Raw genomic sequence first — 72,089 nt, 5'->3', positions numbered from 1 at the left:
CTTGCTCCTTCCTTTAGAACCCAAGGGGAGATTCCATCTGGGCCTATAGCCTTCGTCACGTCCAACTCTAGTAAACACTTCCTTACTTCCCCACTGGTAATCTCAAACTCTTCCAGTGGTTCCTGGTTAGCTATTCCCTCACTTACCTCTGGAATTTCTCCTTGTTCTAAGGTGAAGACCTCCTGGAATTTCTTATTCAATTCCTCACACACTTCCTTGTCATTTGTAGTCAATCCTTCCGCCCCTATCCTTAATCTCATAACCTGTTCCTTTACTGTTGTTTTTCTCCTAATGTGGCTATGCAACAATTTAGGCTGAGTCTTTGCCTTGCTTGCGATGTCATTTTCGTATTGTCTTTCTGCCTCTCTTCTCATCCTGACATATTCATTCCTGGCATTCTGGTATCTTTCTCTGCTCTCCAGTGTCCTGTTATTCCTATAGTTTCTCCATGCCCTTTTACTTTGCTGCTTAGCTAGCCTACATCTTTGATTAAACCATGGGTTTCTCATCTTCATTTCTCTGTTTTCCTTTTGGACTGGGACAAACTTGTTTGCTGCGTCCTTGCACTTCTGCGTGATGTAATCCATCATATCTTGGGCCGTCTTTCCCCTGAGCTCTGTTTCCCATGCTATATCTGTTAGGAATTTTCTTATCCCCTCATAGTTTCCCTTTCGGTATGCTAACCTTTTGGTTTCGGTATCCCTCCTCGAGTTCAATAACCCTTCTTCAATCAAGTACTCAAACACCAGTACACTGTGGTCGCTCATTCCTACTGGGTCCTCAAAACCGATTTCTCTTATGTCGGAGTCGTTCAGAGTGAAGACTAGGTCGAGTCTCGCTGGTTCGTCATTGCCTCTCATCCTTGTGGGTTCTCCGACATGCTGCGTTAAAAAGTTGCTTGTCACCACCTCCAATAGTTTGGCTCTCCACGTATCCTCGCCTCCATGCGGTTCCTTGTTCTCCCAGTCAATCTTTCCGTGATTGAAGTCGCCCATGATGAGCAGGTGGGATCTATTTCTACAGGCAGCAGAGGCTGCCCTCTCAATTATAGTGTTAACTGCCTTGTTGTTGTTTTCATACTCTTGACTGGGTCTCCTGTCATTTGGTGGAGGGTTGTATATTACTGCTACTACTATTCTTGGTCCTCCCATTGTTATGGTGCCTGCTATGTAGTCTCTGAACTCCTCACAGCCCGGGATGGCCATCTCCTTAAAACTCCATTCCCTTCTCATGAGTAGGGCCACTCCGCCTCCTCCTCTACCTTCCCTCTCTTTCCACACACTGTGTGTGTGTGTGTGTGTGTGTGTGTGTGTGTGTGTGTGTGTGTGTGTGTGTGTGTGTTGCGTGGGACCTTTGACAGAAGTGTTTTAGTGATGACTGTTGATGATCTTCGAGACCTGTGATGACAGATAATATGGACAGAAGAACAGACGGTGACGGAACCGTCAAGCAATACATGACACACACACACACACACACACACGTACGCGAGCCCTCACACAGACAAAGAACAAGCACAAAACAAAAGCACTTCCAACAGATACAAACACATTTTAGATCAACATAACATTTCACACCTGCCACCCAAGTCACCGCCGGCCGCGCTCAACACAAACATCAACAAACACAATATTGACCAAATTATTTCAAGACCTGCAACACCAAGCAAACGCCACAGTATCGTATCAACACGCCACAGTATCGTATCAACACGCCACAGTATCGTATCAACACGCCACAGTATCGTATCAACACGCCACAGTATCGTATCAACACGCTACAATATCGTATCAACACGCCACAGTATCGTATCAACACGCCACAGTATCGTATCAACACGCTACAATATCGTATCAACACGCCACAGTATCGTATCAACACGCCACAGTATCGTATCAACACGCCACAGTATCGTATCAACACGCCACAGTATCGTATCAACACGCCACAGTATCGTATCAACACGCCACAGTATCGTATCAACACGCCACAGTATCGTATCAACACGCCACAGTATCGTATCAACACGCCACAGTAACGTATCAACACGCCACAGTATCGTATCAACACGCCACAGTATCGTATCAACACGCTACAATATCGTATCAACACGCTACAATACCGTATCAACACGCTACAATATCGTATCAACACCTTACCTTGAGGTGCTTCCGGGGCTTAGTGTCCCCGCGGCCCGGTCGTCGACCAGGCCTCCTAAACACGCTACAATATCGTATCAACACGCTACAATATCGTATCCACTTCCACAAGACGAGACGCGATATATTCCCCAAATATCGATACCTACCGGCCCGAGTTGCAGATTTAAGATGCCTTCAGATGGCAAGGAAATACTCTGAAAGTCCATTAGCTAACTGCCTTGAGGAAACGAGGCTGTTTCAGAGTCCTGGCTGAAACACCGGACGGAACTGAAGGGGGAAGTTTGAGAGAGATATGGAAACTCAACAAAAACAAATCTGTAGCAGATGTTGAGTTAGCAACACACTGAAGACAGCTGTTGCGACATACCACTATACCTTGAGGTGCTTCCGGGGCTTAGTGTCCCCGCGGCCCGGTCGTCGACCAGGCCTCCTGGTTGCTGGACTGATCAACCAGCCTATGGAGACTGTTTCAACATGCAGCACTAACGGCTGGAACAACATGGGATGCCATCCATGTTTCACAGGTGCCATCTGTACAGCATGGGTATACCGCTGCCATCCCCTGCTACACGAAATACACCGCTGCCATCCCCCCCTACACGAAATACACCGCTGCCATCCCCCCCTACACGAAATACACCGCTGCCATCCCCCCGCTACACGAAATACACCGCTGCCATCCCCCCTACACGAAATACACCGCTGCCATCCCCTCTACACGAAATACACCGCTGCCATCCCCTGCTACACGAAATACACCGCTGCCATCCCCTACTACACTAAATACACCGCTGCCATCCCCTTTCCGTGACCGCAAGACATCATATATATACTCTGTTACAGGAGAAGCTATCAATTTCCCACTCTTTGTTCTCTCTCCTTGTCCTGGTCTTATACATATTCAAATCATTTTATATATTTCATGATAATCACAGAGCGAAGCCACGACTCATTTGCATTCCTAAACACTCACTGAGTCTTAGTGTTGGCACTGCTCTAGAGCCTCTTTTGGGGTTGGCACTGCTCTCTAGAGCTTCTTTTGGGGCTGGCACTGCTCTGTAGTCTTTTTTTGGTACTGGCACTGCTCTTTAGAGCCTCTTTTGGTATTGGCACTGCTCTATAGAGCCTCTCTTGGTGTTGGCACTGCTCTGTAGAGTCTTTTTTGGTGCTGGCACTGCTCTCTAGAGCCTCTTTTGGTATTGGCACTGCTCTATAGAGCCTCTCTTGGTGTTGGCACTGCTCTCTAGAGCCTTTATTGGTGTTGGCACTGCTCTATAGAGCCTCTTTTGGTGTTGGCACTGCTCTCTAGAGCCTTTATTGGTGTTGGCACTGCTCTATAGAGCCTCTTTTGGTGTTGGCACTGCTCTCTAGAGCCTTTATTGGTGTTGGCACTGCTCTATAGAGCTTCTATTGGTGTTGACACTGCTCTAGAGCCTCTTTTGGTGTTGGCACTGCTCTTTTGAGTCTTTTTTGGTGTTGGCACTGCTCTAGAGCCTCTATTGGTGGCTGTTCACCCCACAAGACCTCCCACACTACAGTAGTTTAGACCCAAACGTAATGATTTCAGTCCCGGCTGATTACGTCACTGCATTTCAATGCAGTGAAATGCACTGTATTTCCACTGCCTTTCAACAGCAAGAGCAACACAACGTTCAAAATGCACAAAAATAAATCGAAAAGCCTAATGACTTCCGTCGCCCGCCAGCAATTGCCTCTCCGAGACGTCATGAAGAATCTTCCCTTTAAAGTTGTTAAAACATTATTTTACAATGTTGACCAGACCACACACTAGAAATTGAAGGGACGACGACGTTTCGGTCCGTCCTGGACCATTCTCAAGTCCATTGTCTATCGACTTGAGAATGGTCCAGGACGGACCGAAACGTCGTCGTCCCTTCAATTTCTAGTGTGTGGTCTGGTCAACATACTTCAGCCACGTTATTGTGACTCATCGCCTGCATTATTTTACAATTAAAAGAATACGCCGAGGACGTATCCTCTCTCTCAGCGGCGGAGTTTTCTTGCGTGAGATGAACGCCTGGTCACGTTCTTTTATGAACACGCGCGTTTAATTAGCTAATTTATTATGTAAATTAATACGTAATCTTGCTTGTAAGGCGACAAGATTTAGGCGGTTCTTGTCTTGGGTACACGCAGGCATAAACTCACACACCTGAAGAGGACATAGCTACACACACCCGACGCGGACACAGCTACACACACCCGACGCGGACACAGCTTCACACACCCGACGCGGACATAGCTTCACACACCCGACGCGGACATAGCTACACACACCCGACGCGGACACAGCTTCACACACCCGACGCGGACACAGCTACACACACCCGACGCGGACATAGCTACACACACCCGACGCGGACACAGCTACACACACCCGACGCGGACACAGCTTCACACACCCGACGCGGACACAGCTTCACACACCCGACGCGGACATAGCTACACACACCCGACGCGGACACAGCTACACACACCCGACGCGGACACAGCTACACACACCCGACGCGGACACAGCTTCACACACCCGACGCGGACACAGCTACACACACCCGACGCGGACACACAGATCTACACTCCTCCACAAAGCGACAGAAGACACAGGATAGGAGACTGACTCTAAGTCAGAGATAGAGTTTCTAAGATGATAGTAAGAAGGGCAGGTCTTACAATCCTAGAGAGAGAGCTACATTGGTTGCAAACAGAAATGGGTTTACAGTAGAGGCTATTAGACTCCTGACCATTGTGGGGGACTTCAACCACGATCAAATAGATTGGGGGAATAGGGAACACCCCCCCTTCCTATGGGGGCAGCGACACATGGAAAGCAGCATGCCCAGTAGACCGACAGGAGTGAAGGGCAGTGCCCAACCAGCCAAACTTATCCTGGTATTCACAATCAATGAGTCGGACACAAGGGGAAGACATTCATGGTTATCTTGAGATGATTTCGGGGCTTAGCGTCCCCGCGGCCCGGTCCTCGACCAGGCCGCCTTTTGTTACACAACCCCCAGGAAGCAGCCGGTAGCAGCTGTCTAACTCAGACTAATACAAGTAGTACATGAAGAAATGTGCATAAATTGAGAATAAATACCGAAAAAGCCAACGAGACATTAGAAAGAACTATTTTCAGTATTAGGCTAGTAAACAACTGGAACCCAAGAGGTGGAACCCAAGAGCCGTGGCTCATCCTTAGTAAATACAACTAGGTGAGTACACACACAAACACACACACACACACACACACGGAGGCCAAGACCGTCAGTAGTTTCAAAGCGTTATATGACAAAGAGTGCTGGGAAGACGGGACACCACGAGCGTAGCTCTCATCCTGTAACTACACTTAGGTAATTACACTTAGGTAATTATACACACACACACACACACACACACACACACACACACACACACACACACACACAGGTTCCCAGATTCGCGGCATTTCATTACAAGATTTTTTCCCTCATTCTTATAGTGGAGGCGTCATCTGTCATGCCCAAGACGTCATTAATTATCACTCAGGGGTAATAAATCCTCTCCACTTCGCTCTTCCCACAATGAAGCGTCCACTTTTCCTAATTACAAGCAGGGAGAGGAGGGGGAAAAAAGTACACAGGAAGAATAGTGACAGAAAAGAACTAAAGGAGGAACTGCTATACCTTTTTTGCCCCTGTCGGGCAGAAACCTCGCGAGTGAGATGAGGTATAATTATATTATCTTGATGGTGTTTTAAACGGGTTTTATTTTCCTGTTTTTTTTTTTATAATTATTATTTTTTTTATTTTTTTTTGCTGTTTATTATTTTATTTTCTGTTTTTTTTTTTATCTGGCTACGTCTTTCTCTTTATTTCTTTTTTCTCTCTTTTTGTCAATTTCTTTAATTCTTTTAATCTTTGTTACTTTCTCACAATCTTCCCCACCCTCTCTCTCTCTCTCTCTCTCTCTCTCTCTCTCTCTCTCTCTCTCTCTCTCTCTCTCTCTCTCTCTCTCTCACACACCCTCTTTCTTTCTTTCTCTCTCTCTCTCTCTCTCTCTCTCTCTCTCTCTCTCTCTCTCTCTCTCTCTCTCTCTCTCTCTCTCTCTCTCTCTCTCTCTCTCACACACACCCTCTTTCTTTCTTTCTCTCTCTCTCTCTCTCTCTCTCTCTCTCTCTCTCTCTCTCTCTCTCTCTCTCTCTCTCTCTCTCTCTCTTTCTCTCTCTCTCTCACACACACACCCTCTTTCTTTCTCTCTCTCTCTCCTACCTTGTCTCTTTCACAAAGATTTACAAAACTGCTTGTCTGCGTCACCTGCACTGAGCCCAAACACTTCCTGCACTTAGCGCAGATATTCATAGCTCGACCCCCCCCCCCCACCCCCCCACCCCCGCCTCCTCCCTCCCTAAACAAAATGTTTCAAAAAAATTATGAAAACAGATCGAGTCATTTCAGACTTTATCTGCATCATCAAAGATCGCTGTGTGGTGGTATATTTTACTCCCCCCCCAATCCCCCCTACCCAATCCCCTTCCAATCTTCCCCTTCCGTGTCGTGGGTCTTGTTCATCTGTACCCTTGTATCCGGTCTGGTCTTTCATTTATTCTCCTGTTTTTCACGTTCAGATTTATCTAAGATATAGATATATACACACATACGCACTCACACGCAACCACACACCTGCAAATCTCGTCGCTGGAAGACAGGAGAGTTAGGGGGGGGGGGGGACATGATCACCACATATAAGATTCTCAAAGGAATTGATAGGGTAAATAAAGACAGGCTATTTAACACAAGGGGCACACGCACAAGGGGACACAGGTGGAAAATTGAGTGCTCAAATGAGCTAAAGAGATATTAGAAAGAACTTTTTTAGTGTCAGAGTAGTTGACAAATGGAATGCATTAGGAAGTGATGTGGTGGAGGCTGACTCCATACACAGTTTCAAGTGTAGATATGATAGAGCCCAGTAGGCTCAGGAACTTGTACGTTAGTTGATTGACAGTTGAGAGGCGAGACCAAAGAGCCAGAGCTCAACCCCCGCAAGCACAAATAGGTGAGTATACACACACACTAATACACACACACACACACACACACACATACACACACACACACAAGAGTACTGGGAAGACGGGACACCACGAGCGTAGCTCTCATCCTGTAACTACACTTTGAAAGTAATTACACTTAAGCCATTACACACACACACACACACACACACACACACACACACACACACACACACACACACACACACACACACACACACACACACAAGCACAGATATTCGTATACAACACAGTCACCATTAAACACAGACACAGAACAACACAGACACAACACTTCCGCCCCCCCAAACACAACCCCCAGTCACACAACCCTACAACCTTTCCATGTAGGATGATCTTAACAAACAGCCTCCAGTTCCCACCAACAAGTATCAACCCGTCGACTAACAACCTCTTAAAACCACATAATTGCCACGACGATAACCAACGCTGGAAACCTATGAAACTTAATTAAGCAAGCAACACTGAGACTTCGTGACACCTGCTTCAAGGCCTAGAATCGAGCACCTTGAAACTCTGTTGATACGGCCATGGAAAGTAATTCCCCAATTACAACCGTTAATTGATAATTATATATAATGGTTATTACGTAGAAAATCACAGTCGAACACACACAGGTGTTTCCAACGTCGTTGTCATTAATGTTATTAATGAAACGTTAATAGCATTATAATAACGAAGACTGCTATTACATTTGGTCGTTTACTGGGGGGGTTATAGTGAACAAATGAACACACAGGGAGCGAACGATTGAACATATTCACGTTTAAGAGGAGACAGGAATAATAATAATTTTAGGATGTGGTATTCGCGAGATTCATAATGGTTAAGAGTAGATAGGTAGGTGTTCAGAGTAGATAGGTAGATGTCAAGTGTCTTCTTACACGTGCTGTGGCAGCTCCAGCAGGTGTTTATGTGGCGGCATGAGATAAGACACATGTTTATGTCATATCACGTGATCAAATATATGTTTATGTAGCATTATGTGATAACAGAATGCGTGTACACCTTTCCATGTGGTAAACACACATGGCTACACCGCATCATGAGATAACAGACATATGGCAACACCGCATCATGAGAAAACAGACATATAGCAACACCGCCTCATGAGATAACAGACATATAGCAACACCGCATCATGAGATAACAGACATATAGCAACACCGCCTCATGAGATAACAGACATATAGCAACACCGCATCATGAGATAAGAGGGAATTTTATTGTATGAATTCTTTGCCATCTGTTTCAAAAGGAACATATTTGGAATAGAGTTTACTAAACATTATTTTATAACTTTAAACATTTCACAGGCAGCAGCAGAGAGAGAGAGAGAGAGAGAGAGAGAGAGAGAGAGAGAGAGAGAGAGAGAGAGAGAGAGAGAGAGAGAGAGAGAGAGAGAGAGAGAGAGAGAATCCCACAAGCCGCGGCGACAAGCATTCCTTGGAAACTCTAATGTTAAATTTAAAAACTTTTCCTTCAAGTTGAGTCTAACCGGAAGACCGAGAGGACAAAGGTCCCTCAGAGTGAGCAAAAGATCACGTCTCACAAAGAGGTATACTTCACTCCCAAGCGAGATGACCCAGGTTCGAATCCTGAACAGGATGAGACGAAGGGGGCAATCCTCGAAGCACTCACTCCACACACACACACACACACACACACACACACACACACACACACACACACACACACACACACACACACTGGAATTGGCGGCCAATGTAGTTATTTTGGATCAATTGCATCCTTCCTCGTCCGTCGACCTTCACTTTGCCCACACCCGCTGTTCGTCATCTCAATTTTAAGTTCCGTTCAATTTATATTTCTCCTCGAGGAACCCGGAAAATGAAAGCCACGTGTGTGGAATCCGGAGGTGAGAGATTGTAAGCGGCCATCCTTCAGACGAGAGTTCTATCTCCAGGCCCCAGCCAAGCCACCGGGGTGGAATAAGCCATGGAAATATACCCCTGGGGGAAAGGGGGGAAGATCGTCTCCTGTACCCAACACCCTCCCTGCCTGCCTGCCTACCTGAGGTAAATATGGCTCTCGCTCCGATGATTTCCAAAGCTTGATAACTCGGTAGGAATTGCAGATAGTTGAGATACGGCGTCGCTTGCTGGGTACATGAACTTGTGGTGGGTCTTTTTGGGGGGCGTTAGACTACACTACACTACTGACTTCTTAGATCTGTCTGTCTGTTATTGTCTCTCTAGGCTTATTTTTTCCTGGCATTTTTGAGAAGATAATCTAGGCATGAGCCGTATGGTGTTATTTTTTCTGTGTTTTTTTTTGTGTGTTTTTTCTCCAAAAAAATGTGGAGATTAAAATAGAAAAGTAAGCGGCTTATTGTATCCTGGATGAGTGCTGGTTTGGTGGTTGAGTGGTTGAGGGATTTACAACATAAATATATGTGTGTGTGTGTGTGTGTGTGTGTGTGTGTGTGTGTGTGTGTGTGTGTGTGTGTGTGTGTGTGTGTGTGTGTGTGTGTGTGTGTGTGTGTGTGAGTGGGTGATATAAATATGAGTTGCGTGGTACGAGCCATTAGACCTCAACATCGTAACTACTCCTTGCATGGAATCATGCAGATATTGCAGCATAATATCAGAGTTGTTCCAACCGTTTCCGTCCCCCCTAGCAGCGCGCGCTGGAACTCCTGTCGGCGTGTCTAATTATTCCAGAATATTTGGTTTCGTCCAGATGACTCCGATTCCGACTTTGATGGTTCATAAGGTCGTCCAGGTATATATAACCGGGTATAACCAGGTATAACCGACTGTATATCAGCCAGGATAAGTAGCCAACGGCTCTCATCCACCCTATACCTCTCTTTCTCTCTCCAAGACGACCCTGTCCTCACATCCAGTCTTCAATTCCAGATTTCTCCTCTCTCCACATCCATAAACGTCCTCGTCCCCACGTCTCTCCTATCCACATCCAGACGTCTGCCTGTCCCTCCAAGACACCCCATCCCCCTCTCTCCTTCAAGTATGACAGCCTTCACGCATTAATTACTCGCTGATTTAATTGTCAAGGTCTTCCTCAGGAGCCCCTATAATTTAACCAAATTACCACCATTCCTGCCCCTCTCTCGTACACTCCAACGGAATCACCCGTTAACCCGGAAGCCGCCTGCCAGCTGGCTGATGTGGTAGTGGGCGTACCAGCTGTGGCAGGCGGTCCCTCTGGCCAGCACACTGCCTTAAAGCACCAGCTGGTGAGCACAGACGCCATCTGCAGCCAACTGTGCTCGTCTGACACCCTCTCTAGTATTGTAGGAGCCAGCTGCTTCTCTCGTCTCTCTCTCAGACATATAGACAGAGAAGAAAAATGGAAAGAGGTTTAAATATGACACCATCTCCACCTTTCCCTTCATTATACATCATCATATGCAAATCACCCGCATGGCTAACGAGAATCTCTTATCTTCAGGTGAAACAAGATATCAGAAACATTCAGAAATGTTATCCTCAGCCAGGAGAAATGCCTGAACCACCAGGTATAACTGCAGAAGGCATTATCACCACTAAGGTCAAACGAGCACAAGTTATCAAGAGGAGTTCTGTGGGCGCTATTGTTAAAGGACCGAGAGAGAGTCTTTGAATATGTATTTCTACCTTTGAGTATAATAGTGTGTGTGATCCCTATTGCAGAGAATAAGTTACAATAGCGGGCCAGAAACCCAATAACCGTGACCCCCACATATACGAAATGAAAGTGCCTACGTTTCGGCCCCGTTTTGGACCATTATCAAGACACAATAATAGACATGATAGAAGCTGAAGCATTATTACTTTTTCATTTCATTAGTGGGGGGGGATTCGGTTATTTATTTATCATTTTTGTTGTTCGTAATGTGTTTTAGGGTCTATGTTGTTATATCTGTTGTTGTAAGCAAATGGTTGTGGTTTTGGGAAACTGTTGTGAACTCTCAAATGTTAATTGAGAATCAGAAAACTTAAATAACGGGGAAGAGAAGGGAACTCAGGAGAAAGGATATATATATATATATATATATATATATATATATATATATATATATATATATATATAACATTAACAATTGTGTAACTAGCTTCAATTATCACTTGCTTAGCTGAACGAACTCTGCGGTTCAGTTCCTGAACCGATTACGTGCCTCTGTAACCCTTTCCACCACCGCACCCCATTATTATGCACCCCATTCCCTTGATGGGAATGGGGTGCATAATAAAGAAAGAATCAATATCAGCTGACAACATTACAAACATTAATAGATTTTATTAATGATATCTACGCTTCCTTTCATACCAACATTGAAGTTCAGTGACAACACCAGTGAACTTTACCCTCTATAGCATGTACCCAGAAGAGGAATGGTTATTTCCCCTTTCCCTTCCCTCTTCTTTTTCCCTTTTCCATTTTCCATACGAGTTATAGAAAAGGTTATTGGTGACACCCTCAGAGCTACGCCTACTTAACCAGTTTTCTTAAAGGGCTTTGACATTTTCAATTTACCTGACGTTTCTTGGAGTTTCCACACCCCAAGAGTTTTGTACCAAATCCAATCAAATATGCCAGCAACATCAAAGGCTGAGACATGTGTACCCTGTCTCCTTCTTCACGGCCGAGAGACTTCCTCCATCTCTCACTTGTCTTCAAGCACATATGACATTGCTGCTATTTCCGCTGAAACAAAGAATTTCCTCTTTCATTAGTAAATGATTCTTTTAAAGTGCTCTTTTAGTCTCTCCCAAACGAAGATTTTTATCAAAGAACTTTCCGACAACTGAGAGCAAGAATATTGCTCTATAGTATTAATAATGATATTGTCTTTATTGACATTATTCGTATTATTTTTAATGATTATTTTTTGTTAATTATTTTTATTGATATTACTCTTCCTTCTGTTGGGTCATGAAGGAAGCCGGCCTCGGGTTATGTTATGATTGGTTATTTGATAGCTCAATCACTTGGGCAGGACGGTAGAGCGACGGTTTTGCTTCATGCAGGTTGGCGTTCAATCCCCGACCGTCCTAGTGATTGGGCACCATTCCTTTCCTCCTCCCCGGTCCCTCCCTATGCCTAATCCTGACTCCTTCTCAGTGCTGTATAGTCGTAATGGCTTGGCCCAATCTCTTATAGTTGCCTTCCATTTTCGAAAGCTACGGTGAATTTAATTAAATGTAGTTATATTCACTAATAGTAGCAGTGGTAGTACTACAAGTACATCTGCTTGTAACAGTGGTAACGACGGGAGTACAAATGACAGGATTGGTAACAATAATTACTCGACCAGATTCCGTAATAAAACTTATATCTCCTAATCTTATCTTTAAAATTACTATCTCCGCGTTTCGTGATGTAACTTACAAGATGGCAGATTACTTAAGAGAGAGAGAGAGAGAAGGGAGTACCACCTCTGGCTGGAAGAAGGGGGACTCATAGCCTCTGAGGAAACCACACATAATGCAAAGAGGGAATGTTTAGGTCCCCTCCAATACAGTTTCTGTGTGCTTTTCTCCTACCACCCCCTTCCTTTTTTGTGCTTTATTATGTATTTAATGGTTACAAGATATACGTAGCTTGATACAAAAAGTACTTAAAGGTTATGGATCTCTTGAAAAAACACGACTATGGGAAACATCGATAAATGTCTCAGTCGGGTTCGATCATGGTTGCAAGTCAAACACTTCTTCGAATTCCTCCGAAGTTGGACTAGTGCCCAAGACGCAACAGGCATTTCCCCTCTGAATCGCAACACTGAGGCGCTGGAACAAGAAACTTTCTGCTCTCTGGTCTTTTGTAGCGCCGATCAATTTGTCCCCCATTTCCTTCAGGAACTTCAATGCACATTTTCCCCCACGAACCGAGGGTCTCCGAGCCGATCGGAACAAAGCTGTAGCAGTGTGCTAGACCTCTGTATTTAATAATTTTCTGCGATTCCCTGAAAAAAACAGCGCCACCAGTCTCACACCACTTGCTTACCATCCTTCCAAGGAAGCAAGGTGACTCCTTGCTTGCTTATATATATATATATATATATATATATATATATATATATATATATATATATATATATATATATATATGATTACCCGCTGTTATGGTATTGCTAGGGGAAACTGAAACATTATGTCCTCACTAATTATACAACACTGGTCTGCCTTGCTTGTGTAAATGTTGATACAGCACATTTTAACTTTTGGCGAGTCTATATAAAGGAATTTAAGGGAGCAGTGGCAGCAGGAACCTTGTTAATTATGCAAATATTGTTTTGTGTTTTTCACGTGTAAGTCACAATACAATGAATGTCAGCATTGTTGCTCTGATCTGTATTTTATGAGGTGAGAGAGAGAGAGAGAGAGAGAGAGTGAGAGAGAGAGAGAGAGAGAGAGAGAGAGAGAGAGAGAGAGAGAGAGAGAGAGAGAGAGAGAGAGAGAGAGAGAGAGAGAGAGAGAGAGAGAGAGAGAGAGAGAGAGAGAGAGAGAGAGAGAGAGAGAGAGAGAGAGAGAGAGAGACAGACAAAGCAGCCAGTAAGAGATAGAGAGACAAATATATACATATTTACAGACCAATATTCTTCCCCCCTATCATACATATGTACCCACATAGTCTCAAGTCATAGGAAGAAAACCTCTCTCTCTCTCTCTCTCTCTCTCTCTCTCTCTCTCTCTCTCTCTCTCTCTCTCTCTCTCTCTCTCTCTCTCTCTCTATTCCCGCCACACTCGGTCCTAAAAGCACAGAGCCATTTGGTACACAAAGGTTCCTTTAGCCTTATGCAGACCTCGGGTGACCTTCTGTCTAAGACCATTACAGACCGACATACTATCCCCCTTGGCTCACGATGGGCCCCCCTACCCCCCCCCCATCCCTCTATAATCCCCCTCCCCCTTTCTGTGTCCCCACTACCCCCCACCCCTCCTCCACCCTCATCTATGGGCTCCACACACACAAGCACCTGTTTCTTCTCACCATTAATAATGACATCCAAGAATCTGATCGTCTAGACAAATAGAAAAAAAAACTAAATAAGAGCCTAAACCAACAAGCAAATAATCAACTAAATCGAAAATATTCACGCAAATTAATAAGTAAAAATAAGTAAGAATAAATAAGAATAAGTAAGAAGAGCCGCCGTAAGTAGCTGAGATGCTCCAGTGATGAGAAATCTCTACCTCGCGCAGCTCTCAGAATGGTTGATAATTTTTTCCTTGGCGCGGAAAGGAGATCAAGCGAAATGCAGTTTACTCGGGGAGAAATATCCTAGATGTTGGCTGGTGGCGAGTCCGGTGAATAGGAAGATTATTTGGAGAGGAGAAGGGATGGGTTGGTGGAGGAGAGGGTAGAGAGGAGATGGGGAGATAAAGAGGAGATGGGAAGGAAGGAAATTGGGAAGACAGGAAGGGGGAGGAGACTAGGAACCCAAGCTTACCTTAAAAAGGGATAAACTTACCTTAAAAAGAACTATCCTTACCTTAAAACGGGTTATGCTTACCTTAAAAATGGGAGTTATTACATGGTCCAATATGACCTTGAATTCACTTATCAAACACAAACTAAAAATATCATTGAGGCAACCTCTCCAAAAGAAGCCATTCCCATCAAAGGAAATAGAATGCTAAAAATGTCAAAAAGGCTAATTTGCTGCTATGAACCACAATTTGCTGAAATAATTCAATGTTTATCCCATTGAATGTTGCATTTTTGGGGGGAAAGGAGCCAAGCTGTGTAATCAGACAGGTGTCTCACTGACTTAGTTGATATTTCTGGAGAAATTTGAGGGGAATTGATGCAGTTATGCCTAACAGGGAAAGTATACTGGTAAATACATTGTTGTATGTAGAATTGATAATGTGATCGCACACGCGCAGGAACACACACACACACACACACACCCATAGGTACACCATAACAGTAAATAGGTACCTGGGAGTTAGTCAGCTGTCACGGGCTGCTTCCTGGTGTGTGTGTGTGTGTGTGTGTGGTGTGGAAAAAATTTGTAATTAGTAACAGTTGATTGACACTTGAGAGGCGGGCCGAAAGAGCAGAGCTCAACCCCCGCAAGAACAACTAGCTGAATACAACTAGGTGAATACACCAATAGAAATCATTGAACACAACTTAAAACCAGTTTCAATACAGGCTTCAAATCCCAACCTGACTCCAACTCTCTGAGAACTATCAGGATCGCTACAATATCCTGCCCTCAACACTGCCTTAACCTCAGCACCACTATCAACACGATACATCTGATGGATTCTGAATACCTTCGTCCTGTGTGTGTCGACGACAATATTAGCGTATGTGTCGTGCTGTTCAGTGTAGGTCGTTCTCGAGAATTGCCTAGCATCGCCACCATGATCAAATTATAATCCACTTTCCTTGCCCGGCACAATATCCCCAAGTTTGTAACCTTCCATTTAGGAGGAGACAACCCAGCTTTCAATTCCTGCTCGATGATTGTTCAATAAATCACTGAACTACATGTTTAACGGGTCTCTAACCCTGTCCATGGAGGCGGGCAGAAAATGTATATATATACGCTGGTTACCATTGTAAACGTATAGACCACGTCTGTGATAGAAAATAATAATTAAAACAAATGCCTGCTTCCTACATCTTCACTACCCCCCCCCCCCACTAACATCAACACACAGTGGTAACCCCTCTACCCCAACCCCCCTCACTGCCGGCTAACCCCTTATCCGTACCTCAGCACCCCTTACCCCAACCTTCCCCTACCCATTTCCACTGCATTTGTCTGCGAACGTCCGAGCGACAGAGCTCGGCTATAGGAGCTATAGGACAGCTATAGGAGCTATAGGACAGCTATAGGAGCCAGGAGCTCGTACCAACAAGCACATGTAGGCGACTACATGTAGGTAATCACTCCACAGTGATAAATACCACATCACTGGAGGTTAAAATACACAAATCCCGCTAATGGAATCCGATCGGCTGTCTGGGAGTATTAAAGCACAGCCAGGAACGTAATGACACTCCCAGCTAAACCAATATCCCAACAGCTGGCGCTAATCAATGTTAATCCAGCGTGACGAAGCTGGAAATTGAATATTGCTGAATTTTTTGAGGGTGTGGATAAAGCCAGGTTGTGGCGGACGGAATTATTGGACACGAAAAAACATGCTATCCACCCCCACACCTCCCCGTGGCCTCAGTATAAGTGCATATGATATTCAGTGTAAACATACATATACATATGTACACATACACATATTATATATAAATGTCACTAACAGATAAATTGGATACAGAATCATTGAAAGACTGTGAAAACGGACAGAATCAGAGACAGACACAGCGGCCACAGACTGGCAAGGGGAAATACATCATACCAAACACAGGACGCTCTATGTTAAGTCTGCAGTGTTGCTTGGGTATAGCTTGACCTCGTGTTCCTTTGACCTTGTATGACCTTGTTACAGAGGGCGGGAGTGGAGACGACCTCACACATAGTGGTGTCATCTAAATTGCAACATTAAGACACCTTTCTTCAATTTCAGCACCATGCAATTTCTTTAATTGCAAAATGAAACACTTGTTTCAACTGCTTCACCTTCTTGAATTCCTTTAAAATGTTCTATTTGGATGACCATTTAATTGCCAGATTACACAGACGATGCAGGCGATGAGTCACAATAACGTGGCTGAAGTATGTTGACCAGACCACACACTAGAAGGTGAAGGGACGACGACGTTTCGGTCCGTCTCTCTGCCTCTGCCTCCCAGCACACGATGGGTAGCGATAACTGGAGATAGTAATAACGATAACAGACGATAGTAATTAACGTACTTGGTGAAATAAGTAATAGTATTGCAAATTGCAACAAACGCAATACAAAATACTAGAAAATAGTAATTCCGTATTACCGATAGTTTCAGAAACAGATAAGCCGAAGGAAAGGGCTCAAGAATCATTGCATTAGATAAACGGAAAGACGCCAGCCAGGATCTGAAGTGCAAACCCCTAAAGACAATTTTTTTTAATAAGCACATACAGGTCAGTTTCCCCAGGCAGCCGACTCTCAAGTTTAGGTTGGACTTGAAGAGGTAGAGTCCGGGCGGACTCTTCCTCTTCCTGACCAGAAGCAGCGTCCAGGGCATAACTCTGCCCCCCAGCACACGATGGGAAGCGATAACTGGAGAAAATACGACCTGATTGTCCTGCTCTGGCGTCGCTAGCGGAGGAGGACACCGGAGAGGACAGGCAAGACATGTATGGACCGCGTGGTGTATATATATATATATAGGGTTCAGTTGGCTACACATCCGGGACGTCGGTACAACAGCAACACTGGTTGGTAGTGGTGGTAGGTGGTGGTAGTGGTGGTAGGTGGTGGTAGGTGGTCACTGACGCCTTGTGGTGAGTTGTAGTCAAGATGCTTCCTCAGATCCGTATCTGATTGGTTGGCTTACATACAGATGCTGCATCCATCATCATACAGATGGATCATTATACAGGTGTATGATCATACAGGCCTGTCATAAAGGCTAATCATATAAGCTTACAGTGTGTACTCACCTAATTGTGCTTGCGGGGGTTGAGCTTTGGCTCTTTGGTCCCGCTTCTCAACTGTCAATCAACTGGTGTACAGATTCCTGTGTGCGTGCGCGCGTGCGTGTGCGTGTGCGTGTGTGTGTGTGTGTGTGTGTGTGTGTGTGTGTGTGTGTGTGTGTGTGTGTGTGTGTGTGCGCGTGCGTGTGTGTGTGCGCGCGTGCGTATGTGCGTGCGCGAGCAACGTGTATGTACGCGTGCCTGAGTACATGTATATGTGTGTGTGTCCACTGTGTATGCCTCACATTGCGTGCTCACCTCATACATAACGTCCGTCAGTATACCCCCCAAAAGTCGTTATACCCCGCCTCCGAACACCTCCTCACATAACCGTTCGTGCGGACGGTGGGGTATAACTCACACTTGCGTATATCTTACGGTCAACGAGCATACACTTCGCGTCTGTCTCTCTCTCCCCTCGACGCTCAGGAAAATGCTGGATTTCATCAGCTGGGGTGTATTTCCTGGGAGTGAGAGGGTGAAGAAGACACCCTCCACGACACTGTAGATCCACCACCACTACAGTGTCGTGGATCAAACCAGAACACCATCAAACCAAAACCAATGTGTTGGTTGGTTTTTCGCATAGGGATTGCGTACCACAACAGTCAAGAAAATCATCAGCACCATTCTTGCATCGTTATCCATTCGTTCAACTCGACCAAACAACCATTCTTTTATGGTAAAGTTTAACAACTTTCGCAATTGTTTAAGCTTTCAATGACATTATTATTTCAGAGTCATTTGTGATGCATGAATTTTTGTCTTCTTAATAGCCTCTAGAGATGCAAATGACTTAAAATTTTAAATAAATTATTTCATACACATTTTTGCTCGCTTTACATAAACACTTTAATTCACATATATATTTTGTTTAACAGTCGCACCCAAATACACCAAATTATTAATAATTCTCATGGTTAAATATTAATTTGCAATAATAATTAAATAATAATATTACCAATAACAAAAACAATATCATAGTCAAATGGAATATAATAATCAAAGATAATATAATCAAAATAATATTTAACAATAATTTAAAACTAAGTAAAAATTACATTTGGGGGAAAAACTGCACAAAAGCAAGATAATTACTGACTTTAAGAGTGTGTGTTGGTCAGACTTAATTTTAATATGAATGCTTGAGGCTTCTTTCACGCGGCCTCCAAATTAAGGAATTAATTGTGGAAAACTTATTTGTGTTTGTGTTGTAAAATTGTGTTATCTTTCGTCAACATGTGTTGCATTTTCTGTCGTTTATATATATATATATATATATATATATATATATATATATATATATATATATATATATATATATATATATATATATATATATATATATATATATATCCCCGCAAGTTGTGCTTGCGGGGTTGAGCTCTGGCTCTTTGGTCCCGCCTCTCAACTGTCAATCAACTGGTGTACAGTTTCCTGAGCCTACTGGGCTCTATCATATCTACACTTGAAACTGTGTAGGGAGTCAGCCTCCACCACATCACTTCCTAATGCATTCCATTTGTCAACCACTCTGACACTAAAAAAGTTCTTTCTAATATCTCTGTAGCTCATTTGAGCACTCAATTTCCACCTGTGTCCCCTAGTGTGTGTGCCCCTTGTGTTAAATAGCCTGTCTTTATCTACCCTATCAATTCCTTTGAGAATCTTGTATGTCGTGATCATGTCCTCCCTCACTCTTCTGTCTTCCAGCGACGTGAGGTTTAATTCCCGTAGTCTCTCCTTGTAGCTCATACCCCCTCAGATTGGGTACTAGTCTGGTGGGAAACCATTGAACCTTTTCCAGTTTAGTCTTATGCTTGATTAGATATGGACTCCATGCTGGAGCTGCATACTCCAGGATTGGTCTGACATATGTGTGTGTTGGTCGGTGTGTGTGTGTGTGTGTGTGTGTGCGTGTGTGTGTGTGTGTGTGTGTGTGTGTGTGTGTGTGTGTGTGTGTGTGTGTGTGTGTGTGTGTGTGTGAGTGTGCGCGTCTCAGGACCCACCACAAGTCCACACAAGAGAAACACGATATAAGACAAACATTCTCCCGCTTTATAAACATACAGAAACCTAAGGTGGATTTGTATGCATTGTTGCTGAGTAATAAAATAGTAGTGTGCAAGTGTGTCTCACTCTGTATTGTCGGGGGATGTTTTGCCCGCATCAGTCACGTCTGAGAAACGGTACTTCCAGTCTCCAATCTCAACCACAATCTCCCTCCAACACCCCCCACCCCACCACTACCCACCAGATCAGCCCTCAACCAGTCTATCCAATGACTAGGATACCCATGTGCATGGGAAATAGGGTTACAGGTTTCGGAAGATGAGAGGAAATGTCGGTACTGTGGAGAAATGCCCAACAGACCACTGGAACATTATCTAATACATTAAGATTTAACAGAGCAGATGAAGTTGTTAAACACATTGGGGTATAATGTTACTGAAGCGACCATACGAGTTGATCATACCACACACTAGAAGGTGAAGGGACGACGACGTTTCGGTCCGTCCTGGATCATTCTCAAGTCGATTGTGACCATTCTCACAATCGACTTGAGAATGGTCCAGGACGGACCGAAACGTCGTCGTCCCTTCACCTTCTAATGTGTGGTCTGGTCAACATACTTCAGCCACGTTATTATGACTCATCGCCGACCATACGAGTCATAAATACTCACACTCCACGTAAGTAAAACAGAAAAAAAGCATCATTTAGTGGGCCAGCCAGAGGCTTAGGGCCCGCGTAGGAATATCCATGCAAAAGCAAAACCAAATCAACCACAACTCCCGCCCCTCCACTAGCTCAACTCTCGTCAACTGCCATCCCAACTCTCCCTCCTGCTGCTGCCTTAGAAAACACTCGATTTATGCACATGACTTTTTCAAGGGCAGCAGGAGGAGGAGGACGATGGAGGCAGAGATCTTGCCAGAGATGGCAAGCAAGTTGTCTGTACTGTTGTTAGTTCACTGTTACAATCTATTGTGGTCTCTCTCTCTCTCTCTCTCTCTCTCTCTCTCTCTCTCTCTCTCTCTCTCTCTCTCTCTCTCTCTCTCTCTCTCTCTCTCTCTCTCTCCGGTCGGACGGTCGGGGATTGAACGCCGACCTGCATGAAGCGAGACCGTCGCTCTACCGTCCAGCCCAAGTGGCTGGAGACAGGAGAGAATATAATGAAAATTATGAAACGACAACCATTACCCTGAGCGTGATAGCTGGAAATTCTTGACACTTCGCATGACCGAGACGCCCCTCATACTCTAGACTCCCTCATACTCTACACTCCCTCATACTCTACACTCCCTCATACTCTAGACTCCCTCATACTCTACACTCCCTCATACTCTACACTCCCTCATACTCTACACTCCCTCATACTCTAGACTCCCTCATACTCTAGACTCCCTCATACTCTACACTCCCTCATACTCTAGACTCCCTCATACTCTACACTCCCTCATACTCTACACTCCCTCATACTCTACACTCCCTCATACTCTACACTCCCTCATACTCTACACTCCCTCATACTCTACACTCCCTCATACTCTACACTCCCTCATACTCTACACTCCCTCATACTCTACACTCCCTCATACTCTACACTCCCTCATACTCTACACTCCCTCATACTCTACACTCCCTCATACTCTACACTCCCTCATACTCTACACTCCCTCATACTCTACACTCCCTCATACTCTACACTCCCTCATACTCTACACTCCCTCATACTCTACACTCCCTCATACTCTAGACTCCCTCATACTCTACACTCCCTCATACTCTACACTCCCTCATACTCTACACTCCCTCATACTCTACACTCCCTCATACTTTACACTCCCTCATACTCTACACTCCCTCATACTCTAGACTCCCTCATACTCTACACTCCCTCATATTCTTGAGAACAACAACACGGGAACAACTAATACAAAAGCCAACAAACACTTTCTGTCAAATACTTCGAGTATTCCAATTTCTCGGCTGTCGGGTCGAGCCGTCGGTTTCCCGAGCGAGGACGCCTCCCAAGACTAGCCAATACCAATGGTAAAACAATGGCAACAAACAAATCGCATTACAGATACGATACACAGTCGAGTGGCTTTGTGACAGGCAATTCGCTCGTTATTTATAGGCTGAAGCAATCGGGTCATCTAGTTATATCTCACCCCCCTACCCCCCCCCCATCCCGATAACCATTCAAACTGATCTTTGTCCTTATGTTCAGCCGCTCCTGGTTATGTATGATGAGGATACATGTGTATACATATACATATACATCGGATATGAGTGGATACTTGTGAGTGAACACAGGGAGTATGAGCATCCTTTTAATTATTGTATTTTAACTATTTGTATTCGTATTATTTTGCTTTCATATTATTTTTATTGACTTTGTTGTTAATACTTTTTTAATTAAAAATACGTGACACGATAGTAGTGTGTAGTAGTGCTGTCATCAGTAGCAGGTGTTGGTGACAGGTGTGTGTGTGAGCCACGTTAAGGTCACACACCTGCCTCCTGCTCTGACACTCACCATTAAGTTTGAGAGAAGTTGAAAGGCAAGAAACTAAAAGTTTCTTGAACCGGAGGATTTTTTTCGCAAGTTGCAGGCATTCATAAGTAATAAATGTGCAATGTTGCATACTCTATAAGACCGATCCTAGAATATGCAACAATATGTAAAATAATATGCAAAATAATATGCAAAATATGCATGCCCCGGTTCTCAAAATGAAACTTGACACGCTGTTGATATTATGGAATGACAATAGAGATCCGTGATGACCGCATTTCAGTCCTCGAATATCTATTGAGAATAATGGGCTAGAGAAAGGGGGGTAATAATGGGGAGAGTGGAAGACTCACGAACGGAAGGGTTTAGCAACGGGAAGAGAATTCATGGAATAAATAAAACACAAAACATAATGGATTACTGAACGAGAGAATGTAAACAGCAGAAGATATTATTCAGACGACCACTAAAGAATATGATTATGTATATATATATTTATATATATATATATATATATATATATATATATATATATATATATATATATATATATATATATTTATATATATATATATATATATATATATATATATATATATTTATATATATATATATATATATATATATATATATATATATATATATATATATATATATATATATATATATATATATATATATATATATATATATATATATATATATAAGAACAGGTGAACAGGTAAAGTCCATCTTTACATGTTCACATCTTCACACACACACACACACACACACACACACACACACACACACACACACACACACACACACACACACACACATTCATAACACCAATTTGAAAACTTTTCCAGTTAAAAACTAACACTAAAAATCTAAAAATGCCACAATCACTCCTCACATACATTATCTTCTTCACATAACTTTCCCCTTTAGCTTCTACGCAACATTTTAATACTCTCGCTCCGTCATAGTTCCGGAGCTTCCCATTTTCTTTGCTCCGCTCTGAATATAATAACTTCCATAACTTCCTTTCCCCCTCCAGTCATGCTACAAGTTTCAAGTCCGCAGTTAGCACCAGTGATGGGGATTTTTGACGGCTGGGGCCGGATATGTACGGGAGTAATTAAGGCCTCAACAGCTCGCTTGTTCCAGAGAAAATACATGATTTGTGCTTACTGTGGGAGGCTGGCTTGCCTCTGTTTCTCATACGCTCTCTCTCTCTGTCTGTCTGTCTCACTCTCTCTCTCTCTCTCTCTCTCTCTCTCTCTCTCTCTCTCTTTCTCTCTCTCTCTCTCTCTCTCTCTCTCTCTCTCTCTCTCTCTCTCTCTCTCTCTCTCTCTCTCTCTCTCTCTCTGGAGGCCATTCACGAGGTACCGAATGAGAGATGAAGGCTTTAAAGATGAAGAATTATGAGAGAGTCACCTGGTGTGTGGTTATGGCACACTGAACCTGTCTGCCGAAGCACTGATCAAGCAAATATCATCAGCGGTGCAGGCTGTGTTGACCATTATAGGAACTGCAATTAATCTGAATCACGATTCATTCAACACTTTATATGCCACATATGTCAGACCAATCCTGGAATATGCAGCGTGTAGGTGTAGTTCTTACCAAGTCATATACGAAATGAAGTTTGAAAAAGTCCAGAGATATACCAAAAGACCAAACCCTGAACAGAGGGGTATGAGTTACGAGGAATGACTAATAGAGCTAAAACAATGGGTTAATGGGAACAAAATAATAAAATTACTGCACAATATAATAAATCAGAGATAACTGCTCGGTACACCGCTCTAGATCGAGCCCAATAGGCTTGAAAACCTGTTCACCAGATGAATGAAAACAGAGATTCGGGGCCAAGGAGCCGAAGCTTAACCACCACAAGCACAATTAGGTAAGACCGCCCAGACTTCTTGAGGTTATCTTGAAATGCTTTCGGGGCTTAGTGCCCCCGCGGCCCGGTCCTCGACCAGGCCTCCACCCTCAGGAAGCAGCTGTCTAACTCCCAGGTACCTATTTACTGCTAGGTAACAGGGGCATCAAGGCGAAAGAAACATTTTGCCCATTTGCCTCCGCCGGGGATCGAACCCGAAACCTCAGGACTACGAATCCGAAGCGCTGCCCACCCAGCTGTCAGGCGACAGGCTCAAATAACAGTTTCACCAGCACATGTCATCAAATAAATTTCTCATACCAGTTTTGACAGCCGTCCGTGACGTTCGGAATCTCTGCAAATTGTTCCATTTTCGCCTACATGATGATAACTTTTCGAACATTTTCATCACTTGAAGGCTAGAGAATTATACACTTACATTCACACACACACGCACACACACACACACACACACACACACACACACACACACACACACACACACACACACACACACACACACACACACACACATACACACACACACACACACGCACAATAGACTATCCAAATTCTATAGAGTCCATATATAGAATTTCGGCACTGACTCCATACACAGTTTCAAATGTAGATATGATAGAGCCCAGTAGGCTCAGGAATCTGTACACCAGTTGATTGACAGTTGAGAGGCGGGACCAAAGAGCCAGAGCTCAACTCCCGCAAGCACAATTAGGTGAGTACACACACACACACTAGGGGTGTGCAGGTAGCTGAGTGGACCAGGCAGGCTACCAGGCCCCCCAGTTGTGTGTGTGGAAACAAAAATACACACACACACACAAGCAAAAACATATTATCATAATACTTTTAATGTGCGTTTGAGTATGCATGCGCACGTGTTTCTGTGTGTGTATGTATTTATCTAGGCAAATACTTACACAACTAAGTCAAACATATACACATGCAACAAGGGGTATAAACCATTCCACTTCCCCCACGCTCTCTCTCTCTCTCTCTCTCTCTCTCTCTCTCTCTCTCATCACATTCATGCAGGAACCACCTAGCCTTGGTAATATGATCACACTAATACCTAGCTGTCAGGTCGAGGCGGACACGCACGCGTTCACCAACAGCAGGGTGGATCCGCTCCAATACTCTCACACCTCCAAATACGTCAGTACTGTGGTGGTCAACGCTGCCTCACCCGTCGCGTTGTGTAATGTGTCCCCTTCCTTGCTGGGACACAGCTGGGGACACACACATGGGCTGTGTCTCACGGCTGTGTCCTCATGCTTCGAGACGAGTTTGGGTTGTGACTCTAGAGGTTGTGAGTTATGGGTTGTGACTAGAGGTTTCTCTTCTTATAACTTTTTAAAGAAACATCATCATCTGCTGTAGTTTTTTGGTCGTTTAAATTTCTGCTTCAATCATCTTCTTCCTCTCATTCTCCTCGCAAGTAATGAGAGCTGAAGCTACGAACTTCAAACATAATGATATTCTCCTCATGCGGGGCCCGTAACTCATAACATATGAGGCGGGAAACCCTGTCACAGGAGGCCCTGAACTTCGATCTCACTCTTCGCCTCTAGCCTGTCACCGTTGGAAGGTCCCCTCGTGTGCGTTTTTTTAATGTCCGCCTGTACGACTACGTGCGTGTGTGCGTATGGTGTGGACGTGCGTAGCCTGGCACCATGGCTCTCCACACCCGTGTTGGCCATGGCACCGTCCTGGCACTGAAAAAGCTCTGTCGTTCCACCGTGGCACTCAGGAATATTAAATAGCAGGGGGCCCTGACCTGCAGTCAGTATGGAATGCCATGCTGTAGGCTATCAGGCACTTCGGCAGCTATCCCAGGGCACTAGAGGAGTTCTGGTGGATAGGGTGATTGTGGTGGATAGGAATAGGCAGCGGTATTAACTGTTCTCACTGGAAGCCCTGGGGGATAAGGAAGCTATTTCTGTTTGAATGGCCAAGGCTAATCGAACACCACTGTGGTATAGCTCCTTCTAGACCTTCCTGTGGTATAGCTCCCTCTACACCTGTGGAGGACGATGGCGGAATGTTTGGTGAAGGGAGTGGCTCGCCTATAGAGCCTTTTTAGGACAGAACCATCTGGGTCAGAATTCGATAATCATTTACGTGTCCCTGTACGAAAGCTGTGCATCTTTTCTCGATCATAAGAACTTTGTTTATATTTGTAAAAAAAAAAAATATTGCGATCTCGTAAACGCAGCGAGGTCCTTTATTATTTGGTATAGATAACTTACGAGCTTCGGGGCTCGTAAACTGATTAATAAATACGAATGAATTCGATATGTTCGAGGAAAGATGTACTGGTTTCGCAAGTGGATGGGAGTGGTGATGGAGGAGGAGGTAGTGGTTGTTCTGGTAGCAAAAAGGAAGCAGTTGTGATGTTGAAGGTCGTGGCTGGGTGATAGGAGGCGATGATGAAGATGTTGATGGTAGTTGTGGCGATGTTGGAGTCTTTGATGATAGTGTGGAGGCTTGGAAAGTATTGAAGATAACGTTAGAGACGGGAGATAATAAAGCTGAAGATGATAGAGACGGGAGATAATAAAGGTGGTGATGCTAGGGAGGCCGTAGCATGCGCTCTCCAGCTGTTAGCGACGGGAAGCTGTGGCACTCAGATGGTACAGAGTAAACCAGAGGCACTATAGTTGCAGTGAGGGCGGACCATTCAGTACGGCTCGGGCCACCGTCGGAGCAGGTCGCGCTCTCGCGTGTGTGTGTGTGTGCGACCTTGCTTCCCCCACTCTTGCTCGCTCCTCCTTCTTCTCCTATGTACCCAGAACCGCACTATACATCACCGACGCCTCGTATGGGGGGGACTGTGGTGATGATGATGCTCGTAGCAACTTCTTCCTTCTTTACTAAGTAAAGCTGTTATGATATCGTCAGATAACACGGGATTTCGATACTTCCGCGTGTGTGTGATCGAGTGACGAGAACGCTCAGTGATTGGCCCTGAAATCCTGTGAATGGATCTGAACAGCATGAGATAATTATTTAGTATTTTGAGGTGATTAATACAGGAAAAAAATTATTCAATTCTCTATAAGTGGATTGCAAGAACTGGGATCAATTTAACAGTCTCTGAGGTTTGGACAATGCAATCATAGGTTCTAGTGTGTGATTCCTGTACTGTTCTGAATCAACTTTATTACCTGTCTACACATGGGGTCTCGTTGTAAAAACCTTCCCAAAGGATTCATGACTTACAAACTAGACTCACGAGATATATGTACACAGTGCTTCAGTTCTCATGCTCTCAGTGACAAGAGTAACTGTGAAATTTAGCTTGTTTTTGGCAGTGATGGTGTAAGTCACGTGTTACACTGGAGAGGAACACGAGGTTAGTCAAGGATACTTGTCACTGTCAATACTGACGACAGGACACTGCCACTCCGTTTGACTTCTCCCTAAACTCTTACCTTCCTGCCTGTAAGAGCCGTGTTGACAAGATCAGCTGTGAATAGTCACCGAGTCAAAACTAAGTCAACTTTCCTGCACCCGAAGGAAACATGAGGACAAGCAACTGGGTTAAGACGACAGATTGAAGGTCAGATGTCCTCTTTTCCACCAACGGGAATCGAACGCTGACCCGCAAGAAGCGAGACCGTCGTTTGACCGACCGGTCCAATTTGACTGACAAGAGCTTGACCTTAGCTTGACATCAGAGGTGACCGGAGTCAGTAAATCTTGCCACATCACTCGGAATAGATGGAGCGATGATTAACTCAGGTGTTAATGACCACATAAGTGACGATGCTGACCCCGGTAACGCATCACCGCGTTAATAGTGATCACTATGACGTGTGGTGAGCTCTCTTGACTGTGAGTGTATAGTGACGGCCCCTACAGTGAACCGGAAGGAAGAAGAGTACTTGAACCATGCTTACCTTCCTCTATGTCTTGGGTAAGTCCCTCTAGCTCATGGATAAGTGCATCTACCTCGTGGGTAAGAGACTCTGCCTCATGGGTAAGGGTCATCTAATTATGGGTAATACATCTACATCCATCTAATTCATGGGTAAGCATCTCTTCCTTTTGGTTAATCGCCTCTTACCTCTATGGGTAAGCGCCTTAACGTTATGGGTGTATAAGGGCATCTAAATAATAGGTCAATACCTCTACGTGATAGGTAAGTACCTTTAGGTCATGGGTAACAGCCTCTACATTATGGGTAAGTGCCTTCAGGGTATAGGTAAGTGTTTCTATGTTATGGGTAAGAGCCTGTACGTTATGGGTAGCACTCTCTACATTATAGGTAAGTGCCTCTATGTCATGGGTAACAGCCTCTATGTCATGGGTAACAGCCTCTATGTCATGGGTAACACCCTCTATGTCATGGGTAACAAACCTGGATTGTACCTGGATGGGGTTCTGAGAGTTCTTCTACTCGCCCAAGCCCGGCCCGAGGCCAGGCTTGACTTGTGAGAGCTTGGTCCAACAAGCTGTTGCTGCTTGGAGCGGCCCGCAGGCCAACATATCCACCACAGCCTGGTTGGTCCGGCATATGAGGACAAGGAACATGGATATGAGACAGGAGCAAAGGAATGACACCCAGCCACTTAGACCACAGGGGATCGAACGCCGACCCTGCAGTACACACAATGTTTTTACCATTTGTTTCAGGTTGCAATGCCTCAATGTTTTAAAATATATATATATATATATATATATATATATATATATATATATATATATATATATATATATATATATATATATATATATATATATATATATATTAGTATATTTTGGTAGCAGTCTTTCCTGCTACAGTGAAAAGAAATGTAGGAAAGATTGAGAAAATTCGTGTTAGAATTATTAATCTTACTTTTTCGGTCATATTTAATAATATATATATATATATATATATATATATATATATATATATATATATATATATATATATATATATATATATATATATATGTCGTACCTAGTAGCCAGAACGCACTTCTCAGCCTACCATGCAAGGCCCGATTTGCCTAATAAGCCAAGTTTTCATGAATTAATTGTTTTTCGACTACCTAACCTACCTAACCTAACCTAACCTAACTTTTTTGGCTATCTAACCTAACCTAACCTATAAAGATAGGTTAGGTTAGGTTAGGTAGGGTTGCTTAGGTTCGGTCATATATCTACGTTAATTTTAACTCCAATAAAAAAAAATTACCTCGTACATAATGAAATGGTTAGCATTATCATTTCATCAGAAAAATATTAGAGAAAATATGTTAATTCAGGAAAACTTGGCTTATTAGGCAAATCGGGCCTTGCATAGTAGGCTGAGAAGTGAGTTCTGGCTACTAGGTACGACATATATATATATATATATATATATATATATATATATATATATATATATATATATATATATATATATATATATATATATATATATATATATATATATATATATATATAACTATTGCTGCTGTTATTCTGCTTAATTTGGCGACTGCAATTAAGATTTCAAGTCATACATGGGGTTTAAGTCTTATAATTACTTCTCTCAGCCTTTGTTCTGTTTAATATTGGTGGTAATGGTAGTGATAATTATGTGGGTGTGGTTGTGGTGTGGTCGGTGGTTGTGGTTGTGGTGTGGTTGTGATGTGGTGTGTGGGTGGTTGTAGTAAGGTAGGGGGTGGTTGTGGTGTGGTTGTGGTGTGGTTGTGGTTGTGGTTGTGGTGTGGTTGTGGTTGTGGTGTGGTTGTGGTGTGGTGTGGGGGTGGTTGTGGTTGTGGTGTGGTGTGGTGTGGGTGTAGTTGTGGTAGTTGTGGTGAGGTGTGTTGTGGGGGGGTGGCTGTAATGGTTGTGATAGTAGCAATAATGGTAGTGATGATGGTAGTTATGGTGGTTGTAATGGTGGTTGTAATGGTGGTTGTAATGGTGGTTGTAATGGTGGTAGTAATGATAGTGAGCGAATGAATGGTGAAGCCCTGATCAGCGACGGGATCTACATCATTCATCACTTTAATGGCGGTGATGAGTGGTAGTGGGTGGGATGATGATGATGAGTAATGATGACAATGATGATGAAAGTGATGGTGACAGAGTTTACTTTACCAATTCAGCAACTGCCCCAGCCCGGCCTGAGGCTAGACTCGTCTCATGATGACTTGATCCAGAAGACTGTTGTTGGTAGGATCAACTTGCAGCACGTCCACACATCCACCACAGCCCGGTGGATCCAGCACTTCCTGCACGAACTTATCTAACTGTCTCCTGAATATATTTGATTAACGTGGACTAATAGAGATACAAAGTGTTCTTTCATAGTGTCAATGTCCTCTTTACTGCTCATTGTGTCTATGTCCCTCTTTACTCCCTATGTGTCTATCTCCTCTTTACTAATCATTTGGTCTAATTCTGCCTTTACTATCATATCTTTCCAGCCAGTAAGGTGTTTCTTTGTTGTGTGTATTGGGACCTTATATGTATATATATTATGTGATATCTCTCTCGTCTCCTTTCTCTGAATTCTATCTATTTATAAAAATAAAGATCTCTACTACTTTGAAAGAAAAAGCTGATGCTATATTAGTATCGTTAGGTTCACTGAACTATGAGTTGATGGCGTTTGGTATCTTATAATCCGTTAAGGATATATATATATATATATATATATATATATATATATATATATATATATATATATATATATGTATATATATATATATATATATATATATATATATATATATATATATATATATATATATATATATATATATATATATATATATATTGTAAATGAAATTTGAAATAAATGAAATAAAAATGAATTTTGGAGAATTGCCTTTTCAATTACCATCGACAGTGAAAAGAAACATAAGAAATATTGAGAAAATTCGTGTTAGAATTATTAATCTTACTTTTTTGGTCATATTTAATAATATTTGTCTACAGGAAAGACTGCTACCAATATATATATATATATATATATATATATATATATATATATATATATATATATATATATATATATATATATATATATATATATATATATATATGTCGTACCTAGTAGCCAGAACTCACTTTTTGGCCTACTATGCAAGGCCCGATTTGCCTAATAAGCCAAGTTTTCCTGAATTAATATATTTTTCCTAATTTTTTTCTTATGAAATGATAAAGCTACCCATTTCATTATGTATGATGTCAATTTATTTTATTGGAGTTAAAATTAGCGTAGATATATGACCGAACCTAACCAACCCAACCTAACCTAACCTAACCTATCTTTATAGGTTAGGTTTGGTTAGGTAGCCGAAAAAGTTAGGTTAGGTTAGGTTAGGTAGGTTAAGTAGTCGAAAAACAATTAATTCATGAAAACTTGGCTTATTTGGCAAATCGGGCCTTGCATAGTAGGCTGAGAAGTGCGTTCTGGCTACTAGGTACGACATATATATATATATATATATATATATATATATATATATATATATATATATATATATATATATATATATATATATATATATATATATATATATATTGTTGTTGGGGTGATGAGTGTTGGTGGTGGTGGTGTTGAGTATGCAATATAAATATTGTCTCATGGGGGGGGTTATAACTTTAGCAAGATAGATGAGAAATCCTAATTGCTTCTTTATTATTTATCGCCTCTGTTGTTGTGGGCTTTTGGAAGGTGTTGTTATTGTTAGTGTTGTTGTTGTTGTTATTGTTAGTGTTGTAGCTGTTGTTGTTAGAGACGTCAGTTGCATTTTTGGCCCAGGTGTGGTCTGCGATATGTGGGATTTATTCTCTGTATAATCTACATATTTGCCAATAATTTCTACTACAAGGTTTGCATCATATATCAAATTTAATATAATCCGTTTATTCCTATTCAAAGATAAAGTGTTTTAAAGATTTATAAGATAAAGATTTATTTTTGGCACTATTACTTCTCATTGCACCATTATATATATATATATATATATATATATATATATATATATATATATATATATATATATATATATATATATATATATATATATATATATATATATATATATATGTCGTACCTAGTAGCCAGAACGCACTTCTCAGCCAACTATTCAAGGCCCGATTTGCCTAATAAGCCAAGTTTTCCTGAATTAATATATTTTCTCAATTTTTTTTCTTATGAAATGATAAAGCTACCCATATCATTACGTATGAGGTCAATTTTTTTTTATTGAAGTTAAAATTAACGTAGATATATGACCGAACCTAACCAACCCTACCTAACCTAACCTAACCTATTTCTATAGGTTAGGTTAAGTTAGGTAGCCGAAAAAGTTAGGTTAGGTTAGGTTAGGTAGGTTAGGTAGTCGAAAAACAATTAATTCATGAAAACTTGGCTTATTAGGCAAATCGGGCCTTGCATAGTAGGCTGACAAGTGCGTTCTGGCTACTAGGTACGACATATATATATATATATATATATATATATATATATATATATATATATATGTAATCAATCAGCTATGTAAATGTGTAATCTTGTATAATAAAGTGTACAACATACATATGAAAAAAATGGTGGTAGGAGAAGTGAACACTCATACAGGTTTGGGTGAACGTTCAAGACATGTATTCACTAAAGTTCCATGAGTGGCTAAAGGTATTTGAGTCACTCAGCCTGAGTGACGGCTGATGTTGAGTCCCTAACTTGATCCGAGTGACGTATTTTTATTTTCTAAATACACGGTGACGCTAAACATAGCACGCTATGTTTAAATTAATCGTGAGTCTAAACATTCCAAAAGTCTAAATATACCAAAAGTCTAAACATGCCTAAGTAACGTATTCCCTCGTGACATTAAGTCTAATTCACTCAACTTGCTGATGCAAATTCAGGCAATATCATTCGCTCTACATCGAATATTGGGGTTTTAATTGGTTAGAAAAATGGATTAAATGAAATGGAGCTTCCAAGTTTTTATTATATACAAATTTTTTTCCTATAGGTAGGCACACATGGATGTTATCAGCGGATTAGTTCAAAGGATTTGGTTTTATTTGACCCATAAACTAGTATTAAAATTCGTTTGATTTCGTTTATATTCATGGAAAAAACACAGGGAATGGTATGAGAGTAGTTATATATATATATATATATATATATATATATATATATATATATATATATATATATATATATATATATATATATATATATACATATATTGGTAGCAGTAGCAGTCTTTTTTGTAAACATATGTCGTTTAATAAGACTAATGATTCTAACACGAATCTTCTCAATATTTCTTATGTTTGTCTTCACTGTCGGGGGTAGTTGAAAAATTAACTCTCCAAAGTTCATTTTCACACTTTATTTATGGTCTGACGCCTAAAAGCGTTTCCCAAGATGACTTCTTACATTTTCAAAGACAATTTATATACTCAAATCGTGCTTATATTCGTTTTTTGGTTAGGTGATAGGATACAATTTTTTTGGTGGAGGTGACAGGACACAAATCAATGGAAAAAGACAGAACAGAAACAATGGGTATATTGGGTGTTTTATCTTCCTGCTTCTGTGCTGGTTCGAGGTCTTGAAGTGGGTAGAATGTAATTATGTGTTAATTGGCTGTTGATTGCTGGTTTTGACTTTTTGATGTGTAGTGCCTCACTGATGTCGAGTCTACTGTTATCGTTGTATCTGTCGATAATTTATTTGTTGCTTGTTAAGATTTCTCTGGTGATGGTCTGGTTGTTTGAGGAGATTATATGCTTCTTGATGGAGCCCTGTTGTTTGTGCATTGTAAATCGCCTAGAAAGAGACGTTGTTGTCTTGCCTATATACTGAGATCTTTGGGACTGACAGTCCCCAAGTGGGCATGTGAGGGCATAGACGACGTTGGTTTCTTTCAAGGCGTTCAGTTTGGTGTCTGGAGAGTTCTTCATGAGTAGATTGGCCGTTTTCTTGTTTTTGTAGGAAATTGTTAATTGTATCTTCTGATTTGTGTCTGTGGGGATAACGCTCTCATTAATAATATTTTTCAGGACCCTTTCCTCCGTTTTATGAGCCGTCGAAAAGAAATTCCTGTAAAACAGTCTAATAGGAGGTACAAGTGTTGTGTTAGTTACTCTTCAGAGGTTGCATGGCGTTTTACCTTTCTTTTTATGACGTCTTCAACATAACTGTTAGAGAAGCCATTGTTGACTAGGACCTGCCTTACCCTACAGATTTCTTCATCGACTTGCTTCCATCCTGAGCTGTGACTGAGAGCACGGTAGATGTAAGCGTTGACAACACTCCTCTTGTACCTGTCTGGGCAATCACTATTGGCATTAAGGCACATTTCTATGTTTCCTTAGTGCAGACTGCAGTGTGGAAGCCACCATTCCTTTCCGTGACTGTTACATCTAGAAAGGGCAGCTTCCCATCACTCTCCATGTCGTAAGTGAAACTTACGACATGTAAGTAAGTGAAACTTACACCGAATTTTGCTCGAATGTTTCCTTCAGCTGCTGCAGACGTCAATGGTTATCGTGGCATCACCTCTATGTCACATATTGGTAAAGTCCATTTTAACGCGGGATATTTATTTAATACGTTTGTCTCATTAACCATTAATATAAAAGGTGGCAATTAACATGCGAATAATTTTTCTAATGGTTGTAAATTGACCATTCTGGAGGTGACCCATTTTTGAAGGGACATCTGGGTAATGGAGTGTTTATAATTACGCTGTTTTAGCACACCATAGTGAGTTGTCATTCAATAACTTGACTATAATTAATTCCACGTTTTCTATGAGTCTAGAGACACGAGGGAACACCCAATCAAAACAATAGGACGGAGCTCAAGAATTTCTTTTCTTTCTGATAACGTCGTCTGATCCGTTGGCGCGTTGCTCGCGGTCCGTGAGACGATAAGTCGCTGAAGGCAAGCATTCAGGAACCTTTTTGGCGAATGGTGGGTGGAGGGTGACGGTTTCTCTTTGTTAGAGCATGACAAAATACGGAGAACAGGACGAATTTCTGATATACTAGAAGATATCTAATTGATATCACAGGTGGTTCGTTTGGAACCACCTGTGTGTCACTTCGAGGTTGGCTCTTTGATACAGCTCTCATTGTGATCTCAGCTTAGTTCTCATCTCTTAAGAGACTCTCATCTCTTAAGCTGATTAATAAAATATTAATTTAGTGTTTATATTTTATAAAACACCACTATCACCACCACCACTACCACCACTACCACTATCCACCGCCGTACCAAGGCCCCAGATAACTGTGTCATCAGCCGACCATGCGCTGACATCACCAATAACTGTCTCAGCCTGCGGCCCACCCCGTCTGACAGATGACACCTGTCAACTGCCTCACAGTCAACAGCTAATATTCTCAGACAAGACAAATGTGAAACATTTTCATATATTTGCACGAATATCAGATGATTTGCTGGGTTTTAATCTAAATGCTCCCCAGCTCAACAAGCCATAGGAAATTGCAATACAGACCCATTAGGTCGTTGGTCCTTTTATCAATGAGAATAGGGGCGAGTGAGATATATAACGATATTTTCTGTGGAAGATCTCGTTACCTGTTGGGGAACGGGATCAGCGAGGCAGATAACGATATTCTTTGTGAAAGATCTCGTTACTTGGGGGGTTTGATGAGCGAGGCTGATAAGAGTATCTTAAGTGGGAGATATCTTTAGTTGCAAGGGGCAGGGTGGGTTCTGTAACTAACCCAATAACTGTAAATAACGTACTGAGACATCTCGTTACCTAGGGTGACGGAAGGGTGAGATTACGATATTCTTAGTGGGAGATCTCGTTGAACCAGTTGTGGAATCAGACTGAATCCTCCCTTGGTGACCCGGGATGATCTCGTTTCGGTTACCTGGGATCGGTGGCGCTGATTGGTGGTTGGTTTCCGTCGAAGTGTCTCCACCAATGGCTAGGGGTTTCAACCAGTGCTTCAGGCTTTTCGATCAGTGCTTCAGGGTTTTCGACCAGTGCTTCAAGGTTTTCGACCAGTGTTTCAGGGTTTTCGACCAGTGTTTCAGGGTTTTCGATCAGTGCTTCAGGGTTTTCGACCAGTGCTTCAAGGTTTTCGACCAGTGTTTCAGGGTTTTCGATCAGTGCCTCGGGGTTTCAACCAGTGCCTCGGGTTTTCGACCAGTGGCTCGGGGTTTTGACCAGTGCTTCAGGGTTTTCGACCAGTGCTTCAGGGTTTTCGACCTGTGTTTCAGGGTTTTCGATCAGTGCCTCGGGGTTTCAACCAGTGCTTCAGGGTTTTCGACCAGTGCCTCGGGGTTTCAACCAGTGCTTCAGGGTTTTCGACCAGTGCCTCGGGGTTTCAACCAGTGCTTCAGGGTTTTCGACCAGTGCCTCGGGGCTTTCGACCACCAAACTGACCTATTTCAGCCCGTCCTCGTCAAGAAAAGGCTAAATGCTCGTTAATCTAGACACAAAATCCCCTGTTTATGAATGAAAATGGGAGTATACGACTCACAACTGATGACGTTCGAACATTTCTTGAGTAGTGCTTCGCTGACGATCTCTGTTTGAATCACAACGCTGTAAATGCTTCACCCACGAACTTCAGATACAAATAATCGCCAACAGAACTTATAAACACCTAACCTAACCTATGCCTAATTATACATAGAATTTTAATATATATTAATATTACTACATAAATGAGAACAAACGTATTTTTAATATACAATACGTCAAGATTGCTGAACACGTCTTAGGAAGACGGCCGCAGCTTTAACGAGCCTGGCCTAAGGTCGGGTTGCCAATTTGCGGTTTTGCCTTTTATTCATCTGTTTTATAAAATATATACATTATAAGTGACCCTTGAAATAACACTCATAACACCCCCCAAGAGATCAGCAAATTCGTATCAACGTTCATGTTCTCCATCTTCATGTTCTCCATCTTCATGTTCTCCATCTTCATGTTCTCCATCTTCATGTTCTTCATCTTCATGTTCTCCATCTTCATGTTCTCCATCTTCATGTTCTCCATCTTCATGTTCTCCATCTTCATGTTCTCCATCTTCATGTTCTCCATCTTCATGTTCTCCATCTTCATGTTCTCCATCTTCATGTTCTTCATCTTCATGTTCTCCATCTTCATGTTCTCCATCTTCATGTTCTCCATCTTCATGTTCTCCATCTTCATGTTCTTCATCTTCATGTTCTCCATCTTCATGTTCTCCATCTTCATGTTCTCCATCTTCATGTTCTCCATCTTCATGTTCTCCATCTTCATGTTCTCCACCTTCATCTTGTCCTCCACCTTCATCTTCTCCTCCATCCCCTAATCATCTCCTCCATGGCTCTCTACCCCAAACCGCCCCTTTCTCTTGGAAGATGAGAAGCCCTGCATGGCTTCCTTGTCGCCCTGGGGGGGAGGGGGGGGGGGGGGAGATGGATGAACAATGGACCTTATGGCGTGTTTCCTTAAGTGTGACTTTGGTAGCCGGAGGTCCATTTGTGCTCTGTTTACACTACCTTACACAGTGCACCCGCCTAATGTCTCCGTCTGAGACCCTACGCTACCCCTATTTCTTTTCTCTCTCTCTCTCTCTCTCTCTCTCTCTCTCTCTCTCTCTCTCTCTCTCTCTCTCTCTCTCTCTCTCTCACTCTCACACACAAGGGATACCATACCAGCATGACACAGCGACAACACAAGGCACACATCACCGCTATAAAGCGATGGTTGCAGCTCTAACGTGGGAGAGCACATCATGGCAGGCATCAGAGTGCAACTTGCAATGGCTCGGTTAAAGATGCAAGCTCTGGAGGGCTGCAAGCCACGGCTGGAGGAGGGAGGGAGGGAGGGAAGGAGGCCCTGGACGAAACGACGAAAATTTCAGTCTGGAAAATTTTAGAGTCTGGAAGATTTTAGAGTATGGGAAGGAAGAGATGGAGATAAGACGAAAGCAGTCTGTAACTGGAAGAGAAGGGTAATATGGAGGAAATGGGACAGGCCTGGAAAGGAAGACTGCATTGACGACTGAAATGAACCACTGAAAATAAAGGCTGAAGATGAGGTAATTCTGGAAAGGAGGAGATTTCCAGGCTGGAACAGGCATTTCAAGGCTGGAACAGAGATTTCCAGGCTGGAACAGGCATTTCAAGGCTGGAACAGAGATTTCGAGGCTGGAACATGGATTTCGAGGCTGGAACATAGATTTCAAGGCTGGAACAGAGATTTCAAGGCTGGAACAGGGATTTCAAGGTTGTAACATGGATTTCCAGGCTGGAACATGGATTTCCAGGCTGGAACAGAGATTTCAAGGCAGGAACTAGGTTTTCAAGGCTGGAACAGAAATTTCAAGGCTAGAACAGGGATTTCCAGGCTGGAACAGAGATTTCAAGGCTGGAACATGGATTTCCAGGCTGGAACAGAGATTTCAAGGCTGGAACATGGATTTCCAGGCTGGAACAGAGATTTCAAGGCTAGAACAGGAATTTCAAGGCTGGAACAGAGATTTCCAGGCTGGAACATAGATTTCCAGGCAGGGACAGGGGTTTGAAGGCTCGAACGGGGATTTCGAGGCAGGAACAGACATCTCCACTAGAAGGTAATTCCACTATCGAATGCTGGGAAGGAACGCTAGAGAACTGAATGTTGCAGAAAGAATATTGGGAACAAAACACAAGGAAAAGTAAAGCTGGAAAATAAGACAGGATTAGTAAATATGATTTTCTAAGCTTGGGGGAGGACATAGTGACGAGATTGGAAAAGCAAAATTGGATTGACAAGCGATTAGCAGAGAGAAATTGATTCGTGAAGGATTGTAAAGATTGACTTTCGTGAGTGTCGCCCTGAGGACTTTAAGATAATTGTGAGTCTCAAAGATTTCTGAACAACGAAGATTTTGACGAAAGGAAGAGGAATTGAGGCAACTGTATAGTGAGAATTGTAGAGCTATTGTGTACTGAGCACTGTGAGGGGGTATTGGGTATTGAGCACTGTGAGGGAGTATTGTGTACTGAGCACTGTGAGGGGGTATTGTGTACTGAGCACTGTGAGGGGGTATTGGTTACTGAGCACTGTGAGGGGGGTATTGGGTACTGAGCACTGTGAGGGGGGGGGTATTGTGTACTGAGCCCTCATCATCTCATGTCACAAGCATTGTAATAGTCTGAAGCATCTATATTCTATGGATTGTGGGGAGGAGAGAGGGGGGATTGATACATCATGTAGATAGTGAGAGACTGGCGCATACGTACTGGAAAGACCGCCAGGGACCCTCACAGACATAGCCTCAAGGCTGGAAGGAGCAGAGAGAAGAACAGCACAGTTTGGGGAGTGTATGGATTCATAAACCTGAAGCTGAGAAGAATGTGATAAGGGGGAAAGTCTTGGGATGCTTTGAAAGGAAAACGCGAGTCTAAGGAAGGAACGAGAGAGAGAGAGAGAGAGAGAGAGAGAGAGAGAGAGAGAGAGAGAGAGAGAGAGAGAGAGAGAGAGAGAGAGAGAGAGAGAGAGAGAGAGAGAGAGAGAGAAAGAGAGAGAGAGAGAGAGAGAGAGAGAGAGAGAGAGAGAGAGAGAGAGAGAGAGAGAGAGAGAGAGAGAGAGAGAGAGAGGCAGGCTGACAGAAGAGCGGGCAAAAAATGCATTAGCGCTCCGTTGCCCACAGATCCTGCTTCTGCAATGCTGTCTTGGGGATTTGTCTGTAGTGATGGTGGTAGTCGTGGTAGTCGTGGTTGTGGTGGTGGCGGTGGTAGTGGTGGTTGTGGTGGTGGCGGTGGTAGGGCAAGTGGTGGTGATACGGGTAGTGGTGGGTTATTTAGTGCCCTCTGCATGTCCCCTATTTTGAATATTTAGATTACGTTTGTCATTTTTTGTTTTGCAAGATTTGGGGAGATTTCCTGCCCCCCGGATGTTTTATTGAACATTTTTGTTGGGCATGATTTAGTCGCATCTTGTTCCTCCATGTGTATTGTAGTCCTCAGCTACTGTATAGTGACTACTACTACTACTACTACTACTACTTCTACTACGTCATTGACTACTCCGTTATTTTGCGATTCTACGGGTCATGTGACATGTCGTAACCTTGTTATCCACACTGATTCTTCTGTGAAGATCTTTTGAAATACCTTGATGAGTTCCTCAGACACCTTGTCTCTTCCGTGATGGTGGTGGTGATGGTGGTGATGGTGGTGGTGATGGTGGTGATAGTGGTTGTGGTGGTGGTGATAGTGGTTGTGGTGGTGGTGATGGTGGTGATGGTGGTGATGGTGATGGTGGTGGTGATGGTGGTGATAGTGGTTGTGGTGGTGGTGATGGTGGTTGGCTGTACTGATGTCTCTCAGTACAGCGAACCTTGTTTGGTTGTAAGCTTATTGTTAGTTGTATATACATACATGTATGATGCTAATTTTATGTAGTTGAACATCTGCTTATGTTCCCAAGGTGTATATATACGTAAGAGTATTCTTTCTGTTTGTTTTCTGTACTCTGTGTTGAGCTATATATTATGTACAGTGTGTATATATCTGGGTTGTATTTGTGTATATATATATATATATATATATATATATATATATATATATATATATATATATATATATATATAGTGTTCAGTAGATTCGTAAACTGTATCTCTTGTGGTAAGGCGACTTATAGTATTAGTTGAGCCGTTTGGGGATATTACCTGTGGAGAGGAGATTACTGACTTTGTCAAATTTCATGGTTTGTGGACTTTAACTTTCGAGATGAGAGTCCTGACTTTGTCAGAATGTCCAGTCATTGTAACTCTGACGTTTGAAGACGAGTAATTGACTTAACCATTTGTCACGGTAAAGTGGACTTTATCTTTCCTATAGAGAGTTTCTTGACTTAAGTCATATTTCCAGTCATTGTGTCTATTTGAGTACAGATTTTCGACTTAATCATTTGCCAGTCCAGTTGGGGCTTAGTTTTTTCTGAAGGGAAAGTGATAGTTCACTGACTTGTGTTATGATGTTTATGCTGAGATATTGATAGTGATGTTTATGCTGAGATATTGATAGTGATGTCTATGCTATATCCCACTGTGGTTACGTAACGTCACAACCCACCATGTTCACAACCTTTCAGCCAGTCTTGAGTGGACAAGTGTACCAATGTTTTTAAGTGATCTTGGCTTAGTGACATCTGTTATTATCTGTGCTTTGTGCTAATTGACTTCATTGTTGTTTGGTTGTGAGTATGTATGGAGAGATTTGTGTATATAAGAAGCGGTGTTACGGAGATAAGTCCCCCCCCCCTAGTAAACTGGTGGAGTTTACTTAGCCTTTCAGTCTACACTGGATGATATTACTATCTCATAAGTTGAGGCTACGTGGCTCATTGATTCATGATCCACGAGTCTTGCTGTGGAGGATGATAAGATATGAGTCATGATCCAGAGTATTCCTAAATTGTAACTACTGGTGATGGTGATGATGGTGATAATGATAATGGTGATGGTGATGGTGATGGTGGTGGTGATGGTGGTAGAGGAAGTATAGCAGGTGTAGTGATGTTCCAACCTTCACCCCTCACCTGGGACCTAGGTTATCTTGAGGTTATCTTGAGATGATTTCGGGGCTTTAGTGTCCCCGCGGCCCGGTCCTCGACCAGGCCTCCACCCCCAGGAAGCAGCCCGTGACAGCTGACTAACACCCAGGTACCTATTTTACTGCTAGGTAACAGGGGCATAGGGTGAAAGAAACTCTGCCCATTGTTTCTCGCCGGCGCCTGGGATCGAACCCAGGATCACAAGTCCAGTGTGCTGTGCGCTCGGCCGACAGGCTCCCTCAGGAGCCGGAGATCATTTTATAGCGTTTTAAAGAAATTTGTTAATCATCAGAATTGTATCATGCAATAGATAAAGCAAAAATATTATAAAATGACACCAAATGCAAATTCTGAAACGCTTGAACATCTATCAGATTCAAAAATCTATCAGCAGCTCAGTTTAGGTCTCCGGACTATAGCAAGAACTCAAGTTCACTCGAACGCGTACAGAGAATGATGGCAAAATTAATCCCATCAACTTTTATGATAATGATAAGAGATTAAGCTCATTTGCATCCTCTAGATAGACGAGGATTAATGGCTGACATGACAGAAGTACTTAAGGGGGGGTTGAAAGAGTATAAAATAGTGGACATAAATATGTGAAAACTGTGCCCAGCACTGCTAGAAGAACAGAGACAACCACGAACAAAAGAACAGAGACACTAACAACAGAGACACTAACAACAGAGACACTAACAGGCGTCAACAGGAGACAACACATTGACTCACGCAAGCAACATGGAAGCTAACAATGGAGCTAAGGTCTTGCTACGAAGACATTAGCACCACCTTGGCTGCTGCTCTGCTCTCACTAACTCTGCTCTGGATGTGTTGCTCTCGAGGGAGCCTCAGATGCCACCAGCATTCCACCTGATTTGCTTCACTGTTGGTCACAGCTTTACAGTGGCTTCTGGGGAGGTTGTTGGATTGTTGCACATAGCCAAGGTTCACACACACACACAGGATTGGTCACACACAGGTACAGGCAGGGCTCATGTCACATATATATCCAGGGCTCACGTCACATATATACCCAGGGCTCATGTCACATGTAAACCTAGGGCTCACGTCACGTATAAGCCCAGGGCTCACGTCTCGCCTACCTAGAGTTCACTGGCAGATCTCTCTCTCTTGTTCATTTACGGTTGTCTCATCTTAAGATTAGAGGATAAGCTCTAACCGAACTCTTAAGCCCACACGTCCAACAGCCTCACTCCCAGCTCCTAGCTCCTAGCCCACAGCCTACTCCCAGCTCCCAGCCCACACCCTTCAGAACCCACTAAGGTCCCTAGCCTCACAGCCTGCTCAGGGCTCACATTTCCACCCTCAACCCTTGCAAGAATATATGCAAGAAATTCTATCTTGCACTGCAAATGCATTTATCCACTTCTGGAAGCTGTTTCTGTCGATCGGTCAAGCCTTCCAAGAATTCAAGACATTCAGTCTCTAGATTTTGCTTGTGTAGTGATCATTTATATGTTGTCTTGGGATCAACGTGTGTAATCTTTGTAATTTGTAAATTTATGTAATCCCAGAGGATTTACGAGGCTAATTCCGTAACCATCGAAGGCTTTTATACTATTTACTTATAGACACTGGAGATTAGCATAATATATAAACCATTCCTTCAAAAATAGATTTGAAATTATGGCTGTTATATATGAAATGTACAAAATATGAACTATTTTATTTTCTAAAATATATAATAAATTGCCTTTTGTACCATTGGAATTTTAAAGAACAAAAAAGCATAAAAAACTTTTCTAGGCATAAAAGACATAAAAAAAATTATTTTATGTGGGGGGGGGGGGTTAACTAGTTAACTATGGCTGTACTTCAGGCCATAGTAACTAAAGGCTTTATTGTAATTGTGTGACAGGGTTGTAATTTACATCTATCTATCTATCTATCTATCTATCTATCTATCTATCTATCTATATATATATATATATATATATATATATATATATATATATATATATACATACATACATACATACATATATATATATATATATATATATATATATATATATATATATATATATATATATATATATATACATTATATGACATCATATACGAACATTAAAAAGGATTGTATGTACTTCACACGTATGTACTTCAGGTATATACTACATCATTAATGTATTAATTAATGTATTTCCCCATCACTTTGAAAGTAACACTGAAATATTGTGTATATTAAATATAACGGATCTTACAGAATTATAATGGTAATAAAAATAAAAAATAATGCTAAATTATATTTTGAGCGAACAGAGCAATTTCGACGCTCGTGTCGTTCAAAATTAATGTTTATTAACACAAAATTGTGTCCAATAAACTTGAAACATATCATCACAAATTTATAAATATTATTAATTAATATTAAAAATCAATAACTGAGTTTTCTGTTTCAAAATAACAAGGATTTACATATTTTTATTGTAAATTATTGTATTTCATTATCTGTATCTATGAATTAGAGTATCTTTATCTGTCTGTATTCATGTATGAGGTTGGGGCCAAACGCTGGGAGGAAACGCCATAGAAAGAGAGATAGAGAGAGAAAAAGAAGACAGAGATAGGAAGAAAGACAGGGAGAGAGAGGAAGAGAGAGATATGAGACTTATTTACAAATCATAATTGTCTTAAAATTAAATGAATACACACTATAACCCTACCCACCCATGACGTGACTGGAAAGTTATGCTTTCATCTCCCATGTGAGGCTTGTAGCTCATCTCCCATGTGAGGCCTGTGTCTTCATCTCCCATGGGAGGCTTGTGTCTTCATCTCCCATGGGAGGCTTGTGTCTTCATCTCCCATGGGAGGCTTGTGTCTCATCTCCCATGGGAGGCTTGTGTCTCATCTCCCATGTGAGGCTTGTGTCTCATCTCCCATGTGAGACTTGTGTCATTTGGGCCACCATTGTCACTTGGCGTTTGCCTTTCCATTGGAGACTTTCGGCGTTGTGGAGACCTGCTGCATGGGTAACAGCTTCTCCACCCCCCCATATCAACCGACCCTGGCTTTGCGCCCTGAAGAGATGATGGATGCCTACTACTGTGACTATATATATATATATATATATATATATATATATATATATATATATATATATATATATATATATATATTTCCAAACTGCTTCCAAACTGTTTATCCTGTGGCCGAACTAAAATATTCTAATGCTTTAAGAATTAACTTTTAATAACTAGTCTTTGAAAAAAGAACCTTTTAACAAAAATTATCATGATGCTTCAATAAATATTAATTTACGTTTTGTTTTTAATTGGAATATTTAACAGCGCTGACACAACATATAAAATTTGTATTTTCATACTCATTTTTTGAGCGAACACATTTAATTTCAAAATTGTATTAATATATGAATTATAATAATAATCTTAAAACACCGAAACATATTTCTTTAGAGATGTTTAACATGCGCAGTTTGTGGAAAACGGATTAAAATTGAGAAAAAGTTAACATAAAAATGTGTTGAAACAAAAATGATGTTCAATGATGGTCATTGATGTTCAATGATGGTCATTGATGTTCAATGATGGTCATTGATGTTCAATGATGGTCATTGATGTTCAATGATGGTCATTGATGTTCAATGATGGTCATTGATGTTCAATGATGGTCATTGATGTTCAATGATGGTCATTGATGTTCAATGATGGTCATTGATGTTCAATGATGGTCATTGATGTTCAATGACTTCATATGAAATAAATAACTATAAACATTTGCTAATGTTATTCAATTAATATCATTGTTATAAATGTTTAGATAATAATACAAATCACTGGAAATTGTCCCGTGGAACTGTTTTTGTGTTCATGTGTGATATATTAAAATATAGAAAAACGCTTTTAAATTTGGCAGCTATTTTGTAAATAGTGCTTAAAGTGTTGGCCAATAAGTTTTATGATGACATAAAATATAAAAGGCTGACAGTGTGGGACTTTTATGGAGGTTCAAATTAGTGGGACATAATAATAGAAATTCCAAATATATACCATAGCTGTCTTCCAACTTTCTGGTAGATCTCCTGTTTCCAGTTTCTTTTTATACACCATAGATAGTGGCATAGAAAGTGCTTCTGCCCCCCTCTTTTAGGGTTCAGGGAGAGGCACTAGTGGACGATGGTGTCCTCTGCTTGCTGACGGGTGTAGAGAGGACGGAAACCCATGAAGCTGACAGGAGAGGAGCCAGATGTCAGGGGAGAGGAGCCAGATGTCAGGGGAGAGGAGCCAGATGTCAGGGGAGAGGAGCCAGATGTCAGGCAAAAGGACTTCTTGTCCTGGACGTCAAGTCCGGGACTGATATATGTAACTGGGCCGCCATGGTGTCTGCTGCTCAGTGGGGAGCCAGTCGTATCGCGGGCTGTAATGATGGGGGTGTGGGGTGGAGAAGGAAGAATTGGATGCTTTAGGAAGGGGATCGAGAAATCACAAAAGTAGATCAGTAAGAAGGAGATGTTTAGAAGTGTGGGAGATAAACCTTCCTTGTCACAGTTGAAACTCAACTACCTTCTTCTTCTTGAGATGATTTCGGGGCTTTTACTGTCCCTGCGGTCCGGTCCTCGACCAGGCCTCCACCCCCAGGAAGCAGCCCGTGACAGCTGACTAACACCCAGATACCTATTTTACTGCTAGGTAACAGGGGCATAGGGTGAAAGAAACTTTGCCCATTGTTTCTCGCCGGCGCCTGGGATCGAACCATAAACATTTTTTTGAAATCTCTGTGTTATATATATGTAAAACAACAGAGGTCCCAGGACAGATCACTCACAAAGGTTTTCCCACTCTGATGACACTCCTGGATTGTACCTTGATGTGGTTTTGAGAGTTCTTCTACTTCCCAGGCCTGGCCAGGGGGACCCGGCTTGACTTGTGAGAGCTTGGTCCCACAGACCCAATATTGTTAACTCTCTAATATTGTCCAATATTGTTAACCCCCAATATTGTTGTGTGTCTGCCCTCGTCCAACTGAGGGGTAACCATCTTCTCCAAGACAAGATGGTCTAACATTTCAATGTTATCCTTAAGAAACAGAATGTAAGGCTCAGGCAAAGTGAAGACATTGAATGTCTCGTTCTTCCCGCTATCAAATGCATCAAATATATTTTAAAATAATGAGAGTATATTTGTTTAACCGGAGCAGACAAGTTTAACATTGAGCAGACAACCTAGCTTAACTTGAGGAAATTTATCTAACCTGAGCAGACAAGTTTATCTTTCGTAAAAAAAAACATATTTAGCTATGTTGTTCGTCACATAAACGCACATGTGTGTGTAGTCAGGTGTGTGTAGTCAGGTGTGTAGCCAGGTGTGTGACCAAAGAAAAGGAGCATTCCAACGGCGTCCTCTCTCACAGGTCTGCTGACGGCGTCCTCTCTCTCACAGGTCTGCTGACGGCGTCCTCTCTCTCTCACAGGTCTGCTGACGGCGTCCTCTCTCTCTCTCACAGGTCTGCTGACGACGTCCTCTCTCTCTCTCAGGTCTGCTGACGACGTCCTCTCTCTCTCTCTCACAGGTCTGCTGACGACGTCCTCTCTCTCTCACAGGTCTGCTGACCGCGTCCTCTCTCTCACAGGTCTGCTGACCGCGTCCTCTCTCTCACAGGTCTGCTGACGACGTCCTCTCTCTCTCACAGGTCTGCTGACGACGTCACTCTCTCACAGGTCTGCTGACGGCCTCCTCTCACAGGTCTGCTGACGACGTCCTCTCACAGGTCTGCTGACGAAGTCCTCTTCCACAGGTCTGCTGACGGCGTCCTCTCTCACAGGTCTGCTGACGAAGTCCTCTTCCACAGGTCTGCTGACGACGTCCTCTCTCACAGGTCTGCTGACGACGTCCCCTCTCACAGGTCTGCTGACGACGTCCCTCTCTCTCACAGGTCTGCTGACGACGTCCCTCTCTCTCACAGGTCTGCTGACGACGTCCTCTCTCTCACAGGTCTGTTGACGGTGTCTGCCTGCGGGGGACCTGAAGATGTCGAAGCCGCCTACCCGCTGACAGAGGTGACGGAACTGACGCCGCTCGACCACACCAGCCTGACGGGAGCCCTGACGGCTGACGACGAGGATGACGAAGCAGAGAGACTCGAGGACGAGGAGGACGAGGACGAGGAGGAGCCCTACTTCGATGCCTCGATGTCCCCGACCTACACCGCTTACCTGGGCAAGACGGCCACTCTTACCTGTATAGTCCATGCCGCCAAGAGTGACAAGTCCGTAAGTAGGAGAGGACAGGAGAGAGAGAGAGAGAGAGAGAGAGAGAGAGAGAGAGAGAGAGAGAGAGAGAGAGAGAGAGAGAGAGAGAGAGAGAGAGAGAGAGAGAAAGGTGAGCCTACGGTGACCGGATGTCAGCCAGAGACGTGCGCAACCGTGCGAACCTGACGGGTTAAGACGGGTTAAGACGTGTTAAGACGGGTTAAGACGTGTTAAGACGGGTTAAGGCGGGTTAAGACGGGTTAAGACGTGTTAAGACGGGTTAAGACGGGTTAAGACGAGTTAAGACGGGTTAAGACGAGTTAAGGCGGGTTAAGACGTGTTAAGGCGGGTTAAGACGTGTTAAGACGGGTTAAGACGTGTTAAGACTGATTAAGACGTGTTACGATTTATTAAGACGGGTTAAGACGTGTTAAGACGGGTTAAGACGTGTTAAGACGGGTTAAGACGTGTTAAGACGTGTTAAGACGGGTTTAGACGTGATAAGACGTGTTAAGACTGGTTAAGACGGGTTAAGGGTTAATGTCCCTCCCCACGGAAGAAGCTCAAGTAGTTCCGGGTCACAGAAGGGTCGTTCAGTGGTTGGCCAACTACACACCGGCGGCGCTGCTGTCAATTACTGGACAAGTTATTGAGACAAAAAAATGACACAATCTGAAAACAAATGTTATCGTTATCGGTGTAAAGTTAATGTGGTTTCCGGGGCAGTCATTCTCCCGCTGATTAACTGCGCCTCTTCCCTGAGGGAGCCGGTCGGCCGAGCGGACAGCAAGCTGGATACGTGATCCTGTGGTCCCGGGTTCGATCCCGGACGCCGGCGAGAAACAATGGGCAGAGTTTTTTTCACCTTATGCCCCTCTGTTACCTAGCAGTAAAATAGGTACCTGGGAGTTAGTCAGCTGTCACGGGCTGCTTCCTGGGGGTGGAAGCCTGGTCAAGGACCGGGCCGCGGGGACACTAAAGCCCCGAAATCATCTCAAGATAACCTCAAGATAGCCTCTCACATGCTTCAAGCGACCATCTTACGACGAGGACATCTAGGATAAAACACACACAAGACTCCCTACAGTAAACCAACAAACACACACAAGACTCCCTACAGTAAACCAACAAACACACACAAGACTCCCTACAGTAAACCAACAAACACACACAAGACTCCCTACAGTAAACCAACAAACACACACACAAGACTCCCTACAGTAAACCAACAAACACACACAAGACTCCCTACAGTAAACCAACAAACACACACAAGACTCCCTACAGTAAACCAACAAACACACACAAGACTCCCTACAGTAAACCAACAAACACACACAAGACTCCCTACAGTAAACCAACAAACACACACAAGACTCCCTACAGTAAACCAACAAACACACACAAGACTCCCTACAGTAAACCAACAAACACACACAAGACTCCCTACAGTAAACCAACAAACACACACAAGACTCCCTACAGTAAACCAACAAACACACACAAGACTCCCTACAGTAAACCAACAAACACACACAAGACTCCCTACAGTAAACCAACAAACACACACAAGACTCCCTACAGTAAACCAACAAACACACACAAGACTCCCTACAGTAAACCAACAAACACACACAAGACTCCCTACAGTAAACCAACAAACACACACAAGACTCCCTACAGTAAACCAACAAACACACACAAGACTCCCTACAGTAAACCAACAAACACACACAAGACTCCCTACAGTAAACCAACAAACACACACAAGACTCCCTACAGTAAACCAACAAACACACACAAGACTCCCTACAGTAAACCAACAAACACACACAAGACTCCCTACAGTAAACCAACAAACACACACAAGACTCCCTACAGTAAACCAACAAACACACACAAGACTCCCTACAGTAAACCAACAAACACACACAAGACTCCCTACAGTAAACCAACAAACACACACAAGACTCCCTACAGTAAACCAACAAACACACACAAGACTCCCTACAGTAAACCAACAAACACACACAAGACTCCCTACAGTAAACCAACAAACACACACAAGACTCCCTACAATGTATGGTCGTGATTAAAAGCAAACCTGAAGAACCTAAAGTGTTTGAGGCGTAGTGTTACAGATGTTGGAGAAATGTTGACAATGGGTACCACGGTCACCCCACCCCCTTGGGGGGGGGGAGGTTGGGGTGGGGGTTTGGGGGTGTTGGGGGGGGGGTGTTGGGGTGTTGGGGGGGGGGGGCGCTTCAGGGAACAACAGCCTGGCTTTTGTGTTTCTTCTGGGTAAACAAAACCTATTCACTGTTCATTTCAGACCCCTCGCTGATTCAGCCTTTATGCCTTCCTCCGTTTCTTTCTTCCTTCATTCTTTTATATTTTTATTTCCTTCCTCCCTTTCTCATTTCTTTCCTTCGCCTCTTTATCATATCTTTCATTTCTCCTTTCCTCCCTATGGGTCTTTCTCATTAGCTTTTTCTTTTCTCCCTTCTATCCTTCATTCTTTTCTCTCTCTATCTCTTTTAGTTCTTTCCCACTCTTCCTTTCTTCCTTCCTCTCTTCCTTACTTCCTGTCCACGCTCCTTCATTCTCTCTCTTTTTGTCATCCAGCTAAGTCATACCCATCACAGGCTGCTTGAACAACTACATATATATATATATATATATATATATATATATATATATATATATATATATATATATATATATATATATATATATATATATATATATATATATATATAAGTTTGTGAGGGTACCACCTCTGGTGCCAATGTGGGGACCCATAGCCTCGGAGAAGAAAATAAAAAGTATTCAGAGGAGACCTTGTGGTTTCTCACTGAACACCAATATTATCTTCTCCTACCACCCCCATTCTTTTGTATGTACACATATATATTTACTTTATTTGAACTTTGTTACAAAAAAGGAGTTACATATGGGTTACAAAGATGGTTGTCATAGGTTGTCGAGTTCCTCCAGCTCCTCAGATGGCGGGCAGGAACCCTGGATGCAGTGCGCATTTCCCCTCTGTATCGCCACACTGAGGCGCTGGAAAAGAAAGCTTGCAGCTCTCGGGTCCCTTGTTGTTTCAATGAGCCTAGAACCCAGTTCCTTCAAAAAACCTTTATATATATATATATATATATATATACACTGTGATGGCTTAGACAAGGTCCGAAACTTCGTTTATGTTCTCTAGTATGTTCTTGTTCTCTAGAATGTTCCTGTTCTCTAGTATGGTTCTCTGGTATGTTCTTGTTGTTCTTAGTTATTTTTGTTCTGTTCTGTTGTTTTGTTCTCTGGTTTGACAACAGGAAGGGCTGGCCAGACACTGCCTGTTGTGAGTGGAACAACAGGAAGGGCTGGCCAGACACTGCCTGTTGTGAGTGGAACAACAGGAAGAGTGGAGAATTAAGGTATAGGGAGTTAAGGAATAAAGAGCTCGTTTACCTGTGAATGAGATAATTAGTATGAACTCTCCCGGACAGGTGTGTGAAGATCACACTGGCTCTCACTCAAGCCAAGAAGCTTAACCCTTCCTCCTCCAGAAGCCTCTGAAGCTTCTGTTTACCTCTCACTCCACCAATGAACCAGAGAAGCTCTTGATTACTCAATCAATTAGCTTTGTTTACATCTGAAGCACCACGTGTTTACCTGTGAATGAACCAATCAATCCGAGCTCTTCCTCCGTCAGGTGTCGTGGATACGGGGCCGGGACTTGAGGATCCTGACGGTGGGGCGATACACCTATACTACTGATCTCAGGTTCGAAGCGCTTCATCAGCAGGCGAGCACAGAGTGGACTCTCCGAGTCAAGTCCGTTCAGCTACGTGATCAAGGGAATTATGAATGTCAGATCACCACCAAACCCATCAGGACCTTCAACGTCTTCCTCAAGGTGGTAGGTGTGTATATCCCACTTGTTCACCTGTTCACCTGGTCACACACCTCCTGTGTTCATTTCGGTCGTCAGTGGATGATTAATTGTATGATATATGTAAATATGTAAATACATGGACATATTTACTGAACATTCGACTATTATGTTATTATTATGACTTTTATGTAAATAATGTACTAATGTGTTGTGTAAATTCCATTAAAAAGATTGCATTTACATTTTATTATATCGTATTTACTAGCGGCTAAAGACCTTAAATCCTGTTCATTTGCTCGCTAAGTAAGAGAGGTCGGTGGAGTTAGGATCGTAGTTGGGTGTTCATCTGTTCACGTGTATGTTCTGGACCTGAACACAAGGAGAACCTGTGGAAGGAAAGTCGGAGTCCTTGCAAGAACAGAAAGCATAGTCTAGTTAGGAGTTGCCGAAGGTGGAGGCACGCAGCTCCTCCCGTGGTAGGAGTCTAGTTAGGAGTTGCCGAAGGTGGAGGCACACAGCTCCTCCCGTGGTAGGACGGAAAAAGCAAGTATTGGGGAGCAAATAAAAATAAATAGTGAAAAGCGAAGGGTGGGAAATGGTGAAAGGAGAGAGAGAGAGAGAGAAAGTGACTGTGAGAAAGACATTTATGTGTTCCACATTTGTTCAAGTGTTTTATATGGTTGTTCCATCTGTGTGTGTGTGGAGATGGTGACGAAACATGAAGTGCAAGGAAGAGGGGGGAATAGGGGGTACAAGATGTAGCAATTTGCAGCCGGAAATATAGAGAGAAAGTTACAAGGAGGAAGAGGAAAGGAACTAACATCAAGTCATTCTCTCTCTCTCTCTCTATAGAGCCGACGGTGGAGGTCCTGGGCGCTCCAGACATCTACGTCAATAGAGCCAGTATGATCAACCTGACCTGCATTGTTCACCACGCTCCCTACCCCCCTGAGGCCATCACCTGGTTCCATAACAACCATGTGAGTTACTTCACACACATACCAAAATATCTATCTATCTATATCACCATATCACCATATACTCATGGAAGGAGGGTAGACAGTTGGTGTGGGACTACACATGTGTATCCACCCTGGCTGACACCTATGTACACTTGGGAGCTGATCAAGCAGGTGGGGCGGCCAACCACAGGGAAACAGCAAAATCACTCAAGTACAGGCGACTGGAAGGTCAATACCTCTTTGTTCCCATAGCGTCTGAGACGCATGGCCCCTGGGGCAAGAGTGCCTTGGGATTTCTCAAGGAATTGGGGTCCAAGCTCATTGACGTCACCAGAGACCCAAGGGCTTCCAGTTTTTTATTTCAGCGTCTCAGTGTGGCGATCCAGAAGGGAAATGCTTGCTGCGTCCTCGGTTCCTGTCCAGAAGCGGAGGAGCTTCAAGAGATCCATAACCTTTAGGCATTTGTCTTGTATGTTTTGTAACCTTTAAATACACAATAAAGGAAAAAAAAAAAAAAAGGGAAGGGGGTGGTAGGAGAAAAGCACACAGAAACTGTATTGGAGGGGACCCACATTCCCTCCAATGCGTTATGTGTGGTTTCCTCCGAGGCTATGGGTCCCCCTTCTTCCAGCCAGAGGTGGTACTCCCTTCCCTATTTAAAAAAAAAAAAAAAAAAAAAAAAAAAAAAAAAAAAAAAAAAAAAAAAAAAAATCTATCTATATATATAAACATTAAAAAGAGAGTTGAACTTTTCAAGTAAATACAATTTGTTTGTGTTACTGGGAAAATGTAATTGTGAGTCAAATTGAATTTCCGGTCGTCTATATATTAATTATAATATCACCATTTTTTTAAGGTAATATGTATATATAAGAATTACTTCATACATTTTTGTTTCCGATGCCTTAATGTCTCACTATTATTACTATTATTTGTCAGTCTTCCCTCACTATCTGAGACCCTGTAGTGGCACCCTTTGATATCATTAGAAGATGGTGAGAGAGAGAGAGAGAGAGAGAGAGAGAGAGAGAGAGAGAGAGAGAGAGAGAGAGAGAGAGAGAGAGAGAGAGAGAGAGAGAGAGAGAGAGAGAGAGAGAAAGAGAGAGAGAGAGAGAGAGATGAACATGAAGTGTTAGAGAGGAAACAAATATGAAAGCAAAGACGTACAGACTAAGACAGGCACACACACACACACACACACACACACACACACACACACACACACACACACACACACACACACACACACACACACACACAACAATAAGAAAGGAGGCTCACAGTGACATGATCCAGACATTCAGAATACATCTCTCTCTCTCTCTCACTCTGTCCCCCCCCCCCCTCTCTCTCTAATACGTGCCACCCCCCACAGACCATCAGCTACACGTCCCCCAGAGGAGGGGTGAGCGTGGTGGAAGAGCGAGGAGAGACCACTACCAGCTTCCTCTTACTTCAGCAGGCCAGAGCCACCGACTCCGGAACCTTCACTTGTCAGCCGGAGGGGATGGAGCCGGCCCTGGCCACCTTACATGTCCTGGACGGTAAGTAGCCGAGCCCGGGAGTATAGTCTTCCTCTCTCACTACATTTTGGGATAGTTAAGCGCTGAAGGAGTCGGTTAAATCGGCTCCAGCGGTACAGCTTAACATGTTAACTTGTGTAGTTTGAGGCCAGATGTAGCAAGGTAAATGTGTGTGTGTGTGTGTGTGTGTGTGTGTGTGTGTGTGTGTGTGTGTGTGTGTGTGTGTGTGTGTGTGTGTGTGAGTGTGTGTGTGTGTGTGTGTGTGTGTGTGTGTGTGTGTGTGTGTGTGTGTGTGTATATGTGTGTGTGTGTGTGTGTGTAGTGTGTGTATGTGTGTGTACTCACCTTAGTTGTGCTTGCAGGGGTTGAGCTTTGGCTCTTTGGTCCCGCCTCTAAACTGTCAATCAACTGGTGTACAGATTCCTAAACTTATTGGGCTCTATCATATTTACACTTGAAACTGTTTATTGGAGTCAGCCTCCACCACATCACTGTCTAATGCATTCCATTTGTCAACCACTCTGACACTAAAAAAGTTCTTTCTAATATCTCTGTGGCTCATTTGGGCACTCAATTTCCACCTGTGTCCCCTAGTTCGTGTGCCCCTTGTATTAAATAGCCAGTCTTTGTCTACCCTATCAATTCCTATGAGAATCTTGTATGTGGTGATCATGTCCCCCCTACCTCTTCTGTCTTCCGGCGGCGTGATGTTTAATTCCCGTAGTTTCTCCTCGTAGCTCATACCTCTCAGTTTGGGTACTAGTCTGGTGGCAAACCTATAAACCTTTTCCAGTTTAGTCTTATGCTTGACTAAAAATGGACTTCATGCGGGAGCCGCATACTCCAGGATTGGTCTGACATATGTGGTATACAAAGTTCTGAATGATTCCTTACACAAGTTTCTAAAGGCCGTTCTTATGTTGGCCAACCTAGCATATAAACGCAATGGGGAGCCGGTCGGCCGAGCGGACAGCACGCGGGACTTGTGATCCTGTGGTCCTGGGTTCGATCCCAGGCGCCGGCGAGAAACAATGGGCAGAGTTTCTTTCACCCTATGCCCCTGTTACCTAGCAGTAAAATAGGTACCTGGGTGTTAGTCAGCTGTCACGGGCTGCTTCCTGGGGGTGGAGGCCTGGTCGAGGACCGGGCCGCGGGGACACTAAAGCCCCGAAATCATCTCAAGATAACCTCAAGATATATGCCGCTGAGGTTATCATCTTGATATGAGCTGCAGGGGACAGGTCTGGCGTGATATCAACCCCCAGGTCTTTCTTGGGGGTTGATGGTCATTACCTATCACCAGGTCGTTTACAGGTAATGACCTGTAAACATGTCATTAACGTTAATTAGAAACAGAATTGATCCCAGCACCGATCCTTGAGGTACTCCACTCGTTACTGTTCGCCAGTCCGACTTCTCTCGCCCCTTACCGTAACTCTCTGGGTCCTTCCTGTTAGGTAGTTCCTTACCCATACTAGGGCCTTTCCGCTTACTCCCGCCTGCCTCTCAAGTTTGAATAGCAGTCTCATGTGCGGTGCTGTATCAAAGACCTTTTGGCAGTCCAGAAATATGCAATCTGCCCAACCTTCTCTGTCCTGCCTTATCTTCGTTATTTTATCATAGAATTCCAAAAGGTTTGTTAGGCAAGATTTCCCTTTCCAGAACCCATGTTGGTGTTTGTCTACGAACCTAATGTTCCCAATCAAATGTGTGTGTGTATGTGTGTATGTGTGTGTGTGTGAGTGTATATGTGTGTGCGTGTGAGTGTATATGTGTGTGTGTGTGTGTATGTGTGTGTGTGTGTGTGTGTATGTATGTGTATGTGTGTGTGTGTGTTTCCTCTACGTACAGACGTAGAGGAAACGAAACAATAAGTGAAGAAAGCAGCCGGGGACACAAGGAAGGAGGGGCGACAACGCGTATAGCAAGTAGAGAACAGTAGAGGCATGTGGTACGCTGTCTACCCGTGCAAATTATCACTAGTGTTCCGTGTTGCAGGGGAGCACCAGGCGGCCATGCAGACCAACTCTAGCTGCGTCTGCGCCCCTAGGCTCTCCGCCTTCCTGGTCGTCGCCTTCATCGTCACCTGCTGCGCCGTCTTGTGAAGCCAAACCTTAACGGACCGGCCATCGGCGTCAGGACTTGGGGCGAGACATGGACCACGACGCTTCGGACCCGACGCGTGGGCCGTCAGTAAACAAAGGGACATGAGCGTGAAGCAGGTCACCTGATGCTCCTCGCTTCATTACCTGTTTCATCAATATGTTTCAGGGGTAAATTTACACCTGACTAGACTTCCAGATCGGCTCTTCGGGGAGAGAGAGAGAGAGAGAGAGAGAGAGAGAGAGAGAGAGAGAGAGAGAGAGAGAGAGAGAGAGAGAGAGAGAGAGAGAGAGAGAGAGAGAGAGACAGAGAGAGAGAGAGAGAGAGACAGAGAGAGAGAGAGAGAGAGAGAGAGAGAGAGAGAGAGAGAGAGAGAGAGAGAGAGAGAGAGAGAGAGAGAGAGAGAGAGAGAGAGAGAGAGAGAGAGAGAAAACGAGAAGGTAATATGTAAATTTATAGGGATGACTGGCCAATGATGAGGAGTGATGTATTGAAGCCTCAACAAACAAGACTTAAAGACTGGCCTCAGGGGAGGGGGGGGGAGTTAAGTTATTAAACAACTTAAGGTTACAACTGTTCCAAAGGTTACAAGGTTACAACTGTTCCAAAGTCTGTTGTGTTAGCTGATAATTACACTTAAAAACGCAATTATCTGGTAATCTTGGGAAATTTGTTTAATATATAATAAACATGAACTATGAAAATTATATGGTTTCTATGTATAATTAATGAAAGTTAAACATTAAGTTATTTAACATTAACCTGCAGGTATGGAAACTATTAATTGTTACTGTAATGATTTCCTTAAGAAATAAGACTCTAGCATGAGACGCAAGAATCACTGCCAAATCACTTCCTCAGCGAAATCTTTAAAAAAAAAAATTGTTTCCTTAATCTCTCGCAAGGTGTTTACCAAACCTTTTAAAAGCATCTATCACGAACTGAACTGAACCTCGTTCCAGGAATACGAAGATTACGAAGCTTCTCGTTAAATCATCTACATAACCGATTCAAATTAATGGAAAAAGTCACTTCTAAATTTGATCCATGAGACTATTGTTGGAGTCTGTCTGTATCTGCCCTCATCAGCTGGTCAGTGTGGCATTTAAACTGTCTAGAATTACCGTCAATTAAGTGCCAAGAAGGTGTTTTTTTTTTTTTTTTTTTTTGGGGGGGGGGGGGTTTAACGTGCCATCAACCATGTTGTGGTGGGGTTGTTTACTGAGGTAAAGGGAACACAGCAGCAACAGCCTGTTGGATCAAACTCTCACAAGTCAAGCCTGGCTTCGGGCCGGGCTTGGGGAGTAGAAGAACTCCCAGAACCCCATCAACCAGGTAACTGTGAAAACGTTTAGCCTACTGCCGGCCCAAGATACTGGCCAACAGTGATCACACACTAAAGACACTGTCCAACAGTGACTAGACACTGGCCAACAGTGGTCACACACTAAAGATACTGACCAACAGTGACTAGACACTGGCCAACTGTGACTAGACACTGGCCAACAGTGGTCACACACTAAAGACACTGTCCAACAGTGACTAGACACTGGCCAACAGTGGTCACACACTAAAGACACTGTCCAACAGTGACTAGACACTGGCCAACAGTGACCAAAAACTGGCCAACTGTGACTAGACACTGTCCAACTGTGACTAGACACTGGCCAACAGTGACCAAACACTGGCCAAATAACCATTGGGTGTGTTCAATGGGAACATGTCAATTCCTTTCTCTCTCTCCAGCAAAGAGAGTGCCAAATACGGCACTCATCCGCCAAGCTCTTGCTGGGGGAGGTAAATCAACCTTTTGTAAATATCTCAGTGTTCTTCAGTACTGTGTTCTCTAGACCATAACATGCAAGTGGAGTCCTTTCTTTTCTTTTTACCGTGATTTTTGATACCATTAATGGAAGAAGATATGTACGTGGAAATTCCTGTGTGTAAATATGATTCACTGCTGTTCTTTTCTGGTGATATATATATATATATATATATATATATATATATATATATATATATATATATATATATATATATATATATATATATATATATATATATATATATATATATATATTTCTTGAGGTTGTCAGGCGTCTGAGGTGGTTCTCAGAAGATCGTCTTGATATTTGTTCGCACAGTGTAGCGAGGTATTGAGCGAGAGGAGGAGGAGCTTGCAAGAGAGAGACCAAATATGCAAGGGCAACATGGAAGAGTATATAGGAAAATCATCATCATCCACATCATCCACATTATAGTTATCAATGTGTGCCTATGGGAAATGCATGGATAGCTGATTGACAATACTTCATATTCGCTACATCGTATCATCATATTTCTTCATATTCGCTACATCGTCATGTTATATTCCATCATATTCAGCACATCACCATCAAATATACACCCGTTACTCATCGCAATGTCCTCCGCGAATTCATACACTCATACACCCGTTATACACACGCTGCTCTCTTATTGAGAGTGATGATGATATGATGATGATGATGATGATAGTGATAGAGAAACTTACTACAATGTCATAGTGCTTGAATGAAGGTGAAGTAAAGACACCAATATATGTATAAATGTATTACAAAATAAATTTTCGGGTGTATCTTGCATACTTTCTCAAGGTGTAGCATACAATGTTCTACAATGAACCGAATACAATGTTCTACAGAACATTATATACAACACCTTGAGAAATGATGAAATTTACATCCAAAAACTTGTTTTTTTAAAATACAATCATACAAATAATGGGACTTTCCTTCAGGATGATAGTGATGAAGATAGTGATAATGATAATGACGGATACTGTGTGACCAATTTAAAGGGTTTTGTTGTACTGTACCATATGTAAATATTGTACTATATATATTTGTATATGAAAATAATAAAGGAATACTCTCATTCTTTTCCTTCTCTGTGAGACTTACCTTCAATGGTCATTATATATATATATATATATATATATATATATATATATATATATATATATATATATATATATATATATATATATATATATATAAAGGAGTACCACCTCTGGCTGGTGGAAGGGGACCCTTAACCTCGGAGAAAAGCACACATAATGCATTAGAGATGAATATAAATATATATGTATATATACATATCTATATATACATTATAAAGACAACTAAAGGAAGACGAACAGAAACTACAGGAAGTGGCGCCGTTTCGATCCAACTTGATAACGGTTTGAGATGGACCGAAACGTCCCAAAAGGGTTGGTGTGCTATGTTCGCTACCGGTGGTAAGGTGGGATAACTACTAGACTGCCACTTGTTCGGCCCGGGTTCGAGTCCCTGAGCGGGTCTAATAGAGTGATATATACATTTACACTTATGGCATGCATTTGTGTATATTTTTAGTCCGAACTAAGCTCGTATACCGTAACCTAAATAGGCCGAATACATTGTAAGAATTGTTATATATATCTTTTAGCTTAGTAATACGTCTTATATTGTGACTGTTTATGCCTCCAAAGCATAGAAAATGGCTGTTTTTCTCCTCAAACTTTAGTTTGCCCTCAGACAACTTAGGATATGTGGGCCTGCGGGCCGCTCCAAGCAACAACAGCCTGGTGGACCAAGCTCTCGCAAGTCATGCCTGGCCCCGGGCCGGGCTTGTGGAGTAGAAGAACTCTCAGAACCCCATCCAGGTACAATCCAGGTACGTCTTGAAGCTACAATGGTCCTGTCAAAAACAATTTTCAGTCTCATTAAACTAACCAATTAGGATACACAGTACCATGCTTTCTTAATTACAGAGTAGAGCCAGCAGAACTGGTGATTACAGGTACAAGCAGGTAAGCAGTGGTAGGCCAACACACACACACACACACACACACACACACACACACACACACACACACACACACACACACACACACACACACACACACACACGTGTCAGTAACTGGCCTGACCTCACACACTTTTTATCTTGCGCGATCATAAATCCTTCTCTTATAGCTCCCCATCTGACCAATTAATCCTCTCAGATTTCTCTGGTTAAACTGCCGTATCACCTAATTCCCCCTCTCTGCCCTCTCACACTTTTCTTGCCTCCTCTCTCTCTCTCTCTCTCTCTCTCTCTCTCTCTCTCTCTCTCTCTCTCTCTCTCTCTCTCGCCCTCCTTTATCTGCTTTTACACTCACTACTCTTCGCCCATCTTCCCTTCCCATTTCTCACATATTCCTCACACGTCCTCGGGCACTATCTCTTCCTTTCTTTCCCAAGCATCACTCTCCCCTCGGCCTTCCTCTCCCATACCTATCATCTCTCTGTTTCCCCTCCCAGCTGTCAGGGACGATATTAGCTAACACTCTCACTCTCTCTCTCTCTCTCTCTCTCTCTCTCTCTCTCTCTCTCTCTCTCTCTCTCTTACCCTACTTTTACTCTCACCTGTTCCTTGTTCTCTCTCTCTCTCACTCACCGTCACTCTCTTACTCACTGTTGTTCATTCACTGCTCCTCACCCATTCACAGTGCTCAGGTGTAGTAATGGCTCTCAAAGGTGCCAATTTCTCTTTACACAGGAAATGGGTGTGCAGTGTTTGTATATGAGTGAGAGAGAGAGAGAGAGAGAGAGAGAGAGAGAGAGAGAGAGAGAGAGAGAGAGAGAGAGAGAGAGAGAGAGAGAGAGAGAGAGAGAGAGAGAGAGAGAGAGAGACAGACAGACAGACAGACAGAGAGATACATTATGGGATGAACAATAGGGAGATGGCCAGAAGCTGGCATATTAGAAATAATAGTGAAAATACGTCAGGAGGAACCCTGCAAAAGCCTTTGAGCTAACCAATGCTCCCTTACACAGCGGAGGATAAGGGAAGCCAAGAACACGCCCTTGCCTTTGCCAAAGGCAGTCTGCTCGACAGAGAAGCTAAAGTCAAATTTCAAGTAAAAAGCAAAATCTCAATGGGACATGGGACTCAGCAGGGGATGAATACTAAGTCCCCTGTTTACATGGGTATGTACGAATACCCACTTGCTCCCCCCCCTCTCACTCTCCCCATACCCACGACCCACAGCCCTCCCTCATCAATCATGGGGGGTCACGGGACATTTAATGAACCGATCGAAAATCTTTCAAATGGAAAGTTTCCATAGAGCTGTCGTCAGGCGTTTGGGGGGGGGGGGACAGCAGGTGTTCGGAATATCTCACTTTAATGTCAACAGTTCGAAATTTCACGTCACAGTGGCTCCTGTCAGAACAAACAGGTTATATATTTTGATAGCGTTTGCTAAAAGCAATATATATAACACGGGGTTAAAATGTATATATGTATGTAAACTGGGAGAGAGGGTTTTCTTTTGTTTGTGTGGGGGGGGGGAGTATGTTGATGGGGAGATCTCTTGTGTATGTTTGTATTGCTGTTTTGCTGGAAATACTTGTGTTGATGACAGCTTCTTTCATCAGGGACACACACACAGTGTGAGGTGTGGGCCTATCATAGTGTATGGAGGGAGTATTATGAGTTAGCTGGTCCCTTATGCCTCATAACTCATTAAATTACTCACTTGTAATACCATCAGGAGACATGAGAAGCAGTTTCTTGGATATACTGTGTGCTCTCTCTCTCTCTCTCTCTCTCTCTCTCTCTCTCTCTCTCTCTCTCTCTCTCTCTCTCTCTGTCTCTCTCTCTCTCTCTCTCTCTCTCTCTCTCTCTCTCTCTCTCTCTCTCTCTCTCTCTGGTGGAAGTGTCATCTGTAAGACACTCCTTGGCCCTTGGAAATACAATTTCTATAATTCTCTCTCTCTGTCTCTCTGTCTCTCTCTCTCTCTCTCTCTCTCTGTCTCTCTCTCTCTCTGTCTCTCTCTCTCTCTCTCTCTCTCTCTCTCTCTCTCTCTCTCTCTCTGTCTCTGTCTCTCTCTCTCTCTCTCTCTCTCTCTCTCTCTCTCTCTCTCTCTCTCTCTCTGGTGGAAGTGTCATCTGTAAGACACTCCTTGGCCCTTGGAAATACAATTTCTATAATTCTCTCTCTCTCTCTCTCTCTCTCTCTCTCTCTCTCTCTCTCTCTCTCTCTCTCTCTCTCTGTCTGTCTCTCTCTGTCTCTCTCTCTCTCTCTCTCTCTCTCTGGCCAGTGACCGAAACATGGCGATATAAGATCAGTAGATAATAATGATATCGCTTTCAACCGATATTTATTACGTGCATTAACTAGAGTGAGAGGTGGGACCAGGGGCGTCCGGTTACCAGGCAGATATCCGATATTCAATAAATGATATCCGATATCCGGAAATTAAAGAATTTATAATGGCAGCTACGGATGCTTTCTGCTTCCAGTCACATGTGTGTTTTATTCGTGATCTTGGTGACTGTTGTGTTAAGGTTAATGTATAGATCTTCTTCGGTTATTTATCGTATGGATTTTTCCATTTAATTATCATTAATTATCTTTTTTTTAATAGTCATCTTTCTCCTCCTCAAGTTCCTGTTCAGTGAGATTTACTGTGGGCACTGGGCAGTGCCATGGGGAAGTGCCAGCGTCAGTCAAATGACAGTAATAGGTCTGTCTGTTCCTTCCCAACAATTCACTCTAAACTGTTAGGTGTTCGTAATTCACTTCAAGCCAGTTTCAGGGGAATAACATCTCCCAACCGGTTTGACTCAGAGAGCAATCTGGTTAGGAAGTAACCAGCCAAATGATATATATATATATATATATATATATATATATATATATATATATATATATATATATATATATATATATATATATATATTCTTTTCAGTCTTTGTCATAGTGGTATACATTCCTGTCTAACTGGAGAGGGAGATAGATATGTCTTCTTGTCTAACTGGAGAGGGAGATAGATATGTCTTCCTGTCTAACTCTGTCATGGTGTCTCCTGTCTCACTGTGTCTGGGAGGGAGATACACTTTTCTGTCTAACTGAACCGGAGATCCAGAATCCAGACCCCCATGGACGTGCGGATTCTTAAATACTGTTCTGGTTCACGCAATGATCCGGCCTCAGAACCTTAGGAACACGTAATAATCCGTTCACAGAATCTCTTGAAGTCGCGATAATCCGTCATCCCTGTGGCACGGAGCAGTCGTCAGGCATTAGAGAGAAGTTGTGATTTCCAGTCACGTTCTCATGTCACTTTATTAATAAGTGTTTGACATGAGGTCGCGTTCGACAAAAGAGACACGATTATTGGCATATTAATGAAATGTCAATATTTACGAGAATAGGGGGAGAGGGTAGGTCACTACTCACTGATTGTATGTCAATAATGTCCACTGTTTAATATGGGTTTCACGGTAGCCAAAACGTGGGTTATTATATGATGTTTTTTTGATGATAATGATAAATGTCCATATTTAATATGGTTTCACAGAAGCTTTTTTTTAATTTGAAACAAATGTATTGTACACAATGTAATCACCTGTATCAATATATATACCAACTGTCTTTTATGGATTTAATTAAAAAACACATTTAATAAAATTTCTGATGTCATGTATGTTGAAACAAACTGGGAAATTATTTGATATTAAAATCACTATTTCTGATAATAAAATATATATATATATACTTATTTCACATAGCAATGTAGTTTCATATACAATATGCGCACAGCAATTATGAATGGCTCTAAGCACGTAAAGGAAGTTCGAAAAATGTAGCATAAATGCCAGGATTGTTTTAAGGCGTTTGGAAGGATGTGTTAAGAAGCACACACACACGCTAGGATTGCTTTAAGACGTGTGTGTGTGTGTGTGTGTGTGTGTGTGTGTGTGTGTGTGTGTGTGTGTGAGACAGTTCTTGAGGACTGAGACACTGTTGACACTCTCTGTGAACTTCGTCTTGAAGATTTGGCTGAGAAGTGTGGGAGAGTTACTGCTGCCACTTCTCCTGCTGCTCCCGCTGCTGCTGCTAATGACCCTGCTGCTGATGCTGCTGCTGCTCGTCTTAAAACACCTCCCGCTGCTGCTGCTGCTGCTGCTACTACTGCTGTTGGTGATGTTTCTCCTTCTGCTTGTATCGGGTCTGCTGTTCACGCTGCTGCTTCATCTGCTGCTCCTGCTGTTAGGACCAGTTATCCTGCTGCTCCTGCTACTGCTGCTGCTGCTGCTGATGGAGTGCCTGGCGAGTCTAGCCACAGATGCATAATTAGGCTCGTCTATTCACACCCTAATCACAGTTCATTAACTTCTTTGAAGGCCAAAAAGTTTGTTTGGGCGCAATTTCGTGTCTGGACGTGTTTGGCCTTAAGCAAGGCCTTAGTTGTAAGTCCAAGCAGCAGCTTAGAGAGGTCTGGCTGGGTTATTTTGTGTCTCGAGTTTCTTGTGAATTCTGGATCGCAATCGATACCAACAGACGCTGAAAATGGTCGGCAGATTTGGAAGATGTTATTTAATTTTAATTTGTATTAGAAGCTCAACAAGTTTTCGACGCCTTTGATTACTTGTGTTTGTAACTACGGGCTCACCATAGCCCGTGCTACTTAGGAACTTTTTGTTCCAAGGGGCGAATCTTTAACAACAACAATTGTGATTGTAGTGGTATTAGTTTTTGTGTTTTTTGTCACAGTTAGAACCGTCACTCACCATAACAACCGTCACTCACCGTAACATCCGTCAGGTTTCTGTTTATTTGTAAACAGAATGGGGTCTACTATTACTCACAGGGTGAGTATGGGGTCCACTACAGCTGGATCGTGTGGGCGAAAAAATAGTAAACAGTAAACAAACACACACACACACACACACACACACACACACACACACACACACACACACACACACACACACACAGTATGGGGGCAGGATTTAGCCGGCCCTTCCATCTCAACTACCATTTTTGTAGATTGAAACTACATTTTCCTCCTTCCATATATACTATATCCTAAGATTCCAACTGCTGGAAACACACCCTCTGGGGCTAGGGGCCGTGTTGACAGTTCCAAGAATGCTTATATCCCCCTTCAATGACAGTCTGACTGTGAAGGTCGACTAGCCACCTCATCCCCCAGGTAGGGATTGAGGGGTAGCAGCTGGGGCTGTGACATAAATATCCTTCGGTCATCAATGCTTCTGATCGATCTAGTAAAGACGAACACCTCTCCGAGATAAGCAGCATCCTGGAAGATGTAGCTTCACCGATGCAGCATCTTGGAGAGCACGGATGATGTTTTCCCCAACCTGTCCCCCTTCGTCAGGCTTGGTTAAGACTTTCATATTCCTTGTAACTCAATGGGTGATATCCGTATGTCTTGTGAGAGAGAGAGAGAGAGAGAGAGAGAGAGAGAGAGAGAGAGAGAGAGAGAGAGAGAGAGAGAGAGAGAGAGAGAGAGAGAGAGAGAGAGAGAGATACACACACACAAACTGATCAAGGCCTAGTACACCTACCTACCTTGAGGCTACCTTGAGGTGCTTCCGGGGCTTAGTGTCCCCGCGGCCCGGTCGTCGACCAGGCCTCCTCCCTGTACGTATAACTGAAATAGTACCACCATAGAATAACAAATATATACTGTATAGGTTCCAAATGACGGATTTCCACCCTGGGAGCGACTCGAACTCACCACAGCTGGCCCTTAGACATCAAACTCTTCCTTCCACCATGGGAGCAACAAGTGTCTGCCACAGCTGCACTGGTCGCCCCTGGCCACCATAACTCAGCCAGGAATCACCCCCCACCCCCTTGCAATTGCCATAATCCACTGGACTCTGAAGCCTAGATTGCCACCATGAATACACAAACTAGTTACGTTTTGTCGCGTCGGGCGAGACTCTCTCTGACTCACCTCACTCGTAACTCACTTTTTATGGCTGTCTAGAATTGCTCAGAGAGAGAGAGAGAGAGAGAGAGAGAGAGAGAGAGAGAGAGAGAGAGAGAGAGAGAGAGAGAGAGAGAGAGAGAGAGAGAGAGAGAGAGAGAGAGACAGAGAGAGAGAGAGAGAGAGAGAATAATGATAACGAGAAAACATTAATTCTTTATCGTGCGTTACAGAACTAAACAATATTTCACAACGCTGATGAAGACTCAGCAATTTACACAAGGCCAGACTGACAGAAATCATTCCAGGGGGAATGAAAAACAATACACAAATTATTCACAGTTTTTTTTTCATCAAGAATTGTTAGTTTAACTTTTAAAGTTAGTTTTTCCCCTCCCAGAGGTTATGTGGTGGGGCGGTAAGCTACGAAAGTCCAGAATAAATCGTTGTCTGTCATGCAATACGTCTTAACCTGTCACCTGTCTCAATTTACATGCAATTAACTGTCAGTTGAATGTTAAAGTAAGATCTACTCTCTATATTTCTGTCTATGTCTCTCTGTCACTTAGTATCTCTCTCTCTCTCTCTCTCTCTCTCTCTCTCTCTCTCTTCACAAATTAAGACGTAAGTACCTAAGAATAGCATATATACTCGCAGAGAAGCAGCATGTCTGAAGCAACACGAGCCAGAGTACACACACACACACACACACACAGTATAGCATTCAAACAAATGCCGTAATTAAATTCCAGTTTCTGTTTACCGCGGCTATTTAAATTCCCGGCATTTAATTAACAGCTGTTGAAGGGCCGGATATTAAAGGTGACAGAGTTATATTTTCAAGCCATAACAATTCTCATAATTTTGGGTTATTGGGCAATAATTGAAGGACGGGTAATAAGTACTGCGATCAGGGTGGGTATATAATTGGTAGTTTTATTTGTCGCGGTAAAGTAGAGATTGGTTCATGTTTTTTGTTAAGATTTGATGAAGCTTCACAAGTTGTGTGTGTGTGTGTGTGTGTGTGTGTGTGTGTGTGTGTGTGTGTGTGTGTGTGTGTGTGTGTGTGTGTGTGTGTGTGTGTACTCACCTAGTTGTGTTTGTGGGGGTTGAGCTCTGGCTCTTTGGTCCCGCTGTGTGTGTTGTGTGTGTGTGTGTGTGTGTGTGTGTGTATGTGTGTGTGTGAGACAGGGCTGCCCTTGGTGCATGGGAGTGACAGTGACACATGGGCCTGGCCCGACGGCTGCGCATGGCTCCTATCACCGCTGCACCATGACATGCAATCAATCCTCTCCTCTACTGTGTGTTCCCCTTCACCCGGCGGCCCTAGGGGTGGTCCAGTGGCCCTGGGGTGGTCCAGTGGTTTTAGGGGTGGTCCAGTGGCCCTAGGGGTGGTCCAGTGGCCCTAGGGGTGGTCCAGTGGCTCTAGGGGTGGTCCAGTGGTCCTAGGGGTGGTCCAGTGGCTCTAGGGGTGGTCCAGTGGCCCTATGGGTGGTTCAATGGCCCTAGGGGTGGTCCAGTGGTCATGGGGGTGGTCCAGTGGCTCTAGGTGTGATACAGTGGCCCTAGGGGTGGTCCAGTGGCTCTAGGGGTGGTCCAGTGGCCCTAGGGGTTGGTCCAATGGCCCTAGGGGTTGGTCCAGTGGCTCTAGGGGTGGTCCAGTGGCCCTAGACCTGGTCCAGTAACACTGGTCCGGGGCCGGCCGGTTGGTCCAGCGGGTTAAGACCATCACGACAGTTACAAAGACCTGCCAGGAAGCATACCTAGTCCTGATGTATGTTTAACATACTGAGATATGCTCGGTCAATTATGCAGCTATTCTAAACTACCATATGTATTGCAACATACTTCGTGTGTGCAAGGTATGGAGCTACATAACTCAGCATCACTCAGCTAGCTCTGGGATGCTGAGCTCCCCCATCTCACAGCATGGTTGATCATATGATTACAAACTTCAGATATTGTGATACAGAAAGAACTATGGCTAGACCGCGAGTCACACAAGCACACGATATATATATATATATATATATATATATATATATATATATATATATATATATATATATATATATATATATATATATATATATATATATATATATCACTCCTTCTGAAGATGTATTAATACACGAAAGTACTTAAGGAAATTTCCTGTTTCATTTTTCCTCCGTGGTCTGACATTGTCACATTTTTAATCACGTGTTTATTTTCGTGATATACACACACACACACACACACACACACACACATATATATATATATATATATATATATATATATATATATATATATATATATATATATATATATATATATATATATATATATACCTGCATATTAGTGTATAACAGATATTCCTAATTAAAAATTCCCAAATCACCATTTTTGTCGTTTACTTTGTATAATAATTCCAACTGCAGAATTAAGAGCCTAATTACGATTCAAAAATGTTCCTCTCACTTATATTAGACACCAAAAAAATCTATTTTAAGTTCAATTAACTCTAATAATTAGTGTTGCCAGGGACAGGAAGACTGTGTATATCAATTCTTTAGGCCTGAATCGCGGTCTCTTTTCCCCCCTGAGGTCGAACTACCGACCCTTCCCACGTACTTGTTTTCACTACTGGGTGAATAGAGGCATTAGGTGAAATGAAACCTACCTTACAAAATTTCTGTCCGTCTCAAGAATCGAACCCGGGGTGGATTGACCCCAATTGAGAGTAGAGAACGATGCCAACAACGACAACCCCCCCCCCTTTCATATGCCAAGATACAGCATGATCCACATGTGGACTACAGCTGTATTAAGGGTTAAGTAACTACAGCTGTATTACGGGTTAAGTAACTACAGCTGTATTACGGGTTACGTAACTTGTAACTTCATTAGCAAGCGCGGCTAAGTTGTTCACTTCGAACCAGAGTATTTCAGTATTTACTGCACTGTTCTTATGACAAGACAACAATAGCAATTAGAAAACACTAAAATAACGTCCCCTTAGCCATTGTTCTCAAGGGAGTCCTGGGCTGTCGATGGTAACAGGAGCAACAGGATAACACTAAACAGGATCAAGAAGATAACAGGAGCAACAGGACAACACTAAACAGGATCAAGAAAATAACAGGAGCAACAGGACAACACTAAGCAGGATCAAGAAAATAACAGAAGCAACAGAATAACACGAAACAGGATCAATAAAATAACAGAAGCAACAGAACAACATGAAACAGGATCAATAAAATAACAGGAGCAACAGAATAACACGAAACAGAATCAAGAAAATAACAGAAGCAACAGGACAACATAAAACAGGATCAAGAAAGTAACAGAAGCAACAGGACAACATAAAACAGAATCAATAAAATAACAGGAGCAACAGAATAACACGAAACAGAATCAATAAAATAACAGGAGCAACAGAATAACACGAAACAGAATCAAGAAAATAACAGAAGCAACAGAACAACATAAAACAGGATCAATAAAATAACAGGAGCAACAGAATAACACGAAACAGAAATAACAGTCTGACAGTGTTTTCATTCACCAAGAATCTAGCATCAAGGTTCCCCAGCTCTGAGGGACTTGCGTCAAAGGTTGTTATTGGTGGCTCAAGGAACCAATTAAAAAATCAGATTCATTACGTTGGATCTGTAACTAATGACAAGGGAGGGGATTGGCTGGTCTCTCACGGCTTTCAGTCCATACATCAGCGGCAGACACCAATACTTCCCCCTATGACAGAATTTGTCGTTAATCAAAGGAACAGCTGCTTGTATCAGGGGAAGGAAAAGAGGATTATTAATTACTATGGCTGCTATAAATGGAATAAGTCACCTTTTGATCTGTCTTTTGATTAATTTGTATATTAATGATTATAACTTAAATGTTTCATATCATACTTCCACCTCCTGGAGGGTGATTAAACACCAGATTATCTACGTCCTTCATTGTAATCCAACGTCTCGTCAGCGTGGTTATCTTGAGGTTATCTTGAGATGATTTCCGGGCTTTTTTTAGTGTCCCCGCGGCCCGGTCCTCGACCAGGCCTCCACCCCCCAGGAAGCAGCCCGTGACAGCTGACTAACACCCAGGTACCTATTTTAGTGTTAGGTAACAGGGGCATAGGGTGAAATAAACTCTGCCCATTGTTTCTCGCCGGCGCTTGGGATCGAACCCAGGACCACAGGATCACAAGTCCAGCGTGTTGTCCGCTCGGCGGACTTAAAAAACATACACACGATATGACGAGTATACTGAAGCTCACTATAACGTAACATACGTAAGTATACAGCCCGGATATACACGGATCTTCCCGGGCTATTGTGCTGCCTGAAGAGAACTATGAGGAGAAATGCCAAGCCATCACGACTATATAGCACTGGGAAGGGGTCAGGATAAGGATTTGGGATGGGACGGAGGGAAGGGAATGGTATATCAAAACATAAGCAGAAGCAACTTTTTCAAAGTGACAGTCGAGAATTAAACTGTTCTTCCTTTATTAACAACAACTTAATACTTAGAACTTAACGAATAATAAAGTTAAGAAATCTTACAAAAATGTACAATACTTAAAATATTATTTCCACGAGATATAATCAGCATTTTATGGAGAAAATGTCAATAAATATTGACTTCAGTTCCCACCCAACAAGCCATCCAGATTGAGGAATAACTTTTGCACGTTCGTCGCGGCTTAGCGAAAGAGTTCGCTAAGCCAGCTGGCTGCTAGTTTAACATAGCTAAATCCGGCCAAAGTTTTCTCTCGCTAATAGCTTACCCGATCGTGCAGATCTGAGGGAGAATGTGAGTCCCTTAGCCACCTTAGGACGTGATGAGGGAGAGGGAGAGAAAGGAGATGTGGGAAGGAAGGCAGGGAAGGGGAGGCTAAGTAGAGGAGGATGGGAGAGAGAGAGAGAGAGAGAGAGAGAGAGAGAGAGAGAGAGAGAGAGAGAGAGAGAGAGAGAGAGAGAGAGAGAGAGAGAGAGAGAGAGAGAGAGCGAGAGATGATTTTCGAACCCTTCAACACAGTGAAGATAGCGAAGGCAAATTCTGCTTGCCAAACATGTTAAGTTTCTTGCACAATGAGAAAACAATGTTGAAAATACACAAACACACAGAAATACAACACCAGAGGCCACAGCAGCAGAATACCATTGTATGAAGTACAGAACAACGGTTGTATAACCTACAGAACTTTATACAAGAGGTCTATACAAACGCTATACATACCGTATATGCGACCCACTTAAGGAGGGTCTACTCTATCCCTTTGAGGTGTATTTTATTGTCTTAATAAACATACTTGAATTTGGGACCCACTCACAAGCAAGCATCGAACCCACAGGTGAAAAACAACAAAGAACAAAATAGATGTATGCAAAATATATGAAGATTCAATACTAGGGATGCATACTAAACATCTAGTCTCACGAAGGTTGTGTAAACATATTTATTTCAAGGTATTTACCCCTTTCTGGATGTAACAATCTGTCTCTCTCTTTTATCCTATACAGGTTTTATCCTATATAGGTACAGGTCGTCTCGCTCCAATTCCTATTTACATAACTTTGCATTTGGTCGTGTTAAATTCTAGCAGCCATTTTTCAGACCACTTTTGGAGTCTAACAAGATTCTTCACCAGGCTATTCCAGTTACACTCTTGAGGTTATCTTGAGATGATTTCGGGGCTTTAGTGTCCCCGCGGCCCGGTCCTCGACTAGGCCTCCACCCCCAGGAAGCAGCCCGTGACAGCTGACTAACACCCAGGTACCTATTTTACTGCTAGGTAACAGGGGCATAGGGTGAAAGAAACTCTGCCCATTGTTTCTCGCCGGCGCCTGGGATCGAACCCAGGACCACAGGATCACAAGTC

General features: G+C 42.9%; 1 protein-coding gene across 1 annotated transcript; it reads left to right on the top strand.

Moving 5' to 3' along the window:
- Positions 1-26,905: 26,905 nt before the first annotated feature.
- Positions 26,906-57,608, top strand: LOC123753398 (zwei Ig domain protein zig-8). Its single transcript, XM_069310814.1, has 6 exons — positions 26,906-28,126; positions 47,714-47,991; positions 51,683-51,893; positions 52,718-52,845; positions 54,203-54,371; positions 56,349-57,608. The coding sequence occupies exons 1-6, from the start codon at positions 28,102-28,104 to the stop codon at positions 56,453-56,455; spliced, it is 918 nt and encodes a 305-aa protein (XP_069166915.1). The 5' UTR covers positions 26,906-28,101; the 3' UTR covers positions 56,456-57,608.
- The last annotated feature ends 14,481 nt before the right edge of the window (positions 57,609-72,089 follow it).

This window comes from Procambarus clarkii, chromosome 68 (assembly GCF_040958095.1).
Source record: "Procambarus clarkii isolate CNS0578487 chromosome 68, FALCON_Pclarkii_2.0, whole genome shotgun sequence".
NCBI lineage: Eukaryota > Metazoa > Arthropoda > Malacostraca > Decapoda > Cambaridae > Procambarus > Procambarus clarkii.
Note: the sequence above shows the minus strand (reverse complement) of the source record. Positions and strands in the feature narration are given on the sequence as shown.

Excerpts from the sequence above, each read along its gene's own strand:
- LOC123753398 (XM_069310814.1), top strand. The coding sequence starts at position 28,102 with ATGCTTACCTTCCTCTATGTCTTGG. Across the intron at positions 47,992-51,682 it reads CCGCCAAGAGTGACAAGTCC|GTGTCGTGGATACGGGGCCG; the intron begins GTAAGTAGGAGA and ends TTCCTCCGTCAG. Across the intron at positions 51,894-52,717 it reads CGTCTTCCTCAAGGTGGTAG|AGCCGACGGTGGAGGTCCTG; the intron begins GTGTGTATATCC and ends CTCTCTCTATAG.